At 34.9% G+C, this 72,089-nt stretch overlaps 1 protein-coding gene, 2 long non-coding RNA genes and 2 pseudogenes across 3 annotated transcripts; 4 read left to right on the top strand and 1 right to left on the bottom strand.

The window, feature by feature from the left end:
- The first annotated feature begins 12,466 nt into the window (after nucleotides 1-12,466).
- LOC125960367 (uncharacterized) lies at nucleotides 12,467-19,209 on the top strand. Its single transcript, XR_007469935.1, has 3 exons — nucleotides 12,467-12,755; nucleotides 14,255-14,316; nucleotides 17,041-19,209. It is a non-coding gene; the product is annotated as an uncharacterized LOC125960367 (long non-coding RNA).
- Nucleotides 19,210-35,840: 16,631 nt separating this feature from the next.
- Nucleotides 35,841-36,300, top strand: LOC125960364 (60S ribosomal protein L22). The gene has a single exon (XM_049693835.1). The coding sequence runs from the start codon at nucleotides 35,857-35,859 to the stop codon at nucleotides 36,241-36,243; it is 387 nt and encodes a 128-aa protein (XP_049549792.1). The 5' UTR covers nucleotides 35,841-35,856; the 3' UTR covers nucleotides 36,244-36,300.
- Nucleotides 36,301-48,692: 12,392 nt separating this feature from the next.
- Nucleotides 48,693-50,314, top strand: LOC125960454 (T-box transcription factor T-like; annotated as a pseudogene).
- A 3,255-nt stretch (nucleotides 50,315-53,569) lies between these two features.
- Nucleotides 53,570-61,356, top strand: LOC125960453 (casein kinase II subunit beta-like; annotated as a pseudogene).
- Nucleotides 61,357-62,676: 1,320 nt separating this feature from the next.
- On the bottom strand, nucleotides 62,677-64,637 carry LOC125960369 (uncharacterized). Its single transcript, XR_007469937.1, has 2 exons — nucleotides 64,597-64,637; nucleotides 62,677-62,920 (listed from the first exon to the last, which is right to left on the bottom strand). It is a non-coding gene; the product is annotated as an uncharacterized LOC125960369 (long non-coding RNA).
- Nucleotides 64,638-72,089: the final 7,452 nt, after the last annotated feature.

Genomic DNA, 72,089 nt, shown 5'->3' with positions numbered 1-72,089 from the left:
TACTAATAACAGATCTGTATATCATAAGAGTGTATGCTATTTAATTGGCATGAAGGGTAAACTGTTACAGACCGAGTCAATACACCACTCATAGTTACTTGGGTCTCATTCATTTCCCTCACTTCCAGAGTGAAGGCAATGATTTTAAAATCCTGGCTCCAGTGACTGCCTCTCATCTCTGAACACCGTAAGTTGTCCCAGGGTGCCAAAGGACCAGGGATGGATATTAGACATGACCACCTGTGTGCCCTCCAAGGCATGAGCTACAGCAGCTCCAGCATCCAGTCCACCTGAGCTGGACTCATGTCCAACTGAAAATTCCTGCCTTCCTAGTGGCCCAGTTTAGGTGAATTAATGCCTCACAAAGATTTTTGATTACAAGAGACAGGAGGTGGAAAGCAACTAACAGAAATGTCTTTACTTTCTTCCGTCAAGGAACTGCTCTATGTGGTGCTGTGTAATCTCATGGAGATGTTCCATAACTGAGCAATCGTACTTGTTTTTTTGAAACTATGTTCAGTTTGATAAAACATGACATTTTATTTCCTATGCCTCTTTTTCTACACTTTTGCTTTCAGTTGATTACCACTCCTCCAACAATAATTGAATATGTAAGATTTTCCTCATGTTCTGATTTCTAGGAAACCAAGGCTAAGACATGATGCTTATCAGACAGGTAGGTAAGATAAAATTGAGGGCAAAGTAGAAACTATTTAAGCATTCTATAATCCTATGATTATCTGAGGCACAGAATTTGTGCCTTTAGTTACACTTGCATTCCAAGCCCCACAATATTATTGAGACTATAGGCCATACCTAAAACAGCAGAACTATGAGTCTTTACTACAGGAAAGACTTTTACAATTATGTTTTCCAAAAACAGTTTTTCTAGTGTGAACAGGTGCAACAAATTAATTTTTCTTCTTGTAAATTTATAAAAATATTGCAAATAACCTGTCAGTTATGACCTTTAGAATGATATTGACCTTTTAATCTCATAATGGTGAAAAAGTCATAAAGTATAGCTGCACATAAATTGTATTTCAACCCTACCCACCCGTGAGAATTGATAAAACAATAAGCAGAAAAATACAGAGTTGTTCAGTACAATCACATACCGGGAGTAATGGACACTGAGAGTGTTTAATGGACAATTAATTATTTTTCACATCCAGAAAAGAAACATGTGTGTGAGAATCTTGCTGCTCTTGTCTGTATATAAACTAGGTTTCTACACAATGTTCGGCAACATGCAGACCTAAGTTCAAGAGGCCTGTACTACTGTTAGAATGAATGTGAAGAAGACAGTGTTATAATGAAAAATATATGAAACAGTGAAAAGTTCATGCCTACTTAAAGGCAACCTTATATTACATTGAAGTTTATGTACCAGTACTAATGAAAAGGGGCAATAAAAGAGGTTCTTTTATGCTAAATTAAAGAATAGATGTATATCAGAGACTCTTTCTTGTTAAAGCTTTAGCAGAGGATCACCAAAATGATCTCTCTTTCAAGAGAATACCTGCATTACACATAGTCAGCAACTGGATACCTGTATATCTATGCTAAAACTCCAGACATGTTTCCCTCAAGTTCTCTGGCAGGGATAGAGGCTCCAAAGCCACCTGTTTGAGCTACTAAACCTCCTTTATGTCGCACCAGGTTCAAGGCTCTTGATCAAGTAGCCAGTTACTTCTGGAAGGTAAAGGAATTGTGCAACGATGTAAAGGGTGCTTATACCTTTCTGCTCCCAGCCTCTTAAACTTCAGAATTTTTTTTTTTTTTGCCACACCTCGTAACATATGGGATCTTCCGCAACCAGGAATCAAACTTGTGCCCCCTGTAGTAGAAGTGTGGAGTCTCAACCACTAGACAACCAGGGAAGTCCCCAATTTCAGAATTAAAGCCTTGTTCCAACCCACAGTCCTGTCTCTAGCATAGTTGACTCAATTCATAGATATTTTAACCAGTGAGTCAGGGAATTTTTAAGAAATAGCCTTATAGACTTTGGGGTAAAAGACCTGGAATCAATGAGATATGTGGCGTTAAGTCTTTTCTGGATGGAAAGGTAGGTAGGGGCAACTCAGTTTGAACTCTTGGACATGTTAGAGTGTGATACGGAAATAGATGAGCCAGACAACATTCAGGGGTTACCAACTAGTAAGGAGCCCTGTAATATAAATAAAATAATCTAATGTGATATCAGTGAACTGATATCATTTACTCTTATAAAAATGACAAACTGTAACTTAGGCCCACTCTAACCTAAACAGAGCACGTCATTAAAGACAATTAATGTTCTTTGCTAACTCCTATTTCTTCTGTTGGCCTTTCACATTTCCCAGTCTCAATCTGCATAGTCATGCAGAGCCTGATTCCTACACCAGCCACTAACAGAAAACAGGAGCCAATGGGCACAGTCATTTTTAATTCCCAAACATGTTTAACAAGAATGAATGGTATATTTAATTATTTACATTTAAACCATTACTATGTTTTTTGAGAAAAATGTATCAAATAAAATGCAAAGAAAAATTAAGAGAATATGGAAACTGCAGTCAAGTTTAAAACATTTTCCTACTGAGGTAAGTCCAATTACAATTACAAAAGAAAAGAAAAATGGCAAAAGCAAAGTTTCAAACTTACCAGTAGAATAAAATTTGGAACCCTGCCTATGTACGTTACCTCTAACTTTAATGAGTATGGGTGTTTTCTGACTCATGCGTTCCATGTATTAATAATGGATAAATGCAAAATTATAAGCAGTACCAAATAAGCAAAAATGCTAGGATACACTTAAATCTCTTAAGTATTTATAAAGGAATTGTTATAGTAATTTCATTAACTGAAAGTCAATTTATCCATACTCCCACCAAATGAATTTTCAACACTATCAAAAGATTATGAGTTTGAATTAGGATTTTTAAACTATTGTGCTATGACAAAGTTAACTCATAGTATGTAATCCAGGAAGCTCATTGTTTCTATGAAATATTTCTTGCCTACAGCTCCCACATTATAATGAGAACTACAATTGCAATATTCCTCTTACTTATCCCTTTTCATCTATACATGCTTATTTTTTCCCTACGAAAGTGATGACTTCTGCTGGCCTAATCTTTTAGTTTGTTTAATTTGATATGAATGTATCTTTCCTTATTAGATTGCTCTAAAAGACGATATTTTATGTTACATTTCCAAATTGTGTGTGTGTGTGTGTGTGTGTGTGTGTGTGTCTGTGTATGTCCTCAATTATCCACATAATTTCTAAGGCCAGCAAACAAACCCTTGAGTCATCATCTGACCCAAATTCTAGAAACACCTCATTGTCATTTGATGGATCATAATATTTTATACCAATGACTATAGGTTGTTTTGTTGTATATGTTTTATTTGTTATATACATCATGTGAAGTATGATAATGATTATAAGAAGGCATGATAATTTTTTTATTAAATGGACTTTTCCAAATGTCATCATTAATAAATCAATCTATAGATTTAACACAATCTAAATTAATACTGCAGAAAAATATTTATTATTTTTGTAGCAATTGACAAGTGATTTTAAATATTTTATGAAAATGCAGAGGACCCGGAAAAGCCCAAATGACTTTCAAAGAGAAAAAAAAAGTTGGAACACATGTACTACCTGATTCCGAGATTTACTCTAAACATACTTTATCACATTGGTATGGTATTGGTGTAAGTATAGAAATATAGATTAATGTAACAGAATATCAAGAAATAGATACACTCATACATGGTTAATTAATTTTCAACAAAAATGCCAGTGGAGAAAAGGATGCTTTTAGAACAAATCCTTTTGGAACAAGTAGATATCCGTATGAAACAACAGGTAAATAACCTCAACTTTTACCTAATCAAACAGAAAATTAGTTCAGAATGGATCATAGACCTAAACAGTAAACACTAGGAATAACAAGTAACTTTCTAAACTGGATAAGCAACTGCTAATATTTTTTTTTAACATCTTTATTGGGGTATAATTGCTTGCTAATATTTTATGTAATGGTGAAATTATAAAATTTACTCTTATGTTTGGGCACAAGAAGGTTTTTCCACTCTCACTAATTCTATTCAAAAATAAACTAGAAATACTAGTTGGTGGAATTAGGCAAGGGAAAGAAATAAAGACTGTGTAGATTGGATAGAAAGAAATACAACTCTCTTCATTCACAGCTGACCTGTTTGCGTACATTGACTATCTTAAGGAATCTATTTTAAAAGCTACTAGAGCTTGCAAATTTGTTTAGCAAGGAAACAGAGTACAATATTAATATACAAAAGTCAATTGTTTTTCTATATACTAGCAAGGAAAAATGGGAAATTGAACATTTTAAAAATACCATTTAGAGTAGCATCAACAAACATGAACACTTTGTGATACATTTGATAAAATATATGTAAGTGCTGAGGACTAGAAATTATAAAACATTGCTGAGATACACTAGAGAAAACTAAAATAAATGGAGAAACAATATTATGAAGTTATCTCCAAGTTGCTCTATAGACTTAATGTAGTCTTTTTACAAAGAAATAATCAAACTGATTCTAAAATGTATATATAAATACAAAAGATCTAAGTTAGCTAAAACCATTTTGGAAGAGAACATACCCTACATAATTTCAAGATTTATTATAAAGCTACTATAATTAAAATAGTGTAGTATTAGCATAAGGATAAACAACAGAATAGGGAGTCTAGATATAAACTCATACATATATGGTCAAAAATGCTGAGATTGTTCAGGGAGCAAAATATGATGCTCTAGCACATGTGATGATGGAAGATAGGAAAATGCAAAACACACATAAAATAGGAACTACTTTGAAGCTGGTAAGATATTAACATACATTTTCGGGAGTGAGCTTTCCAGATCTTTATGTAGGTGTCAATGCGGCAGGCTGGAGGGATTCGTAGGAGGAGAAGCACATGAAGGACATGGAGTAACAGAAGAGTTAGAATAAGCTGCCTTTCAAAAAGGAACAATACTCTGTGTCAGACCAAAGGCACTAAAGGCATGGTTTGATTATTTCACAACTTTGCGTAGGATTGATACTCTGTAAAGGTTAAAATCTTTAGGAAGAAATCCGATAAGCAGCGTTGCAAATACCACACCAGTCTACAATTTACTGACTACAAGCTCTGTGTTTGTGGAAGCGTGTGTGCGTGTGTGTGTGTGTGTGTGTGTGTGTGTGTGTGTGTGTGTGATTGAGAGAGAGAGGTTATCTCTGATATTCCCTTCTAGCTACTTAGAAGACATCTTAGAAACTTTGGGTCATCTCTTAGGAGTATATATACCGTGGCATTGGCAGCTAGAGGATAATGTGAAAAAGAGGTCTGAAAGATGAAGCTTTCTCCTGAGAGCTAACATTTTCAGAACAAATTGGGCAGCTGAGAAATATTCACTCTCCAGACCTCAGAAGATAGTTAAAATCAGTGATCTCAGGGTGGCCAAAGAAAACAAATACCAAAGGCTGACTCAGAACCCAAACATTTGTTGTGACTCTCTTCAAAGAACTCTTGGGTGATATTTTTATTTAAATCAATGTTTACAGATTTTGTCAAGTTTTCTGAATTTGTCTGCCAAGTACACTCATGTACTTTTTCAATAAATAATTGGAAAATTATTTATTTTCAATGTAAATGAACAAAAATAGTCCAAGATAAAAATAGAAAGAATAAAGCGTGATTTGAATCAAATCCATATATTCTTTAGTACCTGGCATGTATAGTATATATAGTTCAGATTGTTTATTCTTATTCATATATTTTGTTTTATTTTATTTCACTGAATTCTTGCAACAACCACTCTGCTCTTTATCAATAATTATTTTCCATTTAATAGGAGAAGGAATGATGAATTTCTAAATATAATCTTATTTATCTGCATGTTCCCTACTCTTCAAAGAAAGGAGTTTGTCATTTTTCCACTCATGTTACGTATTCAGGTTTAAGAACACAACAGAGAGGGTACTGAGAATAAATATTTAAGAATATTTATAAGATTTCTAGTAAGTATGATACTCTTGGAAAAATAAATTTTTATACCAAATGGCATAGCTTGAATTCATAAGTGGAAGAACAATGAGAATTTGAAGTGTTGTTATATTTGTTCAAGGACATTGCTCTTAAAAATTTGAGAAACAGTATTTAGTGTAATTGTTAAGAGCACAGATTTGAGGTCAGACTATTTGGGTAAAATAAATACATCTGCCTTTTATTGGTTGTGTTTACTTGAGCAAGCTATTTAATGTCTCTGGGTCTTTGTTCCTCATCTGTAAAATGGAGATAATATATTCATATCTGTTGTCAAGAATAAATAAATACACAAAAGACATGAGTCCTAAACTCACTTCAAATGCAGCCTTATCTACATTAAAGTACTGTGTGTTAGTGATTACATTTAGTCTATTTTCCTATCCAGTGATAAAAATTTTCATTTCACATTTAATTTCCTAGGGGCATTTTATAACAACTAGAAACCACAATAAAAACAAAAAAGTTCTCAACACAATTATTTTCACTTCTGCAACATGCTTTCCATATGTATGTGTTTCCCCCTTGATTGATCTACATTCTATAGTTGTTTAACCTACTTTACCGAAATTTCTCCCTGATGATATTGTCCTCTCAAATTTCATTTCAGACATTCCCTCCTTCATCCTAAAGCCCAACTAAATCCCCTGATATAAATGATCATCTCTCCATCTTAAGTCCCATAATAATTATCACCTCGGTTGTAGCAAAGATTGTATTCTGCTTTGACTTTTTTTCATCCTCATCCAGATCTTAAATAACTTATCTATGAGCTTTGAATTGAATCATTCTCCATCACATGTATCACTTGAGCTTTTTCTTTGTTATTTCATAGGTAATTTTTAAGTTATAAAACTAATGACTTTAGAATATTCAATGTAACTTAATACTTTATATGTATATGTAATACCTTATGCAATGTATAGTTAGAATTAAGATTCAATTATTTTCCAAATAGTTTTATTTGTGGGTATCTATATAAATATTTGCCTTTGCTCTGATTTCTAATTTTAACTTTAAGAAAAGGTAGTACTTTTCCTCTGTATTTACTAGTGGTTTTACAATATTTTAAAATGTATTTTTCTCACATAGTGCTCATCCATAATATTACAAACATTGGGTATTGCATTAATACAACTAAGTTGCTGTAACTTAGTTTGTTAACAAGAATATATTTCAAGAAGTATACTGTCCAATTAGTTTTCTATTTGAATAATTTACAAACCTTCTGAAAATGGATAATAGTGAATAATAAAAATGTCATACAAATTAGAAGACCTCTCTAATTATATAACTATATGATATATTCTAAATCTTTGGGCCTTAAACACAAGATAAATCTAAAAAACCTTATAATTTAGATAAAATACGTAATAACAAAAACAATAGCAAAGACAAACATTCCTATAGTTCCTACTATTTAATCACACAATTTAAGAACTTTACTAATGCATCTATTTGACGGCAAACAAAAGCTTAACACTGACTATTTCTAGTGCTATTACATGTGATTATTTCTCCTTATACTTTTTTGTTTTGTGCAATAATTTTGTTAACAAATATGTAACTTTGGGGCTGAAAATTTTTGCCTTTTATGCCTTTTTTCTTTATTTTATTTTTAAGAAGTTACTTTCTGTTTTTCCAAATAATTGTACCAGAGTGGGTTTTTCATACATTCTGATATTCAGTGGAGGAGATTCTCATACACAAATGTTTTTTAATGATTTTATCTTAAAAAATCTTATAGGATTTTTAAAAATTTGAAATATAGTTATTTATTTCTAAGTTAATCTCAAGAGAAAGTCAAAATAACTGCAACTATAAGATGTAAGAAATAGGTATACATGAAATGAAAGAGAAAAAGAAATTCTTAAAATCAGCAACTATCAAAAAATCTTATATATTTACTTATACCATTTTCAACATACATATAATCATATGCCTCATTTTATGGAAAAAGTTGGCAATATTATATATAGTAAAAATGTAAAAGCAGCAGCGAGTTCAATGTGAGTCTTCTTTATTTATAGAAAAATTTCAATGAAATGATTTCAATCTCATGATCTATCCCTTTAAAGAGGTTCTCTGGTACCACCTTATCCCCACCCCCATCTGTATATGTGTGTGTATTTGAAAAAGTTTTAGATTTTTATTTGGAAAAATTAAAATGGTGTGATGTGTCTCTCTAATATGGGTCTCATTTTTCAGACTTTTTTATACTTCAGTCTGAATGCAAGAATTAAGGTCACTGGTTTTATACTTTAAGGGTTTGGGGGCTTATTTTTGGATAACTGTGAGACTGGGCCCATTTTCACATTAGCAGTGACTTGAAAATTATTCCACTGGGTAACAGATATATTCAAAAACCACAATCAATAAAATTAATATTTTAGATACGATCATAATAAAATCTTATTAATAAGTGATTAGGTGTGGGGGGAAATATTTTATGTGCATTTTGTTAATAAACAAAATATAACATGCATTCACTTTTAAGTGAATAACCGATAGCTCAAAGTACTGCCAGTATTGCAGTTTTGAAAGAAGAATTTCCCTTCACCAAATAAATGTTAGTCCTGATATATTTCCTGAAACAATCTAACTTTTTATTCTCCAAGTTAGGTTTTTAGCCTATGAACTTCAGCATATTTTTGAATGTTTCTTTCTTTTTTTTAAAAAATTTTATTTATTTAATTTATTTATTTTTGGCTGCATTGGGTCTTCGTTACTGTGCGCGGGCTTTCTCCAGTTGTGAGGAGCGGGGACTACTCTTCCTTGTGGTGCGAGGGCTTCTCATTGTGGTGGCTTCTCTTGTTGAGGAGCACAGGCTCTAGGCACGCGAGCTTCAGTAGTTGTGGCTCGCGGTCTCTAGAGCGCAGGCTCAGTAGTTGTGGCCACGGGCTTAGTTCCTCCACGGCATGTGGGATCTTCCCGGACCAGGGCATGAACCCATGTCCCCTGCATTGGCAGGAAGATTCTTAACCACTGCGCCACCAGGGAAGCCCAAATGTTTCTAATAATGGTGTACCGTGAACTAATTCAACACCAATCATTTTCACATACTGGATTTTGTTGTTTCAAGCAATGAAAGCCACTTAAGCACAAGGACATTCTTTATTGAGAAATAGGATACCACTTAGAAATGCATCACAATAGTTGCAGAATATATATTATCTAATATTCACTGGGTTCACTGTGAAACAGACTTGAGCTAGCAATAAAACAACCTATTTTATTAATTCATTTACTTAAGGGTCATTTAGTCCAAACTAAATATAAATTATCATTAATTCATTCAACAATATTTATGGAGCACTGATTTAGGGGCAGGTCCTTCTCCAAGCTATGGAATTTCTGTAAGTTTCCAAAAGACATGAGTCCTAAACTCATGGAGCTCAGTCCTATAAATCTTAATTATATTAAAAAGTCTTTTGTAGGGCTTCCCTGGTGGCGCAGTGGTTGAGAGTCCGCCTGCCGATGCAGGGGACACGGGTTCGTGCCACGGTCCGGGAAGATCCCACATGTTGCGGAGCGGCTGGGCCCGTGAGCCACGGCCGCTGAGCGTGCGCGTCCGGAGCCTGTGCTCCGCAACGGGAGAGGCCACAACAGTGAGAGGCCCGCGTACCGCAAAAAAAAAAAAAAAAAAAAAAAAAAAGTCTTTTGTAAAGAACTTTTGTTGTTGTTTCTAAAACAGACTCAATTCAAAGAATTAAAGATAAATTATATACTCATATAAAATTTCAGGTTGATTTAAGTTAAGAAAAAAAACAAGAGAGAGAAAGTATATCTTTCAAATTTCAAAAAAAAATTATCCATTTCTCATTAAAGCATTTACCTTGTGTAAAATAAGGATGCTTCAGCTTTTTCTCTCACTTCCATAGGAAGAGATATTTCTTCTTTTAAGAGAGAATTTCCTGGCATTTTCCTTTTTTTACTAAAAAGAAACTATTCTTATATGTTTTACCGGATTTTCACAGCACCAGGACCCGGGGTAATCAAAGTCATTCACCAGAATGACCGTGCATTGTAACAAGGCCTTCTACTGCTGCCGTCTGTCAAGAATGGAATCTTTTTTTTAATGTAGAGAAGCCAGGAAGAAATAAAATGAAATGTCTGCCCTTTAACATTTCAGAACTGGGAAACTGATTCACTCTGCCCTATTCCAGTTAACTGTAATAGATGTATTTTTGTACTTGTTCAAACCACAGAGCTTCTGATGGGCATTCTTTTAAAATACTCCTATAGATAGAATATATTCTTCCTCTCTGTTTGTTTTCTTTGGAATGGCAGCTGCCTCAACTTAATGAGATTGAGACCATTTCTCTGAGGATCAGGTGCTAGTTCAGTGAGATTAATGAACAGTATGAAAGCTTAGTTTGATATTTGAAAAACTTATTTGTTTACTTATTTATGACCACTACTCATGGAATTCTGCTCCATAACCAGTGAATTCTAGTTCCTCAGGCCTGATTCAGGGTAACGTGTAGACTTTAAAATATGACCGATACTATCCTGATGATATTTTGACATCCTTGACTCTCTAGTAGAATCAGTAGATTTTTAGCAACATTTATTATTTGTTCAGAGATTTAGAGTTCATTCATTTGCATTATCTGTCTTATCACAGTGCCTGAGTGAAGAATGATGGTGATGGTTTCTATAAATACACATTCTCAGTTGAAGGAAACATTTTTCTAATCCTTTCCTATGGTCATTAAAAATATTTTGAAAGTAAATATTAAATATTTTCAATACCAGTTAAAATTAAAGTATTATATCTCTGTGTATCTATTAATATTGTAATTGCATCGTAGTAAGCTGAAAAATGTCTTCCCCCAAAATATTCACAACCTAATCCCTGGAACCTGTGAATGTTACCTTATATTGTAAAAAAACAGGGGTATTTGCAGATGTGATTAAATTGAGATCTTAAGATAGAAAATTATGTTGGATTATCCTAAATGCCATCACATGTATCCCTATAAAAAGGGACTCAGATTTTACACAGATGGGGGAGAAGGCAACGTGAAGATGGAGCAGAGAGATACTTAAAGACACTGGAATGATGGGGCCACATTTGACGGGATGCCTGCAGCCATCAGAAACTGGAAAAGTCAAGGAAAAAATTCTCCTATAGAGCCTCTGGGGGGGCCATGGCCCTGCCGCCACTGTGACTCAGATTAAGTAATACTGACAGAACTGTGAGAGAATAAATGGGACACATTTTGCTTGTTTTAAGCCAAGTATCTGCTGAATTGTTACAGAAACTTTTTATGACTTGGAAAAATTATTCTTATGTTATCTTCTTGATTGAGGGCTTAGCTAATTTATTTCTTGGTTTTTAGTTAATTCTTGAAACATCAATGTCTTTCTGAGAACTATTTTTATCATATTATATATTCATCAGCCCATAATCCATATGGTTGCCATTTAAGCAAATTTAGTGAGATTTTTCTTAGTGCCCATATTCTATGTCTGTAAAACATTATAGATGTTTGAATCGATTGAATGTTATTCATATCGTAGACACATATATTATAGGTTAATATATAGAGGGGTATGGATAGATACTTTTTAATATCAAGTAAAACCAAGTTTTATTATGATATAATTCCTTCTTTGTTTTCTCCTCTTAGTTTTTTGCTTGCTTTGCTATATTTGAACAAAACTGTTTTCTATTGACTTATTACTTACACATGTCATACAGTTTGTAATGATTTCCTGTGAATTTAAAATATACATTGTTATATCTTTAATAGACCTTTAGTTAACCAGTTTCTACCTATAGGTGATATGTTGTTTCACCTGTCATATAAGGTCTTTAAAACTGGCCTTAAAATGCCCTAAGGCCAACATTGTCACTGTTTTTTTAGCTAAAGACTTTTGTCTTGTGGTGGAAATAAAGGGGAAGCATCAGGATGCATATACTTGTCCCACCCACATGGCTGTGTTCCCCTCTCCAGTCTGCATCACTAGTAAGCATTTCTAGTTGATCTTTCAGACCTTTACTGTGAGAGACCAATGGATTTAATGAAGAAAGAGTCCTCCAGGGCATGCAGGCTCCCCCAGTTTCTTCAGTGCAGGGTTGTTTCACATGGCATTCCCAGCCTGCAATTAACCTTCCTCAAATGTCTGTCCTTCTAACTAAATTCTTCTTCCCAGCTTCCTGCTGTGTCTACCAATTTTGTTTACTTTTGTGTTGTTTTAAGAACTTGTTTTATCTGTATGTAGCAGTACTATTGTAACAGTGAAGAGCTAAATTGGACTCCAGGTTAGATCTGTTTCTTTGAATTTAACCTTTGCTTTTCGTTGCTTTTCTTATTATATCATACATAATGGCCTGCCTCAAGGAACACTGCCCCCTCTGCCTGAATGTTAAACTAAACTGCCTTTGTTCAGCTCACAGGGAGCCGATCTGACCCTGCCCGCTTGTGAATGGCTGCAGTTAAGAAGAAATTAACACATCTCCTCCTATTTTGCAAGATAAATGGCCTTTTGTACTTTACTTCTTCACCTTCTCTCCCTCTCTGTTCTGTAAAAGAAACTGGCATCCAGACCCCGATAAGATGGTTTTTGGGGAACATCTTCTCGGTCTGCCGGCTTTCTGAATGAAATCGCTCTTCCTTGCCTCACCACTTCCTGTCCCGATTTATTGGCCTGCCGTGCGGCGAGCAGAGCGAGCTTGGACTCGGTAACACTATTGCATTATTTGGAACATTAGTTACCTCTTAGATGTCATTTTCTAAGAAAGACAGCGTCACATCTGAGTCTAACAAATTGTAAATTCTTAAGTATGTCTTAACTGCTAGAATTTTCTATTTCTTATTCCACTTTTTAGAGTATTTCCCTCATTCACATGTGTGTTATATTGTGCAAGTTTTACACACTTGTGATGTTTCTCTGTTCTTGTTTATCATAATTTTTACTGATATAAAGCAAACCCCTTGATTTTTAAAGCATTTTTACCGTAAATTCTATTTTGACTGAGATTTACATTGAAAATCTTGTTTTAATCTTGCTTAAAATTTCCAGGTCTATAAATGGAGATACTTTTAAATGTCTTAAATTTTGGTTTTGATTTGTCTACTATAAATAATATAGTGATAGAATTTTAAGTAGTCTGTGGGACTCGAGGGACATTGTTCCAGCTAATGATTAAGAACTCTCCAGACAATAGGGGCTTCTTAGACAATGGGTGAATTACCAGGATGTCCGGCCCCCTTCCGAGAAGGAGGGAGATAAACAAAATGTAAAAAAGGTGTCTGTCAAAGACCAATCAGGAAGCTGGGGACAAGTTCCCTCTCTGGTCCGAGCCTAAGCCGGGACCAATCAGCAGGAAAACACAACCAAATCTATAATTTACATACGGGGAAGTGGGAACCTATAAAACTGACATATTCGCGCCCAAAAGGGGTTCCTTCTTCGACCTCCTGCGTGAGGACCAAGGAACGCCGGTGCACCGGCCTTCAATAAACCTCTTGCGTTTTGCATCGGCTTCCGACTCTTGTTGTTTCCTGGGCGAGTCGAAACTCCTAGGAGACCGCGAAGGTCTAACAGTCAGTCTAGGAAAATTTGTCTTTTAATGCAAGCTTTATATCAATTCACAATTATTATGATCCATAATATACTTCATCTTATATCTGGTTTTCAATGAAATTCTTTTGCTTTTTCCCTTGTTTCTGCATTTTCTTGTATTCCAATTTAAAAACTTTTCTAGAAATAGTTTGTATTTTATATTTATGGTTCTTATTTTTCTCTAATACTTAAAAATGTCTATCCTCTCTTTATAAATGGTACATGTGAAACCGAGCAGGGCCCTTTTGAGGCTCCCAGGCACGGAGGTCTCTTTTTTATCCCCTATTTCTTGTCGGCGAGATTCCAGCCTCCTTGACCTTCCCTGAGTTCCAAAGGGCAGATTCAAACAGTTGCTAATCAAGGGAGGAGGAGCCAAAAAACCACTTGAGGCAAGATTAAAGGGAGCAGAGAAGCTCATCTAGATTAGGAGACCCGCCACTGAGACCCTGCACACACCCTAATCTTGTCAGCAACCCCACCCTTGGGAAGCATTGTTATAAAACTCCTTATCAGATCCTCCTGGGTGGGGACACACAGTTTTTTGAGGCAGAAGCCCCCTGTGTCCCCCTTTGCCTGGCAAAGTTATAAAGCTATCCTCTTCTATCTCATCCAAAGCTCTGTCTCCGAGGTTCGATTCAGCACTGGTGTACAGAGAAGCTGAGCTTTCGACATCACAGGTAACTGAAATGACCGGATCTAAATGTAAAACAACTTTAACTGCAGCATAAACATCTATGTATATATCCCTGGTAAAACAAACAAATAACAAAAATATCACTATGCATAACTTCTCCTATAACATAGCAATACATTTTGCATGGAATTTCTTGATCTTTCTCCCCTCCCTACCTCTAAACCCAAGGGTTGGTCCTGCCATCTAAAATATCTCTTCTTGTTTATAAGTTTTTATATATACAAACAAAAACAGCAAACAACATGAACGTTCTTAAATGGTAAAAATGCTGAATAAATGATAGTACATATAAATACAGAAATATTACCGTTTTTATATGTGACTTGTATGTCTGTCCTCACATGATATCTTGATTGATGTTTAAGTGGGAAATGTGGGTTTCAGAGTACTGTGCATAGTTTGCTTCCATTCTTTATAGAAGTAAACAGCAAACACATCTACATATGTGTTTGTGTGTATGTATGTTTTTGTATGGGTGCGTGGTATTGAAGCCGAATCCAGCCTCTGTACCCTGACACCGAATTGAATCTCAGAGACAGAGTTTTGGGTGAAGTAGAAAAGAATAGCTTTATTACTTTGCCAGGCAAAGGGGGACACAGCGGTATAATGTCCGCAAAACTGTGTGTCCAAAAAGGGAGGGGGGGTTGTGAAGAGTCTTATAGTCAAGGGGGCAGGGTTGCTGATAAGGATCAGGCTGTGCATTCCTTCAATCCAAATATCATCTGGCATCAGGTGGTGATGGGCAAACTGTTACCTTATCTGGAATGAAGAGTGCTTCATCAAGTAGTTAACATCTTCCATTTGGTGAGGGTTTTAGTTCTGCAGAAGAGCTCAAAGATATTGTTATGAATATCCTTTGTGGGGGGTGGGGGTGGGGGTGGGGACCAGGACCCTGCCCTCAAGGCTGTACTATTGTTTCTAGACTGCTCCTCCCTTGTCTCTGCATCCGCCCCCTTCTCCTGATTAGCAACTGTTTGAACCTGGCCTTTGGAACTCAGAGAAGGGGATACAGAAAGGCTTTTGTGCCCAGGAGCCCCATAGGGTCCTGCTGGGTTTCAGTATCTTTTTAAATTCATGAGGAAAGATGTAATAAGTTATACATAAAAAAAAAACCTCATTGCTTGAAGGAGCTAGAAAATGTTTTATTTCTGTGATTGCATTGAACTTGTATTATTTTGCAATACAAATATTTAGTACTTAAATTGCATTACATTCCAAAGTAGTGTTGTCAAAAAGTATTTATGTTTTAGTCAGTTTTCTCCAGAAAAACAGAGCTGCAGCAGATATAAAGATATGCAGAGAGAATTTTTTTATGAAGGTGACGTGATTATGGAGGCTGAGAAGTTCCGCGATCTGCAGTTGGCTTGCTGGAGGCCCAGAACACTGGTGACGTAGTTCCTCTTCAAACCCAAAGGCTAAGTGGAGGGGAGCCAGTGGTGTAGGTCCCAGTCTGAGTCTGAAGGCCTGAGAACCGAAATCATTGATATCTAAGGGCAGAAGAGGGACCTCCTGGCTCCAACAGAGAGTAAATTCACCCTTCCTCTGCCTTCTTGTTCTATTCAGGCCCTCAGTGGATTGCGTGATGCCCCCCTCCATTGGTGAGGGCCATCTTCTTGACTCAGTCTACTGATTCAGATGCTAATCTCTTCCAGAAACACCCTCACAGACATACCCAGAAATAATGTTTCACAAGGTATCTGGGCATCCCTCAGCCCAGTCAAGCAAGTTGACACATAAAATTGTCTATCACAATTTAGCATAAGCTGTGTTTTGCTATTTACATATATATGTACATACATATATAGTTTTTTTATATATAAATTTATTATCAGTTTTACTGACCTTTTCTATGTGATTAATTTTCTTTTTCTGAAAAAAATATGTATGTACTTTTAATTTTTATATTTCTTCAATATATTTGTATTTTTATAATTGCATAATTAGTTACAGAGTTGTTTTTGCAATATCTTTTTTTGACCACACTTGCACACGTCGCTATATTGTTTTGGAGAATGGGGTCATCTCTCAATACATGTTTTATTACCTCATCAGATAATAAAGAAAATGGGACTGTTTTAAAGTGTAAATATTCCTTTTCTCTAGGAGTTTGTAGCAATTTATTATTATTTTGTTTGTTCATTAATTTTGTCTGAATGTTTCAGATGAAAGCATCATCAATCTTAACAGGGTTTTGGGGGGTTGTTTTTAATTCAGTGATATGTTGTACTATTTATTTATCTAAATACCTTTTTCTCTTATATTCTCTCTATCCCTTAGTAGGATATATGTTACTGAGGTTGCATATGCATTTATTTTAAATTCCTAAGCTCCCTTAAAGAAAAGTTTCATATTCATATTTTGCAGGAATGCTATCTTCTCAAACATTACTAAGCATATTTATTAAGTTATTTGTGTTTATTTTTCCATTAATTTCTTTCCTTAATAGATAGTTCTTTCATTAGCTCCAGCCAGTGTTCCTCTTCTATGTTCCCCTCAGATATTTGGTCATTATGGATTTTTCTGTGTAAATTTATAACAGTAGTTAGCATTGATCAATAGTAGTTGTTTAAGTGGCTTCTTTTTATTCACTCAGCACAACACTAAATATTTTTCTTTTCCAAACAGCAGATGCACTTTTACTTTATGTGATTTCTAGCTGTGATTGTAATTATGAACTTGAGTCTGGTCTGGTTTTTCTGTTGAACAGGAAGAAATAGCCTTTTCTATGGTGATGACCAGAAGTTTTCCTCAGCACACCTCTCAGCTTCTCCTTCCAGCTTCAACACTCTGGGAACCTGCCATACTTGATCTCTTTGGAGAGGTATTCTGGGACAAATCGTCTAGATACAGAAAATGTTAAGAGGTAACTGGCACAGAATTAACAGCTTTCATACTTGGCTACAAGACAGTCTTCTCTAGTTTCCCATATATTTCTTGACCTGATGTATTTAAGGACGTTTGAAATCACATTATTTTGAAGTGTCTTAATTTTGCTTATATTGGGTTGTGGAAGTTTCAGATTAGGTTTATCCTCTCAAGGCATCTGATCTTATTGGCTCTGTATCCTTCAGAAATAACTGAATAATTGATTTACTAGGGACTTCTCTTGGTTTTTTAGGACCTCCAAGTCTTTAACTGTTTATTTACTATATTTTGTGACTTCTATAATCTCAGTGGGATTTTTGAAGGAAGAAGAGATTAAAACATGCCCTTAGTCAGCCATTTTGAAACCCCAAGTCTCTCTTTTTTTTTAGGTAATATTATCACAGTGAGGGAACAGAAAAAACAGTTAATACCAATCAGAGTTTAATACAGAGTACGGTTCTATGAGTTATACATGGACATATAAACAGCAGTTGAAATCTAATCCCTATTAGAAGGAAATGCACATTCTTAAATGTGATTATTTTAACTTCATTATGATTAATTTTAATAAAATTACATACAGTTTTCTGGAATCCAGTTTATCATTAATTAAAATGAAAGGTATGATTAATACATCCACATTAAAAGTGTTTTTAAAAATTAAGCAAGAAAAAAATACACTAATAAAGTAAATGTGTATTTTATTACTAAATAAGGAAAGTTAATTGGTTTGAAATAATTAGACATATCCTAGATTTAAATTGGGTGTAGAATAGAAATCCCACAGAGAATGTAACTTTAATTCAAAAGGTAATACAGTGAATTTTACAAATCATAACTTGAGTGTGGGTGGAAAATCACTTCAGTTTCTTTTTTTGTTTTTGTTCTTTTTTTGCGGTACACGGGCCTCTCACTCTTGTGGCCTCTCCCGTTGCGGAGCACAGGCTCTGGACGCGCAGACTCGGCGGCCATGGCTCACGGGCCCAGCCGCTCCGCGGCATGTGGGATCTTCCTGGACCGGGGCACGAACCTGTGTCCCCTGCATCGGCAGGCGGGCTCTCAACCACTGCGCCACCAGGGAAGCCCTCGGTTTCTTTTTAAAGTGTGCATTCCTGGTCCTCATTTCCAAATATCCTAATGAGATTCACAAGAAACTAAATTCCTAACAAGAATCCCCAGGTAATTCTAATGAGAGACACTGTTCCAAGAGAGTATGTACTCATTTTACCACTCAATAAAAGAGCTCAACAGAAATAGTTAATCAGATTTGATAATGCTGCAGCAATGCTAACTATGAGAGTAATAGTAATAATTACAATTACAAGAGCAAACAAATTAATAGCTTTATAGTTGTCAGTCTGCTATGAACTTTCTTTTAATGGTTTCTACCAATCCTTATAAAAATCTGAGTTCCTACAAATTAAGTTTATACTTCTGATAAAGAATTTAGTCTAAGAAAAGAGAAGCTATTTGTCTATGTCCTGTAAGTAGCAAGCATCAGCACTCTCTCACAGCAGAGACTTCTCCCATAATCCTCCCTGCTAGGCACTTCTATTTAAAATCATAATTTTAATAGTGCAAGTTGAAAACAACATATATTTATATAATTACTATGTACCATGTTAATGTATCACATGACTAATAGAAAGACACCTTTCTGATGTTGATTCTTCCCATACAAGAACAAGGTATTTACTTCCATTAGTCATATCTTTTTTGAAGACTCTCCATAATGCTTCACTATTTTATCTATTGAATTTCTAAAATGTATTGAATGAGTTATTTCTAAATATGTAAATTTTTGTTCTATTGTAACAGAGTTTTTTTTTTTCTTTCTATGATGTTTCTTATCAATTTTTATTAGGAGAAGTAATTTTGGTAGATGATTAGATCACCAATTTAACACATTGCTTATTTTAATTTTTTGTTACATTACTAAAATTTTCTAGGTAATGTATCTGTAAATTGTTAAAATTTTATACCACTTATGCCTCTCATATAATCATATGATAATTGAAAAAATGCATATTAATCAAGAACTGTGTCAAGCACTGCATTGAGTGTTGGAGTGAAAAAAACAAAAAGCAAAACCTTGCCTCATTAAACTTACAATTTACTGGTAATCTCAGGCATTTGCCAAATAATCATACAGAAATATAATTCCAAATTGGATAGGTTCCATTAAGAAAATACAGAAAGTTTTTTTTTCAATAAATTTATTATTTTATTTATTTAGTTTTGGCTGCATTGGGTATTCGTTGCTGCACACAGGCTTTCGCTAGTTGCACGCAGGCTTTCTGTAGTTGTGGCGAGCGGGGACTACTCTTTGTTGCGGTGCGAGGGCTTCTCATTGCAGCGGCTTCTCTTGTTGTGGAGCACTGGCTCTAGGAACGCGGGCTTCAGTAGTTGTGGCTTGCGGGCTCTAGAACGCAGGCTCAGTAGTTGTGGTCCACAGGTTTATTTGCTCTGCATGTAGGATCTTCCCGAACCAGGGCTCAAACCCGTGTCCCCTGTATTGGCAGGCAGACTCTTAACCACTGCGCCACCAGGGAAGCCCAAGAAAATACAGAAATCTTTTAATGTATGCCACGGGCATGTGATTAGCAGTTCAGATTTTAGAGAAATGCTGCAGTTAACTAGAAGTGTTACGGAATATTATTTTACATGGGTGGCACTATTTGAAAGCTCCAGGCATGAGGGAAAACAGGGCACAATGGAGAGCCTAGGGCCTGGTGACTGAGGCAGAGACCACAAAGGGGAATGAGATACGAGAGTGTATTATCTACTGCTGTGTAAGAAATTACCTAATTTTAATGGTTTCTAACAATAAAAATGTATTTTCTAACAGTTTTTGGGAGTCAGGGATCAGAGTGTGACTTAGTTAAGTGCCTTTGTCTAACATCAATACTGAAATTAGAGTCTGTAGGCCACCTGGGGCTCTGGTCACACCTATAGACTCAAAGTGAGGAGGGATAAATCCAGTTACAAGTCCATTCATGTGGTTGTTGGTAAGTCTCTGTCCCTCGACACATGAGCCTCCTACAGGGCTGCTCGACAAGGTGGCCTAACATGGTGATCAAATCCAAGAAAGCATGAGAGAAAGCAGCCAAAAGGGAAGCCAGTCTTTTTACAGTCTAATCTTGGAAATGACAAGTCACCCCTTCTGCTATTCTATGTTACAAAGGACTCCATAAGTCCAGCCTCCACCACCCACAGCCCCTCCCTCCATGACCCACACCACCACACACACACATGCACACTCCATCCTTCCAATCTTCTCCATCTCACTGTCTATTGTTTCTGTTCCCAGGGTGACCATAAGCTGTGGCTGAACCATAAAAATCTTCACGTACGCACAAGCTGATAGTGCTTTGCAAAACGCCCATACTGTGCCCCTCTTACTCCCTGTCTGACGACTTCTTTGTTTGAGCCGTTACAGGACCTCTTTTGGCACGTTCCTTTGCACAACCTGAAAGTATGTGGGAGTTAATCTCCCAAGGGATAAACTTTGAACAGTAGGATTCAGTAATTTGTTGGTAAATTCAGTCCTATTTATCCCTTGCAATAGAAGGACCCCAAATGAAGCTAGTATGGATTTTTGAGAGTGATCATGGTATTCTGTAATTTGTCTTACTTAGTGGTAGGAAGTTCAATAATCTATACTTGTGTCATCTCTCCCTTCCTCCTTGCCACTTTGTCTTTCACTTCTCCCTAGAAATGAACATAACTCCTCTGCCTCAGGCTCAGCTTTCTGGAAAGACTAAGCTACCAGTTTGTACTTAGAATGCTAATCTTCAGGGTAGAATTTCAGAACTGAATTTTACCCTCAACTGAAAGCAATAAGAACACCATGTAACAGCACAATCACTAAAGATTTTATGTGTCATTTGGATGAGGTATAGGTGGAAGGTGAAGAGTTCAGATTTATAATGGCTAAGGCACTTGAGCAGTATGACAGCAAAAAATAATTATAAGAACTGTGAAGTGGGTTGGCTTTTTATAAACTACTAACCATAAGAATGCACTGTAAACTGTTGTTATTTTTAACCCAAATTTTAGTATAAAAATATGTGACCTTCAAAAATTAGAAGTTTGCATTCCTATATCCCTTACCTAGAGTTTCCAGGTTTCATTATTTGCTATATATCTTTTATCTCTCACCCTCGGTCTACCTAAACATACACTCACAACAATACACATTTTGATTACATATTTATCAATTATTTAAAACTAAGTTTCTGATACTTCACACAAATATTTTAGCTTGTATTTCATTTTTTTTAAAAGATATTTTATCTAATTGTAATGATCACATCCAGAAAATTTAAGCCTGATATACAAAATGTTCTTTAATATTTATGTCATGTGTTCAATATAACAATTTTCCCCAAATATGCCACTGAATATTTTTCTAGTTGTTTTTATTTCTTAGTTCTGATCCAAGATCTAATAAAAGACCACATATTGAATTTTCTGGTCATCTAGAACAACCCATATTCCTTTTATTTTTATAACGACGTTTTCACAGTTGTGACTGAGAATTTTCTTCACTTACTTCCAAATACCAGGAATGAACTTGACTAAGGGCTCCAAATCCACCACTCTGAAATCCAACTCTGTGATAACACTGAGGTCACAGGCTATCTACGGGACTCCTCTTAGAGCCGATGTTGCCAGTAACAATGTCCCTTTATTTTCCATTCTTGATATTGAAATTTTTCATTCTTATAGGAAGCTCTTCTCCCTTTTTTCTTGGTCACTGTAACTAGAAGTTTGTCAATTTTATTGAACTTTTCAAAGAATATGCTTTTATTTGCATTGATTTTTTTTATTTTTCTATTTTCAATTTCATTAAATTCTTCTCCATTCTTTATTACTTCTTTCTACTTGCTTTGGGTTTAGTTTGCTCTATTTTTCTTTAAAAATTTCTTAAGATGGGGCTTCCCTGGTGGCGCAGTGATTGAGAGTCTGCCTGCCGATGCAGGGGACACGGGTTCGTGCCCTGGTCCGGGAAGATCCCACATGCTGCGGAGCGGCTGGTCCCGTGACCCATGGCCACTGAGCCTGCACGTCCAGAGCCTGTGCTCCGCAACGGGAGAGGCCACAACAGTGAGAGGGCCGCGTACCACAAAAAAAAAAAAAAATTTCTTTAGATGAAAAATTAAATTATTGATCTGAGTCATTTCTTCTTTCCTAATATAAGTATTCAATACTATAAATGACCTGAAAGCACTGCTATAACTGTATCCCTCATATTTTGATGTGTTGTATTTTTATCTGTATTTCATACAGACTATTTTTTCATTGGTTTTAGACTTCCCCTTTAACCCTGGGTTATTTAGAAAGGGGATGTTTAATATCTAAAGATTTGAGAATTTTTTAGATTTATTCCTGTTTGACTTATAGCTAAATTCTATTATGCTATTAAAATGTAACTATGATTTCTACTCTTTTAAATTGTTTGAGATATTTTTATTGGCTTATTATATGGTCTATCTTGTTGAATATTCATATGTCTTTGAAAATAATGTGTATTCTACTGTTGGGTGAATTGTTCTATAAATGTCAATTAGGACTATTTGGTTGATAGTGTTCAAATCTTCTATACTCTTACTGTATTTCTGCCTATTTGTTCTATCAATTACTGGGAAAGGATTTTTGATGTCTCAATTATAATTTTAGAACTGCCAACTTGTTTTACTAACTTCCATTTTTGTCTCATTTACTTTGATGCTCTGTTATCAGTAACATATATATATATTTGTATTTATGGTCATTATGTCTTATTGGAGAATTGACCCTTAATGATGATATACTGTCCCATTTTATTCTGGATAGTATTCCTTGTTCCGAAGCTGGCTTTTTCTGATATTAACATAGCTATTCAAGGTTTTGGGGGATATTTTCATGGCATATCTTTCTCCATCTTTTTACTTTTAACTTATCTTTATCAGTATATATTAACTGCATTTCTAATAGACACAGTAGAATTGGATCTTGCTGTCTGATCCAATCTGACAATTGCATTCTTAAGAAAGTTATATTTAAGCCATTTATAAGTAACGTGATTATGGATGTCGTTGGATAAAAACTTTACTAAATTGCTAGCTGTTTTGTATTTATTTAATTTATTATATACTCTTGCTCTGCCTTCTTTTGCATTAAATAAACATTATATAGTATATCATTTTACCTCCACTATTGACTTATTACTTATACATCTCTTATAAAGTTTGTAGTAATTTTCTGCTAATTTAAAATATACATTGTTATATTTTTAATGAATATACCTTTAATTAATCAGGTTCTACCCTCAAATGATTGTTTCACCTATCATATAAGCTCATTAAAACTGGCCTTAATATACCCTAAGGCAAGTAGTGTCACTGTTCTTTCTGATTAAAGCTTTTGTCTTGTGGAAATAAAGAGGAAGCATCAGGATGCATATACTTGTCCCACCCACATGACTGTGTTCCCCTCTCCAGTCTGTATCACCATAGGCACTTCTTAGTTGATTTTTCAGACCCTTTGCTGTGAGAGGTCAATGGGGTTCATGAAGAAAGAGTCCTTCAGGGCATGCAGACTCCTCCAGTTTCTTCAGTGCAGTGTTGTTTCACATGGCATTGCCAGCCTGCAATCATCCTTCTTCAAGTATCTGCTCTTCTAGCATCCTACCAATTTTGTTTTGTTGTGTGTTGTTTTAAGAACGTGTTTTTTTCTGTATATAGCAGTACTATTGTATTATTTGGAACATTAGTCTTCTCTTAGATGTCACTTTCTAAGAAAGACAACTTCACATCTGACTCTGACAAACTGTAAATTTTTAAGTATGTATTACCTGCTTGAATTGTCACATAATAGTAAATGTTACACTGAAAACATTTTATGATGAAAGACCTTTGGAATAAAATACACTTGGAATATTGTAAACAAAGTTTTAACATATTAAACAGGGAACTTTTTAAACAGAAGTACTTAGTAAGTTTCTCACAACTTGACATAACCTTAAATGCATACCTTACTTAGAATGATTGCTTCTATCATAGAACAGTCCTATGCTGAGATCTATACCATTATTGAAATAGCTGAAAATCAATGTGTTATTGGGAGATATATAGCCAGGTGTATATTCACATTGTCAGTATGCTTTATAATAAATGCTCAAGGACTTAAAATTATTATAGCTAAGTGATTTGCCCTTGAAATTCAGGGATTACTGTTATGTATTTTGATTCTTGCATTTTATATAATACTAAGTTCATTTGGTTCAGAGCCCTAAATGTTTCCAAATGACTACAATTTTTTCAATGCCAGCAGTTTGGAAAATAATTGCTTTGAATCTCATTTTTTTTTATTACCCATCATCTACACTATGCCACCCAGACAAGAGAACAGTGAAGTAAAAAAACATTGTTGATTTTTTTGTTACATTACAAAGTCTTCCCATTAACATATATTGATATGGAGTTTTTTTAAGTGCAAGGATTAAGATCACTGAAAGTACAAAATAACATGCCTTAAATTTTGTTGTTTCTGGTAGATAGGCTCTGCTATAGAAATGCTGATTTGAAGGATAGTCACAAAAAGTCACAAAACCAGATATGTAAATTTTACATGGATTAGAATATATTAGCTCAAATTTAACTGAATCCTAATTTTAGAAAAGCTACAGAACTTAACAGATAGTCAAGTTGAAAGCTTATTTATTATAATTTGTGATAAGACAAAAGATCATATATTCATACCATTCCACACTTCACAATATATAAGGCATGGAATTTCTAACACTCTTGATATCTTTGGCTTAATCCCATAAAGTTAACATTAAAAACTTCAATATTTTTTGAGAAAGATTAACAATTTAAACAAATGTTACATATGGTTTAGGATTTACTAAATGAAAATTGAAATTCCATTCTGAAATTTAGTGATTATTGATTTCTTCAATCCACATAAAATTAATTTCAGGACACCAAGACACAGTTCAGTCAGATGAGCACAAATTTCCTTATTTTCTCTGTTCAATGTTAGACAAGAAATATTCAAATATAAACCATGCTATCTTCTGTCTGATGATAGTGTGTCAGATACAATGGTGTTCATCAACCCAATCTATTCAGCCCCACTGTTTTCCTAGTCTTCTTTCATCTAAGGAAAGCAATGTAGCATGGTTCCAACAATTAGATGGAAACAAGTCACTGAGTTGAGCTTTTGGGAATGTTTTGAAGAATGGTGAGGCTCCATAGGCAGGCAGTTATGCTTTTGCCCTTAGGCACTTTATGTTTTTTCCACCCTTTCTTCTTATTTATGCTTGGAATAATGGCAGGTTGTTAGAAGATTATCAACCATACTATGAATGGGAGAATGGAATCCACATGCTAAAAATGGCAAAGCAGGAAGATAGAATGTACCTGGGCCTTCAATGGCATTGGTCAGAAGCTGCATGTTTAAGAAAAACTTATAACAGCAACAAAACAACTAAGAGAGAAGAGGAGGTTGAGAGAGAATGAGAGAGAGAGAGAGACTTAGAATGAAGAATGTTCTTTTATGTTTTTCTTCCTTGTTTGTATTCTTTCTTTGAAAAAGGAAACCATCATAGGATAAAGTGCTAAAAAGTGCTCAATATTTACTTAGTTAACTTATTCAATATGCTTTCCAGAAGAAAAAAAAAATCATTACATGAAGTGGTTGACAGAATTGTAAAAATATCTCCCCAAGATTTTTTGTTTCCTAGCTGTTCAGTAAAGCACTGATACGGGTACTGCTGAGAAGAGTCTTTCACATGGAATTAAGGTTACTAATCAATTGCTTTATATTAGGAAGGTTATCCTGGATTACCTGAGTGGACCTAATGTAATCATATGAGCCCTTAAAAGCTAAAGAGGAAGACAGAATCATCAGTCAAAGAGATGAAGCTTAAGGGACTTGACCCACTCTTGTTGGTTTGAAGATGGAGGAATGGGGCCAGGAGCCAAGGAAGGCTAGCAGCCTCTAGAAGCTGAGAAAGATCCCTGATGTCTAGCCAACTGGTAATACCAGCAAGAAAACAGGGACCTTAGCCCTACAACCACAAAGAAGTGAATCCTACCAATCACTCACACAAACCAGGATGTGGATTCTGCCTTAAAGCATCAAGAAAGGAACACAGCCATGTAGACACGTTGATTTTAGCCTTCTGAGACCCAAGGAAGCTAGACTTCAGACTGTGAAGGCACTGTGAGATAATGCCTGTGTTAAGTCTCTGAATTTGTGGCAATTTGTTATGGCAACATTATGAAACTAATAATCATAGTAATACAAGAGAACCTGTTTAGGACATTTGCAAAAAATGTCCTGACATATTAACCTTTCAAAAATTACTTTCATCAAATTATAAGGCACAGATCAGAGATCAAAACCCTGAAAAATTACTACTAAGAACTCAGTGTTTGAGTGGAGGCAGGGAAGTAAGGATCATGAGATGCAATCAGGGTAGATAGTGTGTGGCTCTGTGGATGGGCCTTTGTGATTGAGTTTCCAATTGGAAGTTTGAAAAATAAATGCCAAAAAACTACACTACTTCAGAGTTTTCACTAGTGTCAGTTTCTAACAAATCTTGCATGAATTACTATAATTTCAACAAAACATTGATTTTACTAACATTTTATATTGTTGTAACTCTAAGGTTTGAACAATAATGTTTACTGTGAAATATAGGAAATTTATAATTATGTGTTTTTCAATTTTTTGCATGTAAAAAGCAGGTTGATTGAGACTATGCAGTCCCATCTATTCACTCTTTGTGATTATACTGAAGTGCCATTCTCTTCAAAAAAGAAGAAAATATAGAGAGCTCAACTGAAATAAAAGGATTATAGTAGTATGAATTACTCATTCATATTAGTGATATATTCAATCAATCCAAAATATTAATTGAATAACCATTATATCCAATGATTTTTATACATAAATTTACCTATATTGCCACAACACAATGCATATTTTGAATGCATTTAAATTATTTACACACATATACAAAATAAGACTGCTGATGATTAAATTTCACCTCGAAGTATCTTATTAGGTGATTAAATAGTAGGTGGCACAGAGTACAGTGAATAGTACCAACTATTATTTCATCACTCACTTATAATAAGAAAACATTGAATAAAGAGTCAGTGTTGTATTTATCTGAGTTTCCCAAGCAAACAACAAAATACCTAATCCGTAGGAACATAAAAATGCTGTTGGAGTGAACTGTATGTTAATAGTTACACGATTTAAGCAAGAACATGACCAAGGATAAATGTATAACTGAATAGTTATGTTGTGTCATTTTGATAAAAAATTTCAAAATAACACTAAAAAGTCAAGTTTTGTTCTCAATTATTTGCTATCTTTCATTCTCTAAACAAATATTACATGAGTACTTGCCATGTAGCAAGTATCCAAGATATTTAGGGAATGGAAACGAACAAAGAGAGTCTCTGGCTTTAAGAATTTCCTGGACATGTTAGAATGTTTGCCACATGCAATCCCTGAAGATGTTTATTAGAGCTTTATTCAGCATGCAGCAAAGGGCAGAGGAGGAAGTGTTTAACTCAAGGTAAGTTGTTTATCTGCTGGGGGAAAATCAGTGAAATCAGCTGAGAAAAACTGTCATGTGATATTATGGTTTAGTTATTCTGAAATGGGAAATAAAAGAATACTTTATACAGAAATATTAAATTATTTTATGGTGTGCAAATTAAATTTTTTGCATTGAGGTTTTTTAAATGGCAATGTTAATCATGAACTTAAGAAAAAATATAGGTGAAAAAAGAGAAATGAGTTACATTTTTCAGGATTGGGCTGAGGGGAATATACTCCAGGCAGTGGCAATGGAAGATGCAGCTTGCAGGGCTGTGAAAACTCATGGAACTTTTGAATGATGACAGGGAGTTCAGAGCCAGAGCAGAGAGGTTTTGTAGGAAGACAGGGATGAGTCTGAGAAGCAAGCAGGAGTAAGATCAAAAAAGTTCTCAAATATATTGCCAACAAGTATTTGACTTCAAGCTAGGCTCTGGGAACTCAATGACAGATGTGAATTGCAGAGGAATGACCATATTTCCATTTCAGAACAATCACACTGGCAACAATGTGGAGAGTCAGAAGGGAGGCCAGAATGTGGGCACTCAAATGAAGAAAAAATGAGCATGAGCCCAATACCAGCAGAAATAGGGTGGAGGAGAGGGCTTCAAGAAAGGTTTAGGACGTAGAGTCTGTAAGACTTTCTGATTGATTTGAAATGAAGGGGAGGAACTGCCAAAGGAAGATTCAAGGACCACCCCAATTTACTGGTTAGCAAAACTTAACTTATCACACATACTTGTGATAACTATAAACTGAGATTTAAAAAAATCTTATTTATACTTGAATTTCAGAGTTAACCTAAACATTTCCTAATAAAACTTGCCTATAATTATGATTCCTTCTATTTTTTTCCTAATACTCAAAAGCAGTGATTTTACATTTCATGTAATCATGGTATAAGTGGCATGAGAAATACTAATTGCAGAATATTTACTTCAATAAGCCTTTTTCTCATGTGTTTGAATATTTCAAAACATAGTTCGTGACATTAAAGAAAAAATAAAAAAGATATAGTTAATTCTAAAAGGCACCATGAAATGCAAAAGTGCAACCTATACTTAAAAAAACATTAAAACATTGAGTATTTGTCCACATACATTGCCCACTGATTTGCAGCAGCAGTAATTCATGTAAAAGCTATCATGTAATATACATGAGATTGCTTTTCTACAATCTTGCAGAAAGGATACTTGGAAGTATCCTTTTGTACCAAAACTGGAATCATTTTTCTGATGATAGGGTAAAGTAAGGTGAAGCTTTGCATTTCATGAGTAGTCAGTAAATGTAGGTGGGTGAAATCATTTATTCCTTTCAAACAGATCACAAAATGTGTTATTCTTGATGATTTCCAACAATATTATAAGTCCTTGAAGTAGCACATGTATTTGCAGAAAAAAAAAATACACATAAGCAAAGCAGGGTGAAAGAAACAAATATTTACCCATGATCCCAATTGCGATTATATATATATTTGAAAGAGAGAGAGAGAGAGGATGCTAGCTAACTGACTAGTAATCAGACTCCCTAAGCAAAGTCTACCATTACAGGGATTCTAGGAATCTAGGGGTGGGCAGGAATATAGTGATTCTAGTACATCATAGTGCTTAGTCACTGGGGAAGCAGTCTGGCAAGAACACATTGGCCAATCTTGGGGCAGCTGGAGGCTGTCAACCAGCTATCCTTCCTGCAGAAGTCTTCCTTGAATAGAGATGTAAGCAAGACACCTCCCATCCATCCCTTGCTTCATACAGATTCTCTTCTCTGTGCATGAGGTTTGGAAAACAGCTCCTTCATCATTTTTTTTAAGCTTTGTATATGCATTTTTCTTTTGAACCAGAATCATTTTTTTATTTAATTTTTTTAAAAATTTTTGGCCGTGTCCAGTCTTTGTTGCTGTGTGCAGGCTTTCTCTAGATGCGGCGAGTGGGGGCTGGTCTTCATTGTGATGAGCGGGCTTCTCATTGCAGTGGCTTCTCTTGTTGTGGAGCACAGATTCTAGGCACGCGGGCTTCAGTAGTTGAGGCATGAGGGCTCAGTAGCTGTCGCTCACGGGCTCTAGAGTGCAGGCTCAGTAGTTGTGGCACACGGGCTTAGTTGCTCCGCGGCATGTGGGATCTTTCCGGACCAGGGCTCAAACCCGTGTACCCTGCATTGGCTGGCGGATTCTTAACCACTGTGCCACCAGGCAAGTCCCTCCTCCGTAGTCCTTGTCCGTGTTTCTGAGGAGAAACTTATGAGAGGTTAGTGGGAAGAGGTACAGACACCATTGCTGCAGGTAGGTTCAGGGTACCATTAATACTCATCCTCTCCCTCCTCAAACACCTATACTAATTTCCTCCTACCCTTAATTATTACCACAGGATTTGGTAGCTTACATGACTTTATGATCCAGGATTAGCTATATAATTTTCTGTGTTCAGTGCAAAATGAAATGTAGGACTCCTTGTTCAAAAATTACTAAGAATTTCAAAACAGTGACAGCAGAGCAATAGACCAAGCATGAGGTTCTTTTAAGTATGGGGCTCTTCATTTGACCTGTGGGACTGCCCAGGTCAAATGCCCATGAATCTGGCCCTGTTGTGGCCCAAACTTAAATTTCTAAAGGGACTGAGACCGTGGTAATCACCCCTCTGTCTGGCTGGGGTTGCTGCATCCATCCACTCACAGGTACAACTGGGTAAGTTCCAAATTTCATAATGAGAATGCATAATCATTACTGAACTGAGCATGAGGAATTGGATTAATATCATGATTTTAGGTGTGGAAATGGTAAATAGGAGCTTAGAATTCACTAAATTATAAAACTGAAGAATGTTTCAATGTTTATGCCAGTTGAATGGTATTCTTTTAACAATGTTACTTTATTTTCATATGTGATGGGAACCTCCTAATTCCCGAAAAGACCTTGACTTCTGAAAAAATAAACAATATCTTGAAGTTTTGTGACTTCACACCTACTTTATAAACTAATTGAGCTGAAGATTGGTGTTTAAAATTCTTGTGTTCTCGAGTGGACAGCTTGTGAAAAAAATTGAGGAAAAAATAATACTTACTGGAAAATAAGAAATTTATTTGGTAAAGTATAAAAATATTCTATTGGAGAAGTGAATATGGCCTGTGCATTGCTTATTAATAATAATAAATATTTACAAAGCACCTTCTAGGCACTAGGAAAAGTTCTAATTGCTTTACTTTTTTTTATAATATGATAAATGCCCCCATTTTATGGATAAGGAAACAGAATAAGTAAATATAGGTAAAAATTTAAGAGTTACAGTCTTAATCAGTTTTTTTTTTTTAACATCTTTATTGGGGTATAATTGCTTTACAATGGTGTGTTAGTTTCTGCTTTATAACAAACAGTTTTTAAAATTAATTACAAATTAATAAAATTCATGTCCTGGTATAAATTAAATTGTGTTTTGAATCATTTACTTTTAAAAATTTTGTTTTAATTTTACTCAAAGAGAAAAAATATACTCCTGAGTTTGATTAGAGAGAAAAGTGGTCACATTTCAGGAACTAGGTAATATATGATCGTTATATACAATGCCAGCACCCAGGAAGAGACTGCCTATCATAAGCTGTTTTTTCTCAAAATAACAGCTTTATGGAAATATAGTTTACTTACCATACATTTTACCACTTTAAAGTGTGCAATGTTTAGCATTAGTGGTTAAGTGTTCATTGTTTGGTGTATTCACAGAGTTCTGCAAGCATCACCACTATCTCATTTTGGAATATTTGCATCACCCCAGGAAGAAATCCTTTAGCAATCTCTCCCCTGTCCTTCCTCTTCTTAACTCCTATTAAACTCATAAGTTTTTCAAAATTGAAAAAAGTCACATTGAATCCTAACCTGAGGCCCCATTTTTTGTTTGTTTGTTTTTAAGCTGTGAGAGACTTATTTGTTTGAAGTTTATGATAATTTTGTGTTTAAGAGATTTACAATGCCAAATTACTGAGTGTTTGATAGTAATGTTAATTTAAATGTGTTACACTAGATATAACAAAATTCAGATTTTTCCTTATGTAGTATGTTTAAGATGGGTTGCTTGTATATTTTAACCCCTTAACATGACTCTGCATTGAATTTCTATGGTAACAGCATTTCTGCAAAAACATAAAAACATTCAGAGGCTGTGTCCTCTCTCCTTTTCCTGTTGCCTTTCAAATCAGGAGAACATGTCTCTCCAGAAGTCACTGGAATGCCCTACATACATTTATTATTATTGCTATTTCCATCCCCCAAATTAATATCAAAACTACCATGATAGATTTGTAAAGAAACCATTTAGGACTACTCATGAGAAAGAAAATTATCTTGGATAATGACAGAAAAGAAAAAAAAATACAGTTAGAAGATAGGAAGTCAAATTCAAACTGTTTGGCCTAATCCTGAATGTATCATTTTCATTATATAGTCAACTTCTGCTGTGCCCCCTTGACTTTATGGCTTAATGATATGATTATGCCCAGTTGATGATGAGTAGCTCTGGTCATAGGATCACCCGAAATCCTAGTCATGTTTAAATAGAACATAGTGGTATGTGAGAAGCTCTTACTCAAACTAAGAGTAATTTACTGTCACAGCAACCAAGACTTTGTCCCCCAACTTCAATTAGGCTATGATGTTTTATCATAATATTTCATTCCTCTCAGATTTCCTATCTTTGGTTATAAGACCAGATGGTTTCACTGGTGAATTCTACCAAATATTATAAGAAGTCATACCATTCCCTCTCAAACTTCTCCAAAACATAGATGAGGAAAGAACACTTTGAAATTCATCTTACAAGGCCATCATTACCTGATACAAAAGCCAGACAAGGATATACAAAAAAATTAAATTACAGGTCAATATATGTGATGAACATAAATGCAAAATTACCCAATAAAATATTAGTAAATCAAATTCAACAGTATATTAAAAGGATCATACACCATGATCAAGTGGGCTTTGCTTCTGGGATGCAAGGATGGGTCAACACTTGCAAATTAATCAATGTGATTCACCACATTACAAAATAAAGGATAAAATCCTGTGATTATCTTAATAGATGCAGAAAAAGCATTTGACAAATTCAACATCTTTTCCTAATAAAAAACTCTTAACAAAGTGGATATAGAAGAAATTTATCTCAACATAATAAAGGCCCTATATAACAAGCCCACAGCTAACATCATAATCAGTGATGAAAAGCTGAAAGCTATTGCTCTAAGATCAGGAACATGACAAGAATGCCTGTTCTCACTATTATTTAACACAGTACTGGCAGTCCTAGTCAGAGCAATTAGTCAAGAAAAAGAAATAAAAAGCATTCAAATCAGAAAATAATAATTTAAATTGTCTCTGCTTGCAGATGATATGATATAATATTTATAATAGACTTCACCAAAAGATTGTCATAACTAATAAACAGTTTCAGTAAAGTTGCAAGATACAAAATAAATATACAAAGGTCAGTTGTGTTTCTATACACTAATAATACCTATCAGAAAGAGAAATTAAGAAAATTATCTCATTTACAATTGCATTAAAAAGAATAAAATACTTGGTAATAAGTTTGATCAAGGAGGTGAAGGATTTGTACACTCAAGAATTTTTCCAGATTGAATGTTGAGCATCTTTTCATGTACCTGTTGGCCACTTGAGTGTCTTCTTAGGAAAATGTCTACTTAGTTCTTCTACCCATTTTTTAGTTGGATTATTTTGTATTGAGTTGTATGAGTTCCTTATATATTTTGGACATTAACCCTTTACTCTGTATATGGTTTGCAAAAATTTTCTCCCATTCTGTAGGTAGCCTTTTCATTTTGTTGATTGTTTCTTTAGCTGTGAAGAAGCTTTTTAGTTTGATATAGTCCCACTTGTTGATTTCTGCTTTTGTTGCTTGTGTTTTTGGTGTCAAATCCAAAAAATCATTGCCAAGATCAATGTTAAGGAGCTTTCCCTACATGTTTTCTTCCAGACGTTTCATAGTATCAGGTCATATGTTGAAGTGTTTAATCCATTTTGAGTTAATTTTTATGAGGAGTATAAGATAGAGGTACAATTTCATTTTTCTCCATGTGGTTATCCAGTTTTCCAGACACCATTTGTCGAAGAGAGTATTCTTTTCCCAGCAAAATAAGGTATCAAAGAAGTATCAGCACTTCTGTCATTATTGCAACTTTACTCAGAATAACCAAGATATGAAAAAACTGAAGTGTCCATCAATGGATGAATAAATAAGATGTAAAATATATATGTATGTATATATATATTTATATTATATTATAATTAATATTATAATATATATATATATATAATTCAGCCATGAAAAAAATGAAATTCTGCCATTTACAACAACATGGATGGACCCTGATTTATTATGCTAAATGAGCTAAGTCAGACAGAGGAAGATTAAATGCTGTATGATATTACTTATTTGTGGATTCTAACAAAGATAAACTTGTAAAAACAGAGAGTAGAATAGTGAGTACCAGGGGCTGAAGGTTGGGGGATTGGGGAGATGTTGTTTAAGGATACAAACTTAAAACTAGTAGATAAATAAATCCTGAAGTTCTAATGTAGAGCATAGTAATTACAGTCACCAATACTGTATTATGAACTTCAAATTTACCAAGAGACTAGATCTTCATTGTTCTCATCACAAAGAAAGAAGTGATAATTATATGACACATTAAAGGTATTAGGTAACACTATGGTGATAATCATATTGCAATATATAAATGCATCAAATCAACACATTGTACACCTTAAAATTACACAGTGTTATATGTCAATAGTATCTCAATTTAAAAAAGAAAAAAAAGTAATTGGTTGAATAATTTAGTTATTAGAATTGATGTATGTGTAACTTTACCACCTCAACGTGAAGCCCTGATTTCTGTCTAGTCTAAGCTTCAGAATTCAGTTTTACAGTTGTAAATTAGAAATGAGGATTTTGAAAAGTCCTACACATAAATCCATGTAGATACATATAGCACGTGCACACACACATCATACTTTGTATATTTATTTTGAATAGAAAATGGAATAAGCAGGTGAGTAGTTTCAAAGTTGAAGATTTATTCATTTTTGGAAATTTTTAGGTAATTTTAGTCAGTTTGATATAAATATCAATATACTATATGTTGGCTGCCATTGGTCTAAAAATCTACCAGATCTTCCAGCTCCATGCTACTAATAATATCTACTACTGTTGTGAGCTGAATTGTGTCCCCCCAAAAGATATATTGAAGTCCTGAACCCAGGCACCTGTGAATGTGACCTTATTTGGAAACGGGGTCTCTGTGATTTAACCAACTTAAGGTAAGGTCATATTGGATTGAGGTGGGCCCTAAGTCCAATGACTAGTGTCCTTATAAGGAGAAAGAGACACAGAGAGGTAGACATGCAGGGTAAAGGGCCATATGATGGTGGAGACAGAGGTTGGAGGGATGAAACTTCGAGTCAAGGCACGCCAAGTATTTGCCAATGATCATCAGAAGTTAGGGAGAGGCAATGAAGGATTCTTCCCAAGAGTCTCCAGAGGGAGCCTGGCACTGCTGACACATCAATTCCAGACTTCTAGCCACCAGAACTGTGAGAAAATAAATTTCTGTTGCTTTAAGTCATATACTTGTAGTATTTTGCTATAGCAGCACTAGGATATTAATACACATACTATATACAGTAGTAGATAGTAGATTGGCCAGTGATATTCCAACTGGGTAAACATTTCTTTGACAGGTTCTTACACAGATGGGCATTCACCATACCTTAATGACTTGCAATTTATAATTTTGCTTCTGTGACAGACCCATGATATGAACTTTGGAACAACAACAACAAACAAAAAGTACTGGGTGAAAGAACAGTATTGTTTCTCCTGAGAGACAATTAGAAATTGGTTTCAGACAGGCTGGAAGCAGAGAATGCAAATTTTCTGTTAAAAATCAGTGGAATAAAAGCATTTTATTTCAATCTCATCTTTTCGACCCCTGGCAAATGCTTAAAAGAACAAAAGAATAGTAGAGCTTTTCTGCCTCCGCTGTGGCGATGGCGCCAGTGAAAAAGCTTGTGGTGAAGGGGGGCAAAAAAAAGAAGCAGGTCCTGAAGTTTACTCTTGACTGTACCCATCCTGTAGAAGATGGAATCATGGATGCGGCCAATTTTGAGCAGTTTCTTCAGGAAAGAATCAAAGTGAATGGAAAAGCTGGGAATCTCGGAGGAGGTGTTGTAACAATCGAAAGAAGCAAAAGCAAGATCACTGTAACTTCCGAGGTGCCTTTTTCCAAAAGGTATTTGAAATATCTCACCAAAAAATATTTGAAGAAGAATAATCTCCGTGATTGGTTACGCGTAGTTGCTAACAGCAAAGAAAGTTACGAATTACGTTACTTCCAGATTAATCAAGATGAAGAAGAGGAGGAAGATGAGGATTGAAACTCAGTTATCTGGAGTATTTTGTATGAATTCTTAAATAAAATTTAGGAAACAAAATGGTGGCTTTCCTTGTATCTCTGCAGTGCGGATTGAACAGAAAATTGGAAATCATAGTAAAAGGGCTTCACTTGGGCTGCCACTCACTTACTTGTAATTAAACTTTTTTTCTGCTTGAAAATTTCAATTCTTTTGGTAGAAATACCAAAATGTGTAAGTCTCCTTCAAGGGAACTGACTACTGTTTGTCATTGAACAGGTGGATGAGGGCGTGGAGATGTGAGTTCAGTTAGTTACTATTTTACACAAAAAGGGGTGGGTCAGTTTCATCTGGTACTTTTCTCAAAGATTGAGGAATACAAATGTGGGAACTCCTGATTCACTGAAAGCAGATCCAGTGACTTGTTTCTGAGGTTCTTTTTTTGGAAAGTGGCAGTGTCGATAAAACGCAGGCTTCTGGGGCATTTGTCTTCATTTTCTGATTACAAATTACTCTTGATGGACACAGTTATTACTATGTATGTTAATCCTTTTTCTTCCTGTAGAAATAAAATGTCCTTTTGCTTCCCATATTCTACTACACCTCTGGAAAGGGTCTGGAGAGCGACTGTAAAAGTCACAGGTGTTCAATTAAGGAAAGGTCTACAAAATACGAATTTGTAAATAAGCATTGTTTCTACAAGTCCTTGCACCAAACTGTCACTTTGAACCCCACCAGGGGGAGCTGGAGATGAGGAATAGTGGAGCTTCCAAAGGTGGGTGTCGGTGAGGTTGCCTGGGGTCAGGCTCAGAATCCCAGAGTTCTGGAGTCTTACCCCGGGGGCAGGTGTGGAAGAGAGGGGCCTGAGAGACAGCTCAGGCTGAAGAGAAGTCTTGAGACGCCCAGGAAGTAGTCCCTTTCACACCATTTAGGCCACGGCTGGGCTTAAAAGTCATTCTACAAACACGTTAAGCAGGGCCAAACTGAAATGGTTTCCCACGATATTGGGGGTTCTGCTGTACGTGTACAGGCTAGAGATCTGTGAAAGGTCATTAATGAGATCATAAAGATGTGATTGTTGCTGACAATATCAAGAGTGACTTTGAGAAGAGATCCTGATGCCTTATGGTGCCCTCTAAAATTTAAATTTTACAGGAATGTCTGCATTGATTTAAGGTTACGTTGTATCAAATTCATGTCTTTCAAGAGCTTGCCTAGGGTGCCTTTCCACACCTGAAATTCTTGTGATCTTGCTAGTTGCATAGCTGGAAATTAAATGTTTTGAGTCATACCTTGGCTCCAGTTTAACATTTGGTGCTCCTTGGGTTGAATTTAACATGTTGAGGCTTTGTAATTTCATTTGTGGTAAAGGCTCTAGCATTTTCTATTTCTATGCAAATTTCTTGAAGCAGAATTGTTTGCATGTTTCTCTGCCCTAGAGAAGGCATTGTTTCTTTCAAAGTTAACTGAGGCATCAGTTGCTCTTTGGTGCTGTCCATTACCATGATTATTAACTTTGTTAGCAAGTTTGTGACTTGGGTTTGCAAATTTTACTTGTTTGTTGCATTGATGTTCCCTTGTAGTAATTCTTAGTTTGGTTGTAAAAAAATTAGCCCAGGGCTGAAATTAGCATATAAGTTTTTTTTTTTTAACTATTTCCAGAATCTAAAACTTGTAATAAAATTGAAACTTTTTGGTTTTTCTATGCCTTTTGAACTCTTGTATTTTGACTTTTGATCACATTTTATATTAAAGTGGCTAACGCATGGCTACTATTATTGTACAAGGCTTTTTTTTTTTTAAAGGATTGGCATGCTAATCTGTTTAGCAACAATAAATTGGTTGTTTGTCCTCACTGATGAATTGCTGTACCAACAATGACCTTGGACTTCATTAAAAAAAAAAAAAGAATAGTAGAAAATTCAAGATTTAATATAATAGAAAAAAAACCTTCAATATACAAATAGAATTATACTAGCCAAAAAATGTGAAATATTAACCTAAACAAGAGTGCATGATATTTATTTTCACAAACTTCCTCAGTCTCCAAGATATTTGTACATTTCCAAAAACAAATTAAGTATCTTATTCTGCAGAACCTCTACAAAATGACAGTTAAGACATCAAGAGTTATAGGAAGGCTCTGGGTACTGTGGAATATATCCTGTTGGGACCCAGATATTTGCGACAGAAAAGCAGATACCTGGCAAATAAAAAACAAATAAATAATAAAAATAAATAAAACCATCTGTACACTTTCTTTCCTAGCCTGAAAGTTACTTCACTGAGAGCTGAATAGAGGAGAGAAGGAAAAGCATTGCCATAGACTAAATGTTAGTGCCCCCATTCATATGTTAAAACTTAATTTACAGTGGGATGTCATTTGGAGGTGGGGCCTTTGGTTGGTGATCAGGTCATAAGGGCAGATCCCTCATGAATGAATGACACCAAACCTGCTGGCACCTGATCTTGAATTTCCCAGCCTCCAGAAGGGTGAGAAATAAGTTTCTGTTGTTTATAAGTCACACAGTCTACGGTAATTTGTTATAGCTGCCTGAATGGGCTAAGACAGGAATAGAGGAGGCAATCCATGATTTTATAAGTTGAGGGGTGCTCTGGATACTCTAGCTTTCAATATGATGGGCTCTCAATATTACACTTTCCTTTCTGCACTTTCTTCTGTACTTTTGAGGGATAAACATGCAAGCCACATATTTCAGACAACCTAGCTTTCTGAATTTCTCTTGGTTTCTGCCAATTGGAGGCACTAGATGGAATTTAGAAGGAAGAAAGAAGAAACAGAATATTACTTTGCTATTTCAGTTTCTTTCAGCACCTAGGAGCTGTGACAGTAGCAGGACCATAACGACAAAAGAAGGCATCTTGCTCATGGTCTTCTTGGCATGGAACCTCCATTCTAGGAGAAGAGCATGCAGGAGTGGAGGCAAAGAAAGGCAGACCAGCTCTACAATATACAAAAATTTATTGAATTAAATGCTCATGAAATGGGTGAATTTTATAATATTTAACCTATATTTTATAAAGCCATTTTTTTAAAGGTGATTTTAGGCAGCAGTGAATGTCAGCAACTTTGAGAGTAATTTAGCAGCAATGGTAGAGTGGGCTCCTGGTTTTTGCTTAATAGCAAAATACATTTCTAACAGTAGCAGACACAGACAGAGAGCTTACCCCTCATACTGTCAGCAGCTCTGGGGCAAAAATGGTCACATGAGCTGTAGTCTAAGGCAGTGACAGTTTCTTGATCTATGAAGAACAACCCTCCTCTTCCCTTAATGCCTTTAGCCATTCTATCACTCTAGTCACCCATGATCAGCTATAAATTTCCCCATCCTTAAATACTGAATGGTTTTCACATCTGCCAAATGTACGCTGAATACCAAAGAAGATTTTTCTGTCACCCAAGCAATTTGTTGAGCAAGAGTTTGGAGTCAACACCTCTGAATCCACGCCCCAGATAGTCCCAGTTACCATAGTTGTCAACATCTCTGGCAAGCAGCAAAAATAATTCAAAGATGGATCATACTTAGAAAGGAAATGATATGTGCTCTATGCGCAAAACATTTTTCTTTAAATCAGTAAACGGTCATTTCTGATAAAAAGATGGTTACAGTAAAACAAAGGAATGAAAGAAATGCTTCTCATTATTCTCACAGAATTTATAGATAATATCATCTTTATAAGTAATAAGTGAAATTTGAACAATGAGAAAAAAGTATTCCAAAGAGACTTTATAGGATGTCCAAAGAATATAGAATTGAGTTGCAAAATGTCACAATATGACAAAAAATGAAAAGCCAGTGTAGAGAATAATGCCCGTTATAGGTGGAAAAAGTTAGATGTTTATAAGTAGTTATGAGGGTGACTCAGAGAGAAAGAAAGAGAGGGAGGGAGGGAGGTGGAGCAGGGAGAGAGAAAGGGGAATGTAAACATGATCACAGAAGGAACGCTAGACTTTAAAAAGGTATATCTAACATGCATTATTGATATTTTTAAGAAGAACTAAGCAAATGAAAATATAGAAAGAGTCTAAAGTATAATTTTTTCAACATTTTTTCTGAAATAAAAACAAGTTGAATGTGTAGACTGAAGGGGCTCATAGATTTCCAAGAAATAATGAAACCTAACATTCATACCTACCATTCCAAATCAAAGCATATTCTGGTAAGGATGTTAAAATTCAGGTACAAAGAAAGAATCCTAGGAGTAGGAGGGGAAAAAATCATGCCCCCTACTAGTGTGAAATATCAAGATGGATTCGACATCTTCACAGTAATATTCATGCAAGGAGACAGTTTGATCAGTATCTAAAATATACTGAGAGGAAGAATACGTGATGCAAGAATTTTATAATCAGCCAAGTAATCCTTTGATTTTAGAGAAAACTTTTGAGTAAAAAGGAAAAGGGTGCACGAAGTTATGCCATTTATGAATAACAAGGTCTGAAACTCCTAGGGGACAAGGTTAGGCAGTGATAAAGAAAGAAAAGGGAGAAAATGGAGCTGAAATCAACTGATTAGGTGATGAGAACTAAAGGATATTTTTTATCCTTGACAGAGTAGACACCCATGCCAACCCACCCCCACTCCTGCCCAAATATGTTAAGATTAATTTTTATTTAATGAAAGTGACAGAAGCGTGAGATGGTCACATGATCAGAGCAAAGGTAGTGGGAATATTCAGCCAGCCTCCTTTGGGTTGCAGAGTCTGTTAATTGTGACTCTGTTCCCATGTGAGGACTCTTGTCAATACGCAAAGCTCATTTTTTCTAAGCTCAAAGCTTTTTCAGAATCAAGTCACCTAACACCATTCAGAAAGAACTTTAAGCAGCATCTATGTCCTTCCTGTGAAATATTTATGAGCAACTTGGATTCTGACTTTCCTGTCAAACCCACCAAAGCCTAGTCTACATTCTCTTTTAAGGACATGATGGATGTTGGAAGTGGAAATCCTGTTTATCTCCAGCCCACATCTATCTTTCTATTTTTTTCTATTTCTATAGATGATAGAGAATAGAGATACAGTTAATTTCTCACCGAGCTTATTAAAAAATCTATGTTCTTACAAGCTGTTATTTATGTTATTTCATTTGAGTTCCCCAATACTGTTAATAGTTGGCATCATAATTCCCATTTTACAGCATAGAAATTTCAATTCCATTAGGTTAAATCAATTTGTTCTAAATTACACAGAAATTCAGTTTTGTGTCTGGTATTAGAAGAATCTCTTTGTACTTCCCCACCACCCCTTACTGTAGTTGTAAAATTCACCTATTGGCAATCACATATGATAAATGATCATATGATTCCAGAGAATAAATTACAAGTGTTAAACTTAAAAATAATGGCTTGTTAGTTCCCTATCCCCACATCTTTAATGACAGAAATCACAGATCTTGTTCATGAGGATCACAGTTTTTGAAGTAAAATACTGGATTTTTATTTCTATTGCTATGATGGTATTATTATAGTAATACCAAAACAAGAAAAAGACAATACACAAAAAGAAAACTACACACCAATTTCCATCATAAAATAAATGTAGAAATCCTTAGCAAAATATTAATAAATAGAATTAGCAATATATAAAAATAATTATACACCATTACCAATTGATATTCATTCTCAGCATGTAAAGCCAGTTCAATATTCAAGAATTATCAATGTAATTGATCCAATCCTAAAGAAAAAAAAATTGCATGGTCATATAATTCAATGCAGAAAAAGGGTTTGACAAATTTCACAACCATTCATGTTGTAAAAACAACAAACGAACAAAAAGCTCTCAGAAAAATAGGAATAGAGAATAACTTCTTCCACTTGATAAACAGCATCTATGGAAATCAAAAACAAAAAGAAAACCAAAACCAAAAATCCCAAAGTTAACATTATACTTAATGATGAAAGACTGAATTATTTCCCTCCTCAAGATCAGGAACAAGGCAAGGATATTCACTCTCACCGCACTCATTTAACATAGTATGAGGTGTTCTAGCAAGTTCAGTAAGGCAAGAAAAATAATTAAAAGACAGATATGTAGGTAAGAAAGAAATAAACTTGTCTCTATTCACAGATGATATGATTGTATACAAACTGAAGTCTAGGAATACACATATACTCAAAAAAATACCCTTTTAGAATTAATAAGTTAAGCACGGATACAGGATATAAAACAAACATAAAATATTAATTGTAAACCTATTTGCTAGGAATTAACTATGGGCAGTGAGATTTTTATAATCACTCAAAAATGAAATATAGAAATATATCCAAATAATCAAATATTTACAAGACTTTTCATCAAAAGACTATAAAATGCTCATGAAAAAAATCAAAGAGGTTCTAAATAAATGGAAGACATTCAGTGTTTATAGATTGGAAGCTTCAGCTTGGTAACTGTTAGTTTTGCAAGGGCCATCATAACAAAATATCAAAGGCTGGGTAGCATAAATGAAATAAATATATTTTCTCACAATCCTGGAGGCTTATTAAAGTCCATGATCAAGATGTCAGCAGGGTTTTATTTTGCCTAAGGCTTCTCTTCTTTGCTCCTAAATGGCCATCTCTTCTCTGTACCTTCAGAGTCTTCCTCTATGTGTGTCTGTCCTAATTGCAAATCAGGTTAGATTAGAGCCCATCTTAATTACCTCATTTTAATTTAAATACCTCTTTAAAGACCATATCCCAAATATAGTCACATTATCATATTGTTAAGTCTGGGGTGTTAAGACTTCTACACATAAATTTTGGGGAGAGTCAATTTAACTCATAACAGTAAGGATTTCAATTATGCCAAAATTGATATACAATTTTAAAACTATTCTCATCAAGACATCAGCAAGAATTTTTGTATAGACCAGATTATTTAAAAATATATATGGAAAAGAACAAAGGAACTAGAAGAAAAAAAAGAATTTGGAAAATGAAGAATATAGTAGAAGAAACCAGTCTACCCAATTTTAAGCCTTATTTTTTTTCTTTATCTTTTTTTTATTACTGCTTTATTTATTTATTTATTTATTTTGGAGTATAGTCACTTTACAATAGTTTGTTAGTTTCTACTGTACAGCAAAGTGAATCAGCTATACGTATACATATATCCTCTCTTTTTTGGATTTCCTTCCCATTTAGGTCACCACAGAGCACTGAGTAGAGTTCCCTGTGCTATACAGTAGGTTCTCATTAGTTATCCATTTTATACGTAGTATCAATAGTGTATATATGTCAATTCCAATCTCCCAATTCATCCTTATACTATCTTTAGTAATCAAGACTGTGTGGTGTGAGTGGAGGAATAGACACATAGGGCAATAGAAGAGAACAGAAAATTCAGAAATAAACTCACAAATATGCCCAAATGATTTTTGACAAAAGTGAAAGGAACAATTCAATGGAGAAAAGATAGCCTTTTAAACCAATGGTACTAGAGCAATGTGATAGGTTAAAAAAAACTGGGCCTTGACTTGTCACACATCTTACATAAAAATTAATATTGTGGTTGTGATATTGTACTATAATCTAAGATGTCGCCATTGAGAGAAACTGGGAAATGAGTACATGAGACCCCTCTGCAGTATTTCTTATTACTGCTAATAGACCTACAATTACTTCAAAATGAAACTTTTTAAAAAATTTAAATAAAACATTTAAATCCTAAATAAGATCAATAGTCTGAATGTTGATTCATAGTAAAGCCTTTGTCAGTTTGGTGCTTGTGCTATCAACAGCAAGGCAGACTGCTATGATCAGGTGAAAAAAAGAGATTACTGTGTGTAGCCTCTCATCCTATAATACCCCACTTGAGTACAGACCTAAATAGAAGACAGTCCTATTTACCAGTCAGCTGGGGGAACACATACTGTCTATATATATGTATATATTTCATTTTTAGGAGATTAAAGAAATTCCTAAGCTTAAAATCAACACTATAGTGCTTAGGACTCAGAAATGTTATCTGCTAACTTCATAGTTTATGAAGATCTTTCATTATGAGCTTAAGGGAAGAAAATAAACTAATATGTAAATTAAGCAAAAGAAAGTTATAATAAAAGAAAAACAAAGAGAAAACCCAAAAGAGAAGGTAATAAAATTCCAGTGGAAATTATTTTCCAAATATAATTTTAAATGGTTTTTTACCAACTGAGGAAATTCTTTCAGCCTAACATTCTCCCTCACGGGGCATTTGGATTTGAACTCCTAGAGATGGGAAGATAATTGGTATTTTATTGCTCAATATGTTTGCAACCATAATGATGAAAATATTGTTTATTTACTTTCAATTCTGAGTCGATCTTCAGGCCACGGAAAGAAGATGCTATGTTTAAGGATGGAATGAAAATCCAAGAGCTATGATAAAAATGTAACTTACACAAAGCAGATTGTGAAGAAAATTGGGTAGAGAAACAAGGGTATTAAAATTGTCATATAAAGTATGAAAACTGAATTAAAGGACTATAGAAAAATGATTGAGTTTAATTACATTGTTTATACTAAAGATAATTGACAGAAAAACCAAAACAATAACATAATTGACTAAAACAGTTGGAGAAGAGGACCTGAGTGAGTTAAATATTTATATTTGATATTGGGGGAATAATAAATGTTATCTGATATTAATAAATTCAGAAAATATATATTGTTTGAGAAGGGAAATAACCAAAATATAAGCAATTGTGAAGAACTTGTCTGGAGAGTAGACTTAGAAGTGAAGAAGTGATCTGACTCTGTTGATATTTAATATAAAACATTCTTTAACATGTGATTTTTTTAATGAGCATATATTACTTGATAAAACCAAAAAGTTTAAAACTACAACCCTACTTACTTATAGGTGATAGTGATTTATATGATAGGAAGGTGCTTATTGTTGAATTGATATGAAAAAATTTAGAATAGAAGCAATTACCAAACTAGAATCATGCATGTAAACATTTTTTCCAGCATTTTTTATGTGTTAAAATGTGTTATTTTTCTTTGCTTTATACTGTTGAATTTGAAATATCACCCACCCAAGGCTCTTTGTTTCTACCTAGTTACTTGGCTAGCGGCTGCTTCTATTTGCAAGGACATATCATGTGAATTACAAGGAAGTAAAATAATTGGCCTTCAACTAGACTAAATTTTCACCAAGTGGATTATTGTGCCCTGATAATGCCCACAGTCTAAATGACAACACTCAAAACTCAAATGTGTTCTTAATTTAATTAATTATAATTTCCAAGTTAGGAAAATTGTGTTTTGTATAAAATATTATTTCATTAAATTAGCCACAATAAAAAATAAGAATCACCTTTCATTGGGAATATACAAGAGTAAGTTTCAAATAATTTTATCATGGAAAGTATTATAATAATCATTTCTACTATTTACAGTTAAGAATCTTAAAATCCTTCTGGCTTTACTTTCAAGAAAAGTCATCAGCAACATTTAAAAATGTATGCTTATGAAATAAATCATCCAATTACTCTATTTCTATGTTTAAATTCCCCAGTTCTTCTGGCAATAGAATATAAGTCACTGAAGCTTTGTTTCCAGTGGAAAGTGGCTGGTACCTCCAATCCTACCCCAGAAACCCACATTTATATAATCTGCAATAATTATCCAGGTATTTTTAGATCACTTCCATGGCTTTAATATTTACTTGTCATGTTACTTATTTTCACAGCTAGGCATCACATCACCCATCTTTACAAATAAATTTATTACAAATTAAAGGATATAATCCTTCTTCTCTGACTACTTTTCTACAATTTCTTTTTCCCAGCAACAAATATAATTAAAAATAATAATTGATCATTTGTTTTAACTTGTCAGTAGAACTTACCATTTCCTGGTAAGGACATCTTTGTTAAAATTGGATGATTTTTAAATGTGTCAAAATGATCAAGATAATAAAGGTCTTGGAATATTTGCCTTTTTGAATTTAGAAATGTAAGCTATGACAGAATACAATTTCTTTCTGTAAAACACATACAAACATGAATAGCACATTTCAAATAGTTAACTGTTATTTCACAAGGATCATAAAAATTAAATAATTAGATGAGGAACTCTGTTCCATTATTCAACAGGACAATTAGTTCTATCAACATTTACAAGTTTTAAATATAGATTTATAATGCAAATATATTTATAATGTATTTTTATTTTTTATAGTATATTTCTAAAATCTTCAATTAAAATCAGTAATCAAAAGAATTTAACATTAATGATAATAAAGCATTTATTATAATGTTTCTTTTATTCTTCAGTTATACTATTTCAATACTTTAAATACATGTTCAAATTTATTACCATATTTATGAATTAAAAATCTTAGTTTTGCTTAATGTCCTCCACTAGCAAGAAAACAAAAATTGAATGATACATTTCCATTTACTTATAACTTGAATTCTTTATAAATAATTTTATTTATCAAATATAAATAACTATGATTACAAATATAAGTTTCAAAAAATGAGAAAAACGAAGATACAGTTCATGAATTTGTGCTAATGACAGTTAATTATGCTTAAAATTTATTGTCAATTTGAACAAAAAACTATCACAAAAACAAAGTAGGACATTATATAATGATAAAAGGTCAAATCACTAGGAAGATATAACAATTACAAATATATATTCATGCAACATCAGAGCACCTAAATATATAAAACAAACACTGACAGAATTGACTAGAAAAATAGACAGAAGTGCAATAATAGTAGATGATTTCAACGTCTCACTTTTCAGAATGGAGAGACAGTTACCTTATAGGGAACAATTTTTATGAGTTTTTCTTCTCTCCTTCCCTTATTTATTTTTGCAAATATAAAAAAAGCACAAACTGTGAAATAATAAAGAAAAGAAACAGAGATGAAAGAGAGAGAAAGGGGTGGAAGGAAGGATGGAAAGAAGGAAGGAAGGGAGGGAGGGTTTCTTACACAAAAGGTGACATACTATACACAGTTTTCTGCAACTTCCTTTTATCACTTAACAATTTATACTCCAAAATATACAATATATAATCCATTTAATCCATTTTGTAGAGATCTTCCCAACTGCTTTGCACAAGTACATAGTAATCCACTGTGTAGATATATTGCAGTTTATATAACTGTTGGATTTTGGTGTTAGAATTTTGGATTTTGGGGGTGATTTCAATTTTGTTACTAGTACCAATAATGTTACATTGAAGAACATTTGATACATGTCATTTCAAACTAATGTCAGTGTACTTTTGGATCTTTGGAACAGATTCCTGGAAGAGGGATTGATAGATCAAAGGCCAAATACAGCTATGATTTTGTTAGATATTGATAAAATCTTCTCCATGGATGTTGTCCCATTTTACATTTTGAAAAACAAAATATTAGACTGCTTTTTCCTCCTTAGCCTCACCAACAGAGTGTTATCAAACTTTTCATATATTTCAAATCTTACAGGTGACTAATGGTTTTGGTTTTAATTAGCATTTTTCTCATTATAAAGATTATAATATGAAATATATTTTCTAACAAACATTGTTCCATTGAAAATATGAAATCTACATTTGGATCTGAGTAGCCCAGGGACATATCCTGGGTTAATGACATAAGTGGCTATTTAGTTGTAATTAATTAGGTTAATCTGAAACCATCCATTTTACTCAGGACTGCAGTTTAAAGAGATAGGAGAAAGAAAGGCAGAACAGAAGAAAGGGAAGGAAAGATGGAAGGAAGGAAGGAAGGAAGGAAGGAAGGAAGGGAGAGAGGGAGGAAAGGAGGGAGGGAGGGAGGGAGGGGTGAATTAAGCTAGGTCTGAATTAAGACAAAAAAATATATGAATAAATGGGAAAGAACTGCTTAAATCAATGTAATTACCCTTGTTTGCTTGAAATCTGTGTTATAGTTTGAAGTCTGTGCCATACATACCTTGTTAAAAAAACGCTAAATTTACCTATTTTGCTCATATTCATGTTTCTCATAAACTCTGACCAGAAATTACAAATTTTAAAGTTTTACCGCATTTCAGCAGTAAACTATGTGCATAACCTCAGAAATGGATTGATGTCTCTTGTTAATACATATTTTGTTCATCATATGCTGGGTAGGAGCTACATATTAGTATATATGCTCAAATTTTTATTGCATTTAACACACCAGAAGGGACATTATACAACTAATAAGAAGTGAAGTCCATGTTAAGTTATTTGATCAAATATGTTTCATGAAAACTGCCTAAGAACATCAAAACAATTAGTCAAACCCAAAATTCAATCTGAGTTAGCATTCATATTCAAAGATTTGAATTCAAAAGTAAGTTCAGAGACCAAATATTATATTTTGATTTGTTCTGAAATGGCCATCTGCCCATATGAAAAAGCTACTGCAACAGTTTGGCAGGCAGTTTAAAGAACCAAAATAACTACTCTGTGCAGGTCAGGTTCACAGGCATCTGGGTGTTGACTTGGAAAGCACAAAATGTAATAATCACAGCATGTGGTACTTTACCGAGTAGCCAGCCAAAAGTGTCTGTCTAAATAGGCAAAAATTTTAGCTGTCATAAGAATCCTTTGAGGAAACTTTATAAATACCTATCAAGTTTCAAATATCAGTGGCCAACATTTTTAAAAACACAATAAAGATCTAATAAAATGTTATAGAAAAGTTATAATAATCCTGAGGTACCCATAATTTATATCCTGGCACATTTAAAAATGTTCCTTTTGTTTAAAAATGGGCTTCAAAGATATCAACAGTTTTATTTGTATATTTTATAAATATTTGTGTGCTAGTCAATAGTCTGATTTTTAATTGTTTAAAGCAAATCCAATGCCACAAAGAGCTACTTTAGTCATGCCTTGCAGGAGTTCAAGGGGAATACCCTCTATCTTCACCCCTCTGCCCCTCCCCTACCTTCAGGTCTTCTCCTCACAGGTCTCTGCCTGGGAACTGTGGACCTTTGCTGCTCCTTTTCTTGGAAGAGTGGCTGTTGAAAGGAGTTAAATATGGCTCTTGGGTAAGTAAGTCTGGGTTGGAAGGCCATGAAGAAGGGTCAGCAAGAGGACAATCTCCCTTGGTGTCCGGAACTTGTAGAATAGCCTGCAATAGAGTGGACCACCAGCTGAGCTCCTTGAAGTGAGAGCTACAGGCTGGCAGGGAGAAGGGTGACCCCAGTGTCAACCAAGAAAAGTTAGATATGGCTGCACTTCAGAGAGCTCACCAACCAGGTGATGGTCACCAATAACAGCAGAAGGATGTTCCCAGTGCTGAAATTGAGTATGTCTGGCCTGGACCCGAACACCATGTGTTGTTTTATCTTGGATTTTGTGATGGAGAGCAACCACTTCTGGAAGTGTGTGAACAGAGAGTGGGTGCCTGGGGGGTCAGTCCAATTCATATGTGCATATTGAACTCCTTACATAAATAAAAGCTCTAAATTCATATAGTATGAGTTGAGGGTCTACAGGGGATGACTACCAGCCACGGCATTCTCAAGACTCGATGCATATCTGTCAAGGCTTACCAGAAAGAGATTACAGCTCTTAAAACTAAATAAAACTGATTTGCAAGGGCTTGCTGTGATGCAAAAAGAAGCAGGGATCACAAAGATAAGATGGAAGAACCCAGAGACAAACAGCAACCTGGGTATTACTAATGGAAGTAGCTTATCCCTGGACTCAGTTCCTTCTACCTGCTGTCAACCCCCATCCTCAGTTTGGAGGTCCTGTCTCACTTTTCTCCACCCATGGCTGTGAAAAATACTCTATGCTGAGGAACCACAGTTCACACATCCCTGGCCCTGTCCTCAAAGCTGTGCCTAGGACTCCTCCCCACTTGGACAAGCTCATACTTAGCCCATACACTCATTGGAAAAATTCTCCAACCTATTCTGACAATTCATTTGCAAGTTGTCCATGATCTGATCCCATGAACTTAGCCCAGCCTCAGCATGTGTGTACATACTATCATGTTACTCCTGAGCACAACAGGACTGCATCAGTACCCCAACCTGTGGTCAGCTAGCAGAGCACCTTCACACCAGGGTCTCAGACAGCATAGCTACCTAATGGGCTGGGAGTCCAGACCTTCCCAGTGAACACTATCTTACCCAAATAATCTCAGGTCCCTTCTCCTCAGGATTCTCACTCTATAAGAACCATGTCATGGCCACAGATATTCCTGACAGCCAATATCACACCGTGGCCTCATAACCTCATGGATATCCCTGTCACCACCTTCCATGTAAACCAAAGCCTTTCCTTAAAATATACACTATTTTTTTTTTTATGTCTACCAGTTTTACTCAGGATTTGATCTAGGTACAAAATGACAGTCTCATAGGTCAAGAAAGAAAAAAAAATCTTATTAACTTCACTTTAAAATATGAAAAGGGGGGCTTCCCTGGTGGCACAGTGGTTGGGAGTCCACCTGCCGATGCAGGGGACACGGGTTTGTGCCCTGGTCCGGGAAGATCCCACATGCCGCGGAGCGGCTGGTCCCGTGAGCCATGGCCGCTGAGGCTGCGTGTCCGGAGCCTGTGCTCCGCAACGGGAGAGGCCACAGCAGTGAGGGGCCCAAGTACTAAAAAAAAAAAGAAAAGAAAAGAAAAAAAAATATGAAAAGGAATATATGTCCTGTTGTTCATCAAAAAAATAACCCCACCCATCATCTGCAACACAAGTGTAGTCCTATGTTGTGTTTATATGCCACAGATGAATTTAAGTATGGAAACAAAACTCAGTTGGACTGTTAAATCACCATTACTTGATCATAATAAAATTTTGTTTGTTAAGATCCAGAAACTTATTTTTTTGTGTCTCTTACAGAATATAGAAGATTTGACACACTAGAATTAATAAACTCAACTCGTCTTATTTAGTGAAATAAAAAGCATACTTTCAATTGCATTCCTTGTTTCTTCAGAGTAGTTTTCAGGTCACTTTTGTGACAGCTATCATACTTATAGTTAAGCTGTTAGGGACAAAATAATAAATTCATAGTTGAGGACAACAGACTTTAACTAAAATGGAAATTTCACTGTTCTGCCCAATAGAATGTGTTTATTTTGAGCATATGTAATTTCCTCTTGTATTGTTAAACATACAATGGCAATATTTTTCTTCTGAAAAAAATAGCCAAAGACAATGAGCAAAACATTTTCTGCAAAATAAAGGCAATATGCAAAAAAAAAAAAAAAAGAAACAACAACAGCAAAAAACTAAATACAGTTCTAAAAAGATCTAGTGAGAGGATTCAGTACTAGAAATTAGTGACAAACATAATCCACTAAAATTTTCAAAATTTACATACTCAAATTCTCGTCTTTTGCTAACTTACTGTGCATCTAGAAATATTTATTTTGGAAAATATTGAGCAAACTTCTTTTGCCCAGAATGAAAAATTTTAAGGTTTAAGATGGATTACACAAAAGAACACATGCTTTCCTTCTCAAAGGAGAGTGATTTTTTTTTTTGGCGGTACACAGGCCTCTCACTGTTGCAGCTTCTCCCGTTGTGGAGCACAGGCTCTGGACACGCAGGCTCAACGGCCATGGCTCACGGACCTAGCCACTCCGCGGCATGTGGGATCTTCCCGGACCGTGGCATGAACCTGTGTTCCCTGCATCGGCAGGCGGACTGTCAACCACTGTGCCACCAGAAAAGCCCTAAAGGAAAGTGATCTTAAGAGCTTATAATTACTTAGTAAAGGTTTTCTGAAGATCAATGCTTTTTAAATGCCCCTTTTTTGGTAATCTCTAAATTAATTGGAAGCATGTAAAACTGTTCTAAATTAATGATAAAAAATCAACTTCATATTTTTTAACTGGCTTTTTAAGTTTTATATTAACAAATTGTAGTTCATGATATACCTTAAAATATTGTGATAAAGTATCCAGATTAAGTTCATCCAAAGAAGAGATAATGCATTTCTACATTTGTTTGTGATAATTGGAGCAAAGACTGTATTAAACTAAATAATGATACTTTGACAGTGTAAAGATGCAAATGTACATGAAAGTAATATTTTTCCAATGGTGAGAAGATGTATTTTATACTAGACCTGACTTAAGTCTTTTGCACAGGATATTTCTTTGTCTGGAAATGGCTTTCCCCACATAATCGCCTGGCTTACTCCTTCAATTTCATTCCTCACAGAGGCCACATCTGACCACTCCACATCAACTGCCCCAATGTACTATGAAAACTCTTGGTCTGTTAGATTTTTTTCATAACACGAATTTTTATCTACTATGTTTATTCTTTTATTTTCCAAATATTTTATTGATTGCCCCCCTTGCCCCTGTCAGAATTCAAGTTCCTCAAGTGTAAGAACTCAAGTTTTTCTTGCTAGTTGATCAGTCCCCAAGACCTAGAATCATTTTTGGAAAATAGGAGCCCAGTACATATGTGTCAAAACAACACTCAATGACCTAGGAGGAATTTCAGGAAAACTTTTGTTGTCATAATCACATAAAAATACATAATGTCTATAAAACAGCAATAACTAATTAGATGGGAAGAACAGGCTGGAATGAGAAAGGAATAATGAGGCAAAAATGGGTTTAGGTGAGATTAAAAAATACTGCTAAGAAAGTAAAAAACAAAATCTAAAAATTACAGCCACACTAGAGGCCCTAAGACAACAAGAAACATTAATATGATTATAAATGTCACAGCAATAATCCTTTTTTTGGTTAAATTCCTGAATCAAAAGCAAAGTATGAAGTCTGAGTTTTAAAGATGCAATAACTACATGTACACAGAGAGAAACAAATTACCCAAATGTTTGATAAAAATGTTAAAAAAAATAATTATATACAAAAACTATTTAAAAAGTGATGAAGAATGAAAGAAATGTCAATTGATATTTACAAATATACCAGTCTAAATTAGGGATATGATTAGTCTGAAACCATTGAGTGTTAGAAAAAAATGATAAGAAGGTAAAAAAGAAGTTAATAAGAAATCAATGATAGTATGAAAAAGGAAAAAATTTCAACATAACAAGAAGATAATAGAAAAAGGAAATTGAGGTCATTTAACTACTAAACTGTAGACTGTTCTTTCTATGTAACTATGTTCTCACTCTATCCACTTTCTGTCTCCTATTTTTCCAACATACTTTGGACATTTTAAAATAAATTGCAACACACTTGAAAACAGATAAATTATAAGGGTTTACATCACATTTTCTTACCACAATGTTATAAAACTAGTAATTATAACAAAATGTGATAAAATATTTTGAAGTTAAAACACACATTTCTGAAAGTTTGTGTAAATAGGAAAATAAAAGCTGAGTTTTTAGATTTCTTATAAATATCAAAGTAAATTATGTACCTCAAAACTCAAGCACAGGGGAGGAGTCAAGATGGCGGTGTGGGAACACACAGAGTTAGCTTCTCCCCACAACTAGGGTGCCTGTCAGCCACTGGTAGGGGACTCTGACCCCCAAGGAGACAGGAGGAACCTCAGAGTGAACGAGTAGGATGTAGGCAGACCGATGGGGGAGAAGTGGAGCCCAGACAGCATAGGCGTCCCTTGGGCTGGGGAGCTTGCTGAGTTCCCAAGCCAATTCCCCCTCCCCTCAAAGCCCCATCCAGGCCGCATGGGTCCTGGGGACATAGGAGGGAGGCTGGGGAGATCAGGAGTGGCAGATAGGAGAGGCCATCCAGGAGGATCAGGAGAGGAGCAGAGGGTGATTACCCTACTCACTTGGGCACAGGGAGCCTGCTGAGCTCCCAGGCTGGTCCCCTGCCCTCCAAGGCCCCCTTTTCCCCCTACCATATTGGTCCTGGGGACATAGGAGAGAGGCCTGGGAGATCAGAGAGGCAGGCAGGAGGGACCCTCCCAGACCCCAGACCAGAGGAGCAGGAGAGGAGAGGAGGGCATTTGCTCTGCCCCTGCTGGGCTCCCAGGTGAGGTCCCTTACCCTCTGAGACCAGGGATGGGTGGCACACCTGGGTTCCTACTGTTCCTTGAGTATAAGCCCCATCCCCCACAGCTCTCAGGACATTTTCCAGCCTTGTGGGTCCTGAGCATCGGCCCCATACACCACCCAAACCTCACCCTTGCTTAGGTCTCGCTCTCCACAGTCAAGGCCTTCCCTCCCTCACCTTTTTTTTTTCCTTTTCCCTCCTCCTCTTTTTTACTATAGGGTACTGATGTACACTCCAGTTGTTGATTCATATATCTTTTTATTTTTACATTCTTTCTAATAAGTCTGTTAGTTTCCTAGTCTAATTTTATTTTTACTTTGTTACTCTTCTTTTTTTTTCTCTTTTTTTTGCTGCCCCACATGGCTTGTGGGATCTTGATTCATGACCTCGGGGTCGGGCGGAAGCTCTTGCAATGGGAGCTCCGAGTCTGAACCACTGGACTAACAGAGAACCTCAGACTCCAGGGAATATTCTTCAGAGTGAGGTCTCCCAGAGGTCCTCATCTCAGCACAAAGACCATCTCTACTCAATAGTCTACAAACTCTAGTGTTGGAAGCCTCGGGCCAAACAACCAGTAAAACAGGAACACAACCTACTCATTAAAAAAAAAAAAATGAGATGGCAAAAAAATATGTCACAGTTGAAGGAGCAAGGTAAAAACCTACAAGACCAAGTAAATGAAAAGGAAATAGGCAATCTACCTGAAAAAGAATTCAGAGTAATGATAGCAAAGATGATTCAGAATCTCAGAAATAGAATGGAAGCACGGATTGAGAAAATACAAGAAGTGTTTAACAAAGACCTAGAAGAACTAAAGAACAAACAGAGATGAACAACACAATAACTGAAATGAAAAATACACTAGAAGGAATCAGTAAAAGAATAGCGGAAGCAGAAGAACGAATAAGTGAGCTGGAAGGCAAAATGGTGGAAATAACTGCTGAGGAGAAAAATAAAGAAAAAAAGAATGAAAAGAATTGAAGACAATCTCAGAGGCCACTGGGACAATACTAAATGCACCAACATTCAAATTATAGGCGTCCCAGAAGAAGAGAAAAACAAATGGTCTGAGAAAATATTTGAAGAGATTATAGTGGAAAACTTCCTTAACATGGGAAAGGAAAGAGTCACCCAAATCCGGGAAGCACAGAGAGTCCCAATACAGGATAAAACCTAGGAAAAATGCACCAGTACACATATTCATCAAATTAACAAAAATTAAATGCAAAGAAAAATATTAAAAACAGCAAGAGAAAAACAAAAAAATAATATACAAAGAAATTCCCGTAAGGGTATCAGCTGATTTTTCAGTGGAAACCCTGCAAGCTAGAAGGGAGTGGCAGGATATACTTAAAGTGATGAAAGAAAAAAACCTACAACCAAGATTACTGTACCCAGCAAGGATTTAATTCAGGTTTGATGGAGAAGTCAAAAACTTTTCAGACAAACCAAAGCTAAGAGAATTCAGCACCATGAAAACAGTTTACAACAAATGCTAAAGAAACTTCCCTAAGCAGGAAACACAAAGAGAAGAAAAAGACCCACAAAAACAAACCGAAAACAATTAAGAAAATGGTAATAGGAACATACATATCGATAATAACCTTGAAAGTAAATAAACTAAATGCCGCAACCAAATGACACAGACTGGCTGAATGGATACAAAAAAAGACCCATATATATGCTGTCTACAAGAGACCTAATTCAGTCCTAGGGACACATACAGACTGAAAGTGAAGGGTTGGAAATAGATATTCCATGTAAATGGAAATCAAAAGAAAGCTGGAGTAGCAATACTTGTATCAGATAAAATAGACTTTAAAATAAAGACTTTTACAAGAGATAAGGAGGGACATCACATAATAATCAAAGGATCAGTCCAAAAAGAAGATATAACAATTATAAATGTTTATGCACCTAACATAGGAGCACTTCAATACATAAGGCAAATGCTAACAACCATGAAAGGAAAAATCGACAGTAACAAAAGAATAGTAGGGAACTTTAACACCTCACTTACACCAATGGACAGATTATCCAGACAGAAAATTAATAAGGAAACACAAACTTTAAATGACATAATAGACCACATAGATCTAATTGATATTTATAGAACATTCCACCCAAGAGTGATGGAATACACTTTATTCTCAAGTACTCATGGAACATTCTCCAGGATAGATCACATCTTGGGTCACAAATCAAGCCTCAGTAAATTTAAGAAAATTGAAACCTATTAAGCATTTTTTCTGACCACAACACTATGAGATTGGAAATCAATTACAGGAAAAAACCTGTAAAAAACACAAAAAAACATGGAAGTTAAACAGTGCGCTCCTAAATAACCAAGAGATCACTGAAGAAATCAAAGAAGAAATAAAAAATACATAGAAACAAATGACAATGAAAACACAATGACCCAAAACCTATGCATCACAGCAAAAGCAGTTCTAAGAGGGAAGTTTACAGCAATTCAATCTCACCTCAAGAAACAAAAAAAATCTCACATAAACAATCTAATGTTACTTTTAAGACAACTAAAGAAAGAAGAGCAAAGAAAACCCAAAGTCAGAGGAAGGAAAGAAATCATAAAGATCAGAGCAGAAATCAATGAAATAGAAATGAAGAAAACAATAGCAAAGATCAATAAAACTAAAAGCTGGTTCTTTGAGAAGATAAACAAAATTGATAAACCCTTAGACAGAATCATCAAGAAAAAGAGGGAGAGGACACAAATCAATAAAATTAGAAATGAAAAAGGAGAAATCACAACAGACACAGCAGAAATACAAAGGATTATAAGAGACTACTACAAACAACCATATGCCAGTAAAATGGACAACCATGAAGAAATGGACAAATTCTTTGAAAGGTACAATTTTCCAAGACTGAACCAAGAAGAATTAGAAAATATGAACAGACCTATCACAAGTAATGAAATTGAAACCATAATTAAAAATCTTCCAACAAAAAAATGTCCAGGACAAGATGGCTTCTCAGGCAAATTCTATCAAACATTTAGAGAAGAGCACATTTAGAGAAGAGCAAACACCAATCCTTCTCAAACTCTTCTAAAAAATTGCCGAGGGAGAAACACTCCCAAATTCATTATACGAAGCCACCAGCACCCTGATACCAAAACCAGAAAAAGGTATCACAAAAAATGAAAACTACAGGCCAATATCACTGATGTCAGAGATGTAAAAATCCTGAACAAAACACTAGCAAACAGAATCCAACAGCACATTAAAAGGATCACACATCATGATCAAGTGGAATTTATCCCAGGGATGCAAGGATTCTTCAATATACGCAAATCAATCAATGTGATACACCATATTAACAAATTGAAGAATAAAAACAATATGATCATGTCAGTAGATGCAGAAAAAACTTCGGACAAAATTCAACACCAATTTATTATAAAAACCCTCCAGAAAGTGGGCATAGAGGGAACCTACCTCAACATAATAAAGTCCATATATGACAAACCCACAGCAAGCATCATACTCAATGGTGAAAAACTGAAAGCATTTCCACTAGGATCAAGAACAAGAGAAGGATGTCCACTCTCATCACTCTTATTCAACATAGTTTTGGAAGTCCTAGCCATGGCAATCAGAGAAAAAAAAGAAATAAAAGGAATACAAATTGGAAAAATAAGGATTAAAACCATCATTATTTGCTGATGACATGATGCTATACATAGAAAATCCTAAAGATACCACCAGGAAACTACTAGAACTAATCAATGAGTTTGATAAAGTTGCAGGATACAAAATTAATGCACAGAAATCTCTGTCATTCCTACACACCACCAACAAAAAATCAGAAAGAGAAATTAAGGAAACACTCCCATTTACCATTGCAGCAAAAAGAATAAAATACCTAGGAATAAACCTGCCTAAGGAGGCAAAAGACTTGTACTCAGATTCTAACTATAAAACACTGATGAAAGAAACCAAAGATGACAAAAAACAGATGGAGAAATATACCATGTTCTTGGATTGGAAGAATCAATATTGTGAAAATGACTATATAGCCTAAAGCAATCTACAGATTCAGTGTAATCCCTATCAAACTACCAATGGCATTCTTCACAGAATTGGAACAAAAAATCTTACAATTCATATGGAAACACAAAAGACCCTAAATAGCCAAAGCAATCTTGAGAAAAAAAAAAAGGAGCTGGAAGAATTAGCCTCCCTGACTTCAAACTATACCACAAAGCTACAGTAATCAAGACAGCAAGGTACTGGAACAAAAACAAATATAGATCAATGGTACAGGACAGAATGACCAGAGATAAATCCATGCACATATGGACACCTGTTTTATGACAAAGGAGGCAAGAACATACAATGGAGAAAAGACAGCCTCTTCAATAAGTGGTGCTGGGAAAACTGGAGAACTACATGTAAAAGAATGAAATTAGAACACTACTTAACACCATACACAAAAATAAACTCCAAATGGATTAATGACTTAAATGTAAGACCAGACACTATAAAACTTTTGGAGGAAAACATAGGAAAAACACTCTGACATAAACCACAGGAAGAACTTTTTTGACCCACCTCCTAGAGTAACAGAAATAAAAACAAAAATAAACAAATGGGACTTAATTAAACTTAAAAGCTTTTGCACAACAAAGGAAACCATAAACAAGACAAAAAGACAAACCTCCAAATGGGAGAAAATATTTGCAAATAAAACAACAGACAAAGGATTAATCTCCAAAATATACAAATAGCTCATGCAGCTCAATATCAAACAAACAAACAATTCAGTTAAAAAGTGGGCAGAAGACCTAAATAGACATTTCACCAAGGAAGACATACAGTTGGCCAAAAGGCACATGAAAAGATGCTCAACATCACTAATTATTAGAGAAATGCAAATCAAAACTACAATGAGGTATCACCTCACGCCAGTCAGAATGGCCATTATCAAAAAATCTAGAAACAATAAATGCTAGAAAGGGTGTGGTGAAAAGGGAGCCCTCCTGCACTGTTGGTGGGAATGTAAATTGATCCAACCACTATGGAAAACAGTATGGAGGGTCCTTAAAGAACTAAAAAAAGAACTACCATATGACCTAGCAATCCCACTACTGGGCATATACTCTGAGAGAACCATAATTCAAAAAGAGACATGCACCCCAATGTTCATTGCAGCACTATTTACAATAACCAGGACATGGAACCAACCTAAGTGTCCATCGACAGAAGAATGGATAAAGAAGATGTGGCACATATATACAATGGAATATTACTCAGCCATAAAAAGGAACTAAATTGAGTTATTTGTAGTGAGGTGGGTGGACCTAGAGTCTGTCATACAGAGTGAAGTATGTCACCATATGTTAATGCATATATATGGAATCTAAAAAAAAAATGGTACTGATGAACCTAGTTGCAGGGCAGGAATAAAGAGGTAGACATAGAAAATGGACTTGATGACATGGGGTGGGAGGGGGAAGCTGGGGCAAAGTGAGAGTAGCATTGATGTATATACACTCCCAAATGTAAAATAGTTGGCTGGTGGGAAGAAGCAGCATAGCACAGGGAGATCAGCTCGGTGCTTTGAGGTGACCTAGAAGGGTGGGATAGGGAGGATGGGAGGGAGGCTTAAGAGGGAGGGGATATGGGGACATGTGTATGCATACGGCTGATTTGCTTTGTTGTGCAACAGAAACTAACATGGTATTGTGAAGCAATTATACTCCAATAGAGATGTACTAAAAAAAAATGGTATCAATAGAAAAAAAAAACCTCAAGCATAAGGACAGTTTGAAAAACTGCAGTATTTACAAAAGCTGAAGATACACAGTTCCAAAGATAATCAGCTCCACTCCTATATATATACCTAAACCCAACAGGAGTGCATTCATAAGTTCACTGAAAGGCATGCACTAGAATATTCATTATAGCATTATTTGTAAGCCCAAACTGGGTGGTACCCACATAAATATCCACTCATAGGAGAAGCCGTAAAAATTGTGGAATACTCACACAATGGGAATTGATCGTCTATAATGTGCATAATGCATAATTTGTCAATACTAAGTACAAAAAAAGACAGGACGAATCTCTGGTTTTAGAAGTCATGAGAGCAGTTAACTGGAACAATTTTTACTGAGATGAGAATGTGCTAGGTTATTGGTATTCTGTTTTTGATCTGAGTCTGACTAAGCAGGTATCTTCTGACATGTGAAATCAATCCATTGAGCTGAACTCTTTTGATGTGGTTACTAGTCTTTACCGATACTATGTTCAATAAACACTTAAAAGTACATAGAAATTAGAAATATCATTCCCATGATATTTTTATTTATTAATTCATTAAAATAAGTAGAAACACATTTTAATCATGACATGCTTTGCAAAACAAAAGAAAAAAAAAGACCCCTAACTTTCAAAGACTTTTATGATCACTCAAGAAAGCAAAATTACAGTGACAAAGAAGCATCAGGAAATCAGTAAGGAAAAATAAATGACAAATTTAAAAAAATGATTTAAACATCAGGAAGTGTTATTTATACTGGTTCTGTGGTCTCCGTGACTATGAATTCTTCTGTGAAGTGGATGAAGACCCCATCCAGGACAAATTTAATCTCAGTCAACTCAATGAGCAGGTGCCTCACTGTAGACAAGCTCTAGACATGATCTTGGACCTGGAGCCTGATGAAGAGCTGGAAGACAACCCCAACCAGAGAACCCTGATTAAGCAGTCAGCCAAGACGCTGTATGGATTCACCCAGACCACCTATATCCTCACAAACCATGGCACCACCCAGATGTTGGAAAAGTACCAGCAGGGAGAGTTCGGCTACTGCCCCACGTGCAGTGTGAGAACAAGCCAATGCTTTCCAATAGCCTTTCTGACACCCCAGGTGAGGCCCTGGTGAAGCTCTACTGCCCCAAGTGCATGGACAATTCCACACCTAAGACACCATCGAGGCAGCACCACACAGAAGGCCCCTACTTGGGTACCAGTTTCCCTCACATTGCTCTTCATGGTGCATGCTGAATGCCGGCCCAAGCAGCCCACTAACCAGTTTATGTCCAAAGTGTGCAGTTGCAAGATCCATCCACTGTCCTACCAGGTGCAGTTCCAAGCTGCCAGCAACTTTGAGTCTGTCAAGACCGTTCACTTATTCCCAACCCCACCTGTCACTCTGTCTTTGACAGTTCCAGTCCTCCCCTGCCACCTTTAAGGAAATCTCTATGGTTTATAGTTTAAATTAGAAGAGTCATTATTGTGGTGTGAATATGAAATAAAGTAGAAAAAAGGCAAAAATAAGCATTTACTCAAAATTTATATAAAATCTTGCCAGATCTCTTCAGGAAAAATATTTTAAAGCTTGATGACTCCTAATATAAATGTTGTAAAATCATAAGGTATTTTGAAAATAATTCTATGGTAATTTATTTAATTACTAAATAAAATTGATTATTTATATTAAGATACATTAGCATCATTGATTAATGTATGAGAAGAATACTGAATAGTACCATAATAATGAAGAAAAGTTTTAAAAGATCTACAAGAACTACCATGTTGAAAGGTACAAAAATCACAGGTCTTTAGAAAGGAAATTTTCATATACCTAAAATCAACTAATTCTCATATTATTTAAATAGTTCTGGGCTATAAGTTGAAATGGACTTTGCTGTGTCAAACCACAGACTGACTCGCATTATTTTAAAAAAAGCAAATCTCAAATATCACTAGTAAATAGCAATTAAATCTTAAGAGAGAATATATTTTTATACTTGATAAAATCAATTCAATGTTTAATAAAATTCAAAGAAAGCATAAGTACCAACAGACGTATCTAAACATGACAAGAATGTGTATCTCAATCCACCTATATTTCAAAATGTTCTGGAAATTATTTTAGTAGATTTATGATTATAAATGTGAAAAGAAGCTAAAATTTATGTATATGATCTAGCAACTACTATAATGTACTATAAAACCTTTTATTTTGCCCTTGGAATAAAGAGTCAAGTCAAAAATAATGAATAATCCAATGAAATCAGAGTGTATACAAAATTTATGAACATCAGTGGGGAGAGATTGGATGACACATTAAATTGAGAATTGGCTAATTATGTCAAGTTGGGTTGATATAAAACATCTCTTAGTTGGAGAACTGAAATTCCAATCCCATCTCAGTGGAAAAAATCAAGATGCCTATTTGGAGAGTGTTCTTAGCCATCAAAATCTAGTTAGGCTAATTCAATGACTAATGATAACACCATACTTCTATGTGAGTGACAACAAATATAGACATTGTAATATTCATATTCTTCTCAGTATATTATTTTGTTAAGCACTGCATGTTGTTCTAGGTTTTTTTTTTTTTCATATTGTAAGTGTTAGTTTTTGTTAACTTGATCTTTCTACACCTATCTATCCTTGAGGTGCTTGGATTTATCCTGCAGATACTGTGTTGGAATCATGTTAGCCACCTCAGGGTCAGATATTATGAAACATTTTTGTAATCCACAATGGAGATTTTGTAACAAGCTACAGCAGTGGGGAGAAGCAATTTATTTAAGTATAAGGTATAAATGGGGCAGCAAAATAATAACATTAAAATTCAAACAAGACCCTTTCAAATAAGCATATTTGTTGAAAATATTTAATCTAAGAGGGAAGTAGACAGATGAGTAAGGACAAGGAGCAGAAAACTATGGTGTCTTGGAAAACCATATCCATGTGAAAACTGAATACTGTCAGCACCAAGTTCTTTCATGTAGTCTTGAATTCAACTGTAATTGAAGCACAGATCATAAATGAGAAAGGTTTTTCAATCTGACACCCTTAGAGGAAAAAAGTGACAAATGTAATTTTCAGATTGCAAAGCATTAGTTTATCATTGTACTTTGTTGTGAAGATATAGAACAAAGTTGGAGAATATTTATATACCACATCCTAATGACACATGGAATAAGAAAGTTGAGCTCATCATTCTGAAACTTAATATCTCTTTTGTTTACTAAAAAAAGCAAAACTGTGATAATCGATATTTTTCACTTATATCTAGGGATAGTTATATTAAGCATGGTGTTTGTAATAAGAAGCTGCTGTTGCTCAAATGGATATTGCAACATATTTTTCTTGTCTACTCAAATTTATAATCTATGTTAGACAGAATATTTAGCTTACCAACTTACTCTAATTATCCACACGTGTACCCCAGTTACCATGTTTTAATTAATGTGAACATTATATAAATTATATAAATCATCTTGAATTATGAAAAACTTTTAAAACTATCTTTCTAGCATAGTTAAGATAAAATTAAAATTTTATTTACAGTCAATTCACTTAAAAACATTTTATCTGAAGCTTTTGGGTGGAAAGAAAAAGCGTTTACCGTTACCTGTACCCTCAGAAGGATTGACTGAGTCTCTTAGTATCAAATAACATATACATAAAGTATGAGATAACTTGTTTCTTAATCATATGCATTAGGAAGTATATACTGCCTTGCTAAATAAGGGTTTGAAAACTCTTATTCTGATGCTTTCTAGTTTCATAATCTTGAGAAAACATACCTAATCTGTATTAAACTCAATTTATTAATCTGTGACGTAGACAAACATTGAGTGACTCCTCATAGATTAATTGAAGAGATTAAATAACATAAGCCACATAAAGTATACTACTATACATAGAAAATGATCAAAGTGTATTGACTATTATTGATATTAATTTAATGTAAGTAAGTGTATTTGGTAATTCCACCCAAACAATCTCTCTATAGTGCTCCTGGCTTCTGGGATATTATGGAGCTATTTTCACTAAAGATGGGAGATGATTCCACTTCAAATACAGCATATTTCTTTCAAACATATCTTCGATCCTGTTTCTATTTAGCATCCTTTGAAGTACAAATAAATTTCCAAAGGGAGCCAACCCTCTTTTGCTGAATGTTGTAAACAGATCCTTTTTTCTTATTTATTTATTTATTTTTTGTAAACAGATTTTAATCTCAGTACCTGACAGGACAACACAGCTCTTCTCTTCAGCACACCATGTATTTGTCACTCTACTCAGTGTATCCAGTTTTCTGTGCACTGTAGATCAGTAGCTGTATCTCCATCTCCAGGCATATTTATTTCTGCACTTTTTGTATCACCAAATAATCCTAAGTATGCATTGATTGTTTCCTGAATTTTATATTTCAAAGGCACTAGTTATTGATTGGACAGCTCCGGAAACCTAGATTTGTGCCCTTGTCTCCAGTCCCCATTCAGGGACAGCTAGAGCAGTGGCCCATATGTCATTCTTCTCAAAACCCTAATTGCTTCAGGTGACTATCCCTACTATTTTCTGAAACCTCTGAGACTGAATTCAGAGAGTTGAATTCCGTTCTTTTTTGACATGTTCTAACTACATTCATGGAAGGAAACTTGTACAAATTTTCAATTTTAAAAATTACCTAAAATAGTAAGACTTTAACTCCCCCTGGATGCCATGCCTCACAATCATGGTTGTTTATTTGGGACATCAGTCTGGGCAGGAATCTCCTCCTCCTTCTTTGTCAGGAGGTGAAGTCATAACTTTGTGCTTGCATTTGTTCAGTTTCTCCACACTAAGTTTGGAAAGGCTGTTTTGATTATTTTACAATCCTGACATTCAATTGTGATCATGACTAACTTATTGCAACAAAAACTATTAAGAATCCAGGAATAAATCATCATCTTTCTGTTCTCAGAAGGACAAAGCATGCCACACTTGAAAGGAAAATTGTTTTTAGTAGACCTATTCAATTTTTCTGAAAGGATGCAATTCAAATGTAGACTACAAACACACATTGTACATATTTTACTGCATTGTGTAAGGAAACAAAAACACAGGTAAATAAAAGTAAAATTTCCTTCAGAGTTTTGCAATTCACTAAAATAGCGCTATAAAATTTCTGTGTAAAAGAAGATAATAGGTCTGTTGTTGGTTTCAAAACAGTTCTAGTAGGGTAAAAGTATCTTGAACTGTCAACAAATGTGGCATCCATCTTATCTATTAATGGTCTTGGGAAGACCGTTTTCAGAATGCAAAAGTTTAAAACTGAAATTCACTTCATGGGGTTAGAGCTTTTAATGGACTGTCAGTGATAAGGAAATGATGGAGAACACAATGTTTCTGCAATCTCATTAGCTGGATGTGTTGTGTGAAGTTGAATTTCCCAATCTCCAGAATACGAACATATACTACCAGTGAGGAGAGAAGAAAAGCAATTCAAAGTTCTATATTTAACTTTTATTCTTTTGAATACAGCATTAAAATAACAATTTCCATGGCATTGTATTTTCCTTAGTTCTTTAGTGGGCAATAAAAATAAATCTCATATTATTTTAGCATAATATCATCCTTCCAAAGGAAATCTATTTTGAAATGACATCTCATGTGGTCAGAGAACTTCCCTTAGTTCATATAAAGTTGGCAACTACACTGTTTTCTTCATTAGAAAGAGACAAGATAATATATTCAATCATCAGTGTCACGGGGCATGCTTCACGAGTATTTGCTTAAAACTTTTAATGCTGTGCAAATGTGACATTTAAGAAATATTTATTTAGAGTAAGCCAAATAAATTTGTTGACTCATTCATGATGCCCATGGAATATGATTTTCTATTGATCATTTATATTAAAATGTCAATGTGTAAAACTAGATCTCAAAATGCAGGAATATCTGTATATGAATGCAAACTATGTCAATCGTGTAGAATTGGTTGACAGGTACACAGATGTTTGGCATACTGCAGCTTAATTGACAAAATTTCCCTATAAAAATAATGGTTTTCTCTTGTTAATGTAGCCTTTTCTTTCCAATTTAATGGAGAAAGTCTATGAATTAAGGCATTCAAATTTTTTAATATTTATAATTTCAACTTAAATATATTTAGATAGAAATATATAATGAAAGCAAAACAAAGAAACACAATTTTAGTCCCAGTTCTGCCACTTTCTTATTTATTTATCCCAGGCAAATCACTCAGTCTCTCTGAGTTCCCATGTATTGATACTTTTGTGTCTAGTAACTAGATAATTGTCAAAGACACTTATAATTTTATGATAACTTTATAAAGACCAGAAACGGGGTAGAGTGATCTCACAAATACATTAAATATGTGCAGCAGTGAATAAAAATTCTGTTTTCCTCTATGAAGATGGTTGCTACAAATGTGCAATGTTTCAGGTGGGAGAAAAATGTGTCTTCTGACATCTGCAGCAGTATTTCCATGTAAACCAGGAAAAAAGAATGACTTCAAAGGACATAATGATAACTAAGATGTATGGAACACTTTCTATCACTGATAGCTTTAAAGATTTCCTTACAAAATCCTCATAGTAAGCCTCTGAAGTTGATCCCAAAATGACCATTATTTTCTAGATGAGGAACCTGGGACTCAAGAAATTTGGGTAAGACACACAAGGTGAAGTAGCTAGCAACATCAGAACTGGATTCAGAATATGAGAGTCTGGCTATAGACGTGATATAATTTAACCATGCTTACAGCAACAATTTTGAAAAAACGTGAGAATTCGTTCAGAGATTTGGAAGAGATATGGAAAGAGACCATCTATTTTAGGCAAAAAATGTATTGAAAGCAATATCCCTTTGTTTCAAAAAATACCTGTATTGCTGTAATTTAAAAATAACCTTTTAAATACTCTTCCCCTTTATCAACTGAGAACAATTATTTGATTATTGGGAAATATATAAACAATCATATTAGCCAAATGATTAGAGTTGCTTGGTCTTCAACCAATGGCTTTTGGAAGGAAATACATTTTTCTCTTGATGCTCCTCAAGGAAAAATTGACATAAGAAATAATTGTCACTTAAATATTTTCTAAATGCTTTTAAGGACTTTGATTAAAATTGGGGAGGGGCAAGACCAAGGTCAAGTACATAATGCTTTTTCATTTAACAAGGAGGAACTTCCTGACTTATTTGATTCAGCTCATAAGGACTTTTTTTGGTTAACATCAATACTCAAAAATTTAGAGAGCTCACATTAAAATATGAATTTCTTTCTTTTCCACAAACACTGGAATATCTGCCAAACCTGGTTCTGAATTCCAATGTGGCAATGATCCATGGTTGCTGGGTAGCAGCTGCCACCTTTAGGCGGGCCATGCACTTTGCAATGCTTCCAACCACCCGGGGCCTGCTTCACTCAATTACATTTCCAATCTGGCATTAAAAAAAAGAATATTCAGTGCTTTACAGTCTCCTTCTTAATGCCACCATTTAATACTTTTTTTTCCTTCCCAATACTCATTAGGGTCTTGTGAAATGCCCTGAGTCCAAAGCAGTGAATAATTTTTGTTACCAGTGGAAAGAAGGATGGATTAATTTGATTAATTTCCTCTGAATGCTTTGAAGTAAGGCATCAAAGAATCACTGTTTACCTCTTGAAATGCTCAGATTTGATTCTATAGTAAAGAAAATGTGATTCAACTTTCATCCAAAGGACAATTGGAGAGCTTTGGAACTTTGTTTAACATAGTCCATTTTATTCTTTTCTTAAAAGGTATGCATTTAGCATTAATATTATTTACCCCCTGGCATGTATCAGTAAAAATAGTTTCCCTTTAATATGATTTTTAAGTGTAGATTTATAATTAAAATACATTTGCACTGTAAAAGAAGCTTTCGTCCAAGGAAAATAAAATTTGAAACTATTTTAACATACTCAAATTTGTGCTTTCAGAAAACTTCCCGAATTATTGCATTACAATTAGTTGCTATGAAATCATCTAGTCCTTGCTGTTCTGAAAAGAACCTTGCATAGTAGCCCTATAATTATATGTGCATTATCTGAGTGAATTGAGAATAAAAATAATAAATTATATTAAGTTTATGAATTATAATTTGTATCATTTAGGGCATAATTTTGATTTTTCAGAATATAATTAGTACTTTGATTCTTTATATAGCTAAAAACTGAAAATGAGATAGAGTTGTGCCACCTTTACAATCCTTAGTATCTCTCTGTCTTTGTCTCTGTCTCTCTTGCTCTCACAAGCACAGAAAACACACACACACACACACACACAACTGCAATATCTTTTCTACTCAAAGTCTGAAAAATTATACTTACATGATGTTTTGAAACAATAAAAAAGAAAACTTAATGCTAAGGCATACTCTCAGAGATAGTCTGTGGTATACTCACACATACTGATGGTTAAAATGGAAAATATTTTTAAATGATACACAAGACAGCAATTTTCTATGAGCTTTGATAATGCATGACTTTTGCCTCTCAGTTCAACTTTATAGACACTATATTGAAGAATCTTAAAAACAGTTCAGATCACCTTTATGCATAGAACTGTTCATCATAGTTCTACAAAATGAAAACATGGAAACAGAATTTCAAAACTAGGAATTAGTAATTTTTTATTTCACAAAGTATATTATTCTAATGCTATTAAAGTAATATATAAGGAGTGTGTAAAAAAACAAAGTCCATCAAAAGTATTTCCTTTAATGTTAAATGGCCAAAAAGTGCCAGACATTTCAAAATCCAGTTGTGTTTGCGTGTTGGTATGTATGAAAACTGACAAGTAGAATATAATATTTATATTAAAAATCAAGTAGGTGAACATAGCCAAGACTACTTTATTAAATAGAAAAAAATGGAATGACTTACATTATTGAATATAAACACATATCGTGTTACCATCCTCTAAAATACAATTTTTGTACAATCTATACAATGTACATGTAGGATATATATACTCTGTAAAAGTTGCTTTTTAAATGCTTTTGAGAGCTGTGGTTTTCCCTATTTTATCCTATTCTGATTCCACATTTTTCTAATATTGACCTCATATTGCATTTGTAATCAGAAATTTTTAAATAATAAAGTTGGAGTGAGCCTTAGTGCATCCTGCAGGCAGTTTCCCAGCAAGTACTGTGGACCTCAGTTAAGCAACATCCCAATGGGTGTTCCAGCCACTTCCCTGCGAGTTCAGGACCCACTCCACCTACCCCAAATGTAGCAACCCATGAATTTCCTCTACATATAGGAGGCAGTTCTCTGCTTGCTGGCATCCTCCTGTGGAACTTCAGTGAACTTCTCCACTATCTGCTGGGCTACAGCAATGTGCCACCAGGGGGTTCTGAGCCTCAGTTTGGGGTGGGGAGTGGTGTTTTGGGGGTGGGAGTGAGGGAGGAACTTTTGCACTGATATCACCCCTAAGAGTAGTGGCTGCTTTCTCTATTAGGTATTACTGCATTCTTTACTCCATTCACCTGTTACTAGGTATGAATTCTTTTGATAAACTGCACCCATTCCACGTACCGCATGGTTTATCTCCTGACTGAACCATGACTGAAAAATCAGCATTATTTACAGAAGAAGACAGATTGAAAGAATCCAACTGGTAAAATGTAAGGGTAATATTTAGGTCAAATGTGAGACACAGGGTAACATGAAAAAACTGTAAATGAAACCTTCCTCATTTGAGAAGAGAGTGAAAAAAATGTGACTTTGGATCTAATGACTAAGCTTCTAAAGAGGAAGAAAAAAAATTATCTTACTGAACTAATTATACAAATCATTGCAACAGTTAGGCATAAAGGTAGTTTTTTCTTTTTTTGGGGGGGTATAGTTGATTTACAATATTGTATCAGTTTAGTTTCAGGTATACAGAAAAGTGATTCAGTTATACAGATACACATATCTACTATTTTTCATATTCTTTTCTCATATAGCTTATTAGAGAATATTGAGTAGAGTTCCCTGTGCAATACAGTAGGTCCTTGTTGATTATCCATTTTATATATAGTAGTGTGTATATGTTAATCCCTACCTTAAAGGCAGTTTTTGAATCTACTTTTTTTTAATGTTTGTCTTTTTTAACATCTTTACTAGAGTATAATTGTTTACAGTGTTGTGTTAGTTTCTGCTGTATAACAAAGTGAATCAGCTATATACATACATATATCCCCTCTTGCGTCTCCCTCCCAACCTCCTTATTCCACTTCTCTAGGTGGTCGCAAAGCACCAAGCTGATCTGCCTGTGCCATGCAGCTGCTTCACACTAGCTATCTATTTTACATTTGGTAGTGTATATATGTCAGTGCTACTCTCTCACTTCGTCCCAGTTTACCCTTCCCCCACACCGTGTCCTCAGGACCATACTCTACGTCTGTGTCTTGATTCCTGGTCTGCCCCTAGGTTCATCAGAACCTTTTTTTTTTAGATTCCATATATATGTGTTAGCATATGGTCCTTGTTTTTCTCTTTCGGACTTACTTCGCTCTGTATGACAGACTCTAGGTCCATCCACCTCACTACAAATAACTCAATTTTGTTTCTTTTTATGGCTGAGTAATATTCCATTGTAAATATGTGCCACATCTTTTTTATCCATTCATCTGTCTATGGACACTTAGGTTGCTTCCACGTCCTGGCTATTGTAAATAGTGCTGCAATGAACATTGTGGTACATGACTCTTTTTGAATTATGGTTTTCTCAGGGTATATGCCCAGTAGTGGGATTGCTGGGTCATATGATAGTTCTATTTTTAGCTTTTTAAGGAACCTCCACAGTGTTCTCCATAGTGGCTGTATCAATTCACATTCCCACCAACAGTGCAAGAGGGTTCCCTTTTCTCCACACCCTCTCCAGCATTTATTGTTTGTAGATTTTTTGACAATGGCCATTCTGACCAGGGTGGGGTGATACCTCACTGTAGTTTTGATTTGCATTTCTCTGATGATTAGTGATGTTGAGCATCCTTTCATGTGTTTGTTGGCAACCTGTATAACTTCTTTGGAGAAATGTTTGTTTAGGTCTTCTGCCCATTTTTGGATTCAGTTGTTTGTTTTTTTGATATTCAGCTACATGAGTTGCTTGTATATTTTGGAGATTAATCCTTTGTCAGTTGCTTCATTGGCATATATTTTCTCCCATTCTGAGGGTTGTCTTTTCATCTTGTTTATGGTTTCCTTTGCTGTTCAAAAGCTTTGAAGTTTCAATAGGTCCCATTTGTTTAGTTTTGTTGTTATTTCCATTTCTCTAGGAGGTGGGTCAAAAAGGATCTTGCTGTGATTTATGTCATAGAGTGTTCTTCCTATGTTTTCCTTTAAGAGTTTTATAGTGTCTGGCCTTACATTTATGTCTTTAATCCATTTAGAGTTTATTTTTGTGTATGGTGTTTGGGAGTGTTCTAATTTCATTCTTTTAAATGTAGCTGTCCAGTTTTCCCAGCACCATTATTGAAGAGGCTGTCTTTTCTCCATTGCATATTCTTGCCTCCTTTATCAAAGATAAGGTGATCATAGGTGCGTGGGTTTGTCTCAGGGCTTTCTATCTTGTTCCATTGATCTATATTTCTGTTTTTGTGCCAGTACCATACTGTCTTGATTACTGCAGCTTTGTAGTATAGTCTGAAGTCAGGAAGCCTGATTCCTCCAGCTCCATTTATCTTTCTCAAGATTGCTTTTGCTATTCGGGGTCTTTTGTGTTTCTATACAAATTGTGAATTTTTTTTCTAGTTCTGTGAAGAATGTCATTGGTAGTTTCATAGGGATTGCATTGAATCTGTAGATTGCTTTGGATAGTATAGTCATTTTCACAATGTTGATTCTTCCAATCCAAGAACATGGTATATCTCTCCATCTGTTTGTATCATCTTTCTTTCATCAGTGCCTTATAGTTTTCTGCATACAGGTCCTTTGTCTCCTTAGGTAGCTTTATTCATAGGTATTTTATTCTTTTTGTTGCAGTGGTAAATGGGAGTGTTTCCTTAATTTATCTCTCGATTTTTCATCATTAGTGTATAGGAATGCAAGAGATTTCTGTGCATTTATTTTATATCCTACTACTCTACCAAATTCATTGATTAGCTGTAGTAGTTTTCTGGTAGCATCTTTAGGATTCTCTATGCATAGTATCATGTCATCTG

This window comes from Orcinus orca, chromosome 11, assembly GCF_937001465.1.
Source record: "Orcinus orca chromosome 11, mOrcOrc1.1, whole genome shotgun sequence".
In the NCBI taxonomy this organism is placed as follows: Eukaryota; Metazoa; Chordata; class Mammalia; order Artiodactyla; family Delphinidae; genus Orcinus; species Orcinus orca.
This window is presented reverse-complemented; position numbering and strand designations above follow the sequence as displayed.

Coding starts and splice junctions, on each gene's coding strand:
- LOC125960364 (XM_049693835.1), top strand. CDS start 35,857: ATGGCGCCAGTGAAAAAGCTTGTGGTGAAGGGGGGCAAAAAAAAGAAG.